The 60,863-nt window shown below is 40.2% G+C and overlaps 4 protein-coding genes across 8 annotated transcripts; all 4 read right to left on the bottom strand.

Annotated features, from left to right (window-relative positions):
* Window positions 1-4,462: 4,462 nt before the first annotated feature.
* On the bottom strand, window positions 4,463-14,600 carry nitr3r.1l (novel immune-type receptor 3, related 1-like). Its single transcript, XM_037794933.1, has 6 exons — window positions 14,481-14,600; window positions 14,046-14,210; window positions 12,864-13,100; window positions 10,666-10,889; window positions 8,197-8,498; window positions 4,463-5,227 (listed from the first exon to the last, which is right to left on the bottom strand). Exons 2-5 carry the CDS (start codon window positions 14,201-14,203, stop codon window positions 8,380-8,382), a joined length of 738 nt encoding a protein of 245 aa, XP_037650861.1. The 5' UTR covers window positions 14,204-14,210; window positions 14,481-14,600; the 3' UTR covers window positions 4,463-5,227; window positions 8,197-8,379.
* Window positions 14,601-17,177: 2,577 nt separating this feature from the next.
* Window positions 17,178-24,518, bottom strand: foxr1 (forkhead box R1). 5 transcript variants are annotated; one of them, XR_005209745.1, is made up of 8 exons: window positions 24,316-24,518; window positions 24,010-24,102; window positions 21,421-21,653; window positions 20,212-20,241; window positions 19,640-19,708; window positions 18,323-18,450; window positions 17,963-18,173; window positions 17,178-17,446 (listed from the first exon to the last, which is right to left on the bottom strand). XR_005209745.1 is itself a non-coding variant. In XM_037791117.1 (8 exons), exons 1-7 carry the CDS (start codon window positions 24,434-24,436, stop codon window positions 17,943-17,945), a joined length of 927 nt encoding a protein of 308 aa, XP_037647045.1. In that variant the 5' UTR covers window positions 24,437-24,516; the 3' UTR covers window positions 17,178-17,446; window positions 17,914-17,942. The 5 variants fall into 5 exon arrangements, 4 of the variants coding, with proteins under 4 accessions (XP_037647045.1, XP_037647038.1, XP_037647063.1 ...); XM_037791117.1 differs by having other exon boundaries at window positions 17,914-18,195; window positions 24,316-24,516; XM_037791110.1 differs by having other exon boundaries at window positions 17,963-18,195; window positions 24,316-24,516.
* A 1,079-nt stretch (window positions 24,519-25,597) lies between these two features.
* On the bottom strand, window positions 25,598-37,580 carry LOC119477369 (V-type proton ATPase subunit d 1). The gene is made up of 8 exons (XM_037751438.1): window positions 37,372-37,580; window positions 34,129-34,300; window positions 31,103-31,281; window positions 30,869-30,948; window positions 30,449-30,526; window positions 29,275-29,451; window positions 28,921-28,998; window positions 25,598-26,918 (listed from the first exon to the last, which is right to left on the bottom strand). Exons 1-8 carry the CDS (start codon window positions 37,496-37,498, stop codon window positions 26,757-26,759), a joined length of 1,053 nt encoding a protein of 350 aa, XP_037607366.1. The 5' UTR covers window positions 37,499-37,580; the 3' UTR covers window positions 25,598-26,756.
* A 7,554-nt stretch (window positions 37,581-45,134) lies between these two features.
* dbx1a (developing brain homeobox 1a) lies at window positions 45,135-49,035 on the bottom strand. Its single transcript, XM_037751652.1, has 4 exons — window positions 48,421-49,035; window positions 48,180-48,284; window positions 45,990-46,192; window positions 45,135-45,853 (listed from the first exon to the last, which is right to left on the bottom strand). The coding sequence occupies exons 1-4, from the start codon at window positions 48,779-48,781 to the stop codon at window positions 45,572-45,574; spliced, it is 951 nt and encodes a 316-aa protein (XP_037607580.1). The 5' UTR covers window positions 48,782-49,035; the 3' UTR covers window positions 45,135-45,571.
* Between the last annotated feature and the right edge of the window lie 11,828 nt (window positions 49,036-60,863).

Below are 60,863 nucleotides of genomic sequence, written 5' to 3'. Positions count from 1 at the left end.
CACATAAAATACACATAGCTGCATGTGATCCGGAACAAGATACTCTATTTTGGAATTTGGTTTTCTCTTTTGCGTGCATTTTCAGTCTCGATATAATTATTTACGCAAATGGAGATAACACTTTCAAAAAGTCTCTCCTTAAAGGTCCCATATCATGCTCATTTTCAGGTTCATACTTGTATTCTGGTTTTCTACTAGAACATGTTTACATGCTTTAATGTTCAAAAAACATTATTTTCCTCATGCCTGAATATACCTGTATTTACCCTCTGTCTGAAATACTCTGTTTTAGTGCATTTCAACGGAGTGGCAATGGAAATGCGTTGGTTGGAAACAGCTTGGGTTTACTTCCTGTCAGCTGATGTCATTCACATACACTGCAACAGGAAATAAACTGGGACACATTTAGAATGTTTATGTTTAAAACTGTGAAATGGTCTAAATATTGTAGATTTGTGACATCACAAATGGACAGAAATCCTAACGGCTTGTTTCAAACGCAGTTTTTGTATACGGGCTGTGTGTTTCTCCATGGATTGAGTGTTTTGATACTTTCACAGTATTTATATATCACTTAAACCTGCTTTATAATATAAAAGACATTTAAATCTCACTTTTTACAATATGGGACCTTTAAGTCATTCATGGTGTCGCACTCGGTTGTACACACGGAAAGTGACTCAAGTGATTGTGTTAAGAATGAAAGAAGAGAACTTTGAAAAATAGAGAACCTTCACACCCGAGTCCACTGTTGGAAAGTGACGTTTCAGATGCGGCAGATTCAGTTTCAGAGAAGAACATGTATCACTGCAACCTATTTGATGATTTGTCTGTGAAGTAGCCAGCTACTCCAAATTCTCGCCACAATATAAACCATTATTTATGCCGCTCATCTAGTCAGGCTGAATAACAAGTAACAAAAATGAACACTGAACAGTCAATCCTGTTCTTTTGGTTGTCAGTCCACATAGACCATAGTTAGGTGACAGTTTTCTGTTTCTCTTTCTTTCTTTTTTTATGTTGCTGTTGTTAATTGGCCCTACTTTTATGGCTATATATACAGTATATATAACCACTTCACAATCGTGACTGAATGCACGACTTGTTTTGGGGGTAACATCTCCATAGATGTGTTGCCAACTGTACACACACGCATCAATACACAGAACTTTTGATACCTTACTAATTATTAAAGTCATCTTAGCATAATAATTCTCAGAATATTCTACTGATCTGGAGGAGGTTACTGTTACTGAGTTGTTGGAGGTGAGTGTACAGCTGCATACAGGATCACTTGAGTCTCACCGCAGATGGGCTAAGCACCAAAACTCGATTCACATGCAGTGCTTTACTTAAACCCCAAAGTGACCGCCGATGCTCTTGGATTTTAACCTGCTTTGATTTTGAGTCCAGAGGCTCCCTGATTGTTACTCTATTTTCATTAATTTGATATACATATATCAATATATAAAAAGTATATATATATATATATGAACATAAAGCAGATTTTTACTTAGTGTTTTGCAGAAGTTGTGATTATGTTGAAAAGACAGTCTGAATTTCCTGAAGTCTGTGGACAACACACACAGTATGTGAATGTTTTGGATTTTCAGTCTGCTTTTTCAGTTTTTCAGTGTCTCTTTTTGTTTTTCTCTTTGGTTTACATCACTTAGAAGATATACAGAGGCTGAGGACATGACACAGATTAGATATTTTGCATTTGAATCTGTCCTGTGGTGAAGAATTGGAGAATAGTACATGCACGAAGCAATAAGTAGGACTTTGGAGCTCCAGGACATAAAATACATTTTAAAGAGATGTATAAACTGTAAAAATATAAAATAAATCAAGATAGCGTCATTTATGCACACACTGAAAAGAAGAGCGAATATTATAACTATAAGAGGTTATTATCAATATAATTAGGGTCAATATGCAAAAAGTTCATAGCCCATCTGTTTTATATCATGTGAAATAAATGTTGATGTTCTTAAAATATGCTTGTTGCTGTTTTTTGTGTGTTTTGTCGTCTGCACTCAAATTATCTTTTGCTTTTCAGGTCTAGTTCTCGGATCTTTCTTTTTGTCCATTTATGTGACATGCTTGAACTACATGACATGTTCTTCCCAACCTTTTTGGCTTGTGACTCCTTGAAATGAAAACAAGTATACTTGTATTCACATTCCATTCAGCTCCATTTATTTTGAATTGAATGTGAATCATTTAAGGTCATGGACACAAGCTGTGAGCACTTCCACCAAAGAGGGAATTTTCTTTCCCAGTTTCATTTGAAATATTTTTTTTAAACACCTGAAGAGGTGAAAGCATCCAGTGCAAGAGAAGAAAAAGAGAGAAAAGTAAGAAAATAACATCATACATTCACCTCTTTATTTAGCCAAGATTCTGGTGTTCACATTGGAGAGTTCAGGAATTGAACACCTCAGCACCAGTGGCCTACCTCCGGGGTTTGAAAAGTGAAGCCAATGCGGAAGTGCCTTAAACTTGCATTCTTTCTAATGGGGCGACTCCTCTGGTTGCAAAAATAAGTCTGATTGTATAGAAGTCTATGAAAAAATGACCCTACTTGATTTATGTAAACATGAGTTTATGGTCTCAATGGCTAGTTTCAAGTCTTCTTCAATACGGGGTTAAACCTACGCAACAAGTGATGGAAACACAATGCGTGTGTGTGCCTGTGTGTGTGTGTGTGTGTGTGTGTGTGTGTGTGTGTGTGTGTGCGTGTGTGTGCGTGTGTTTGCGTGTGTGTGTGCGTGTGTTTGCGTGTCAGCCGGCCAACACTGATACTCACTCCTCCAGCTGTCTTCAGTGATTTACAGAGAGTATGTTTCTCTGCACAGCAACTCTGAATCAGTTTCATCTCCAGTGTTTTCATTACAACATGAATATGGTTCACAGTGGCCTGTTTCCATGTACAGTAAATCATCTTTGCTTAGCTCCACAGTGTACAAAGTGCACTATGGTCACACAAATAAGAAATCGCACAGGTTCTATTTTTTGTTAAAGGATCAGTTTATGAAGTTGATAGTGTCCAAATAAGGAAATGTAAATAAATATACAATCGTAAACCTACCAACAGTAACTATAAACACTATAATCATTACTAAATATGATAAGCTTGAATGGTAATAATGTGATCTGCATCTTAAACCAATTAACTGTGACTACATTGCTTACTTTTGGATTTGAGTTTAAAAATGAAAACAGTGATGAAACAAAAAAATGGAAATGTGCTTTAGTTTTTTTTTTATTTGGGTGAACCAACCCTTTAACATGAAACCCTCTCTGCAGTGGAGCTGTGCAAATATAATGGATCTCTTTGGTCTGCGCTACAACAATATTTACTGAAAAAGATTGGTAAAACCTACTACATTTTGATAATAAACACATTAAGGATTTTTGTAATATAATGATACATGAAGAGACTTCATTGCAGGTATCAGTTGATTTTAAATGACTAAGACTGCCTTCACATGATATGAAATTTGCTCTTCGCTCACCGCGAGGTAGGGCGCAGGGACCTGTGTTCAGAAGGTAACCCAAACATTTTCGAGATCAATGCCTAACCTAAACCATTCGAGGTCAATGCCTAATCTTAAAGGAACAATGTGTAGCACTGACAGCTTGCCAGCATTTAAAATGGATAACAGCGGTCCAAGATTTAACCATTGGAGCCGTGGCCCGTCTGCTCCTGTGATGTGACTAATAGCAGTTAGTGCACGTTTTCGCAATTTGAGGGTTACCTTCTCGACACGATTGCGTTAGCTGGCCAGCAATTGTCACATGGACCACAGAGAGATGACCGTTAACGTTATCTCTGTTGATCCAGTTTGTTAGCTTGCTTCCATGGCTGCAGAAGGCTGTTTGCGTGCCAATTTGTTTCGTATGTGGCAACGGGGTGTTGAAATGGTCAGTGGATGGGATCACGCCGGCCAAAACAAAAACAGACGTTCTGGACAGGAATGGGAATTTCAAATAAGAACAAACTGGCTGTAGCATTGTTGTCGGAGAAGCCAATATTCAATTCAGCTTTTTTTTCTTAATCTGTAATGACATATCATGGTCATTTTATGATTTAATAAAGTAAATATATTACATATTGGTCCTTTAACTATTAGAGGTCAATGCCTAACCTTAACCATTCAAGGTCAACGCCTGACCTTAACCATTCGAGGTCAATGCCTAACCTTAACCATTAGAGGTCGATGCCTATCCTTAACCATTAGAGGTCAATGCCTAGCCTTAACTATTAGAGGTCAATGCCTAACCTTAACCATTCGAGGTCAATGCCTAACCTTAACCATTCGAGGTCAATGCCTAACCTTAACCATTTGAGGTCAATGCCTAACCTTAACCATTCAAGGTCAATGCCTAACCTTAACTATTAGAGGTCAATGCCTAACCTTAACCATTCAAGGTCAATGCCTAACCTTAACCATTCGAGGTCAATGCCTAACCTTAACCATGTTGCAAGAGTTTCGCAAATTGTGGGTTACCTTCTAAACGACCCCTTTGCAGAGGCAAAGCGCAGCGCAGGTATGTCATCAAAAAAAGTACACAATGAACGCCATTCACTGTTTCTAGTCAACAACAACAGTTGCAGCTGTTATCTCATTGGTTGCACTTTGACCTTGGTTGCCGCTGACCTTTCAGAGTTGAAATAATTGGAACTATGAGTGTAGCACTTAGTGGCAATGTCGAGCGGTGTGCCACATCAACGGTAGCGCAGAGCAATTTTACCGTTGATCATGTGTGGGCAGTTTAACTTTTACTGAGCTGATACATGACTAAGTCTATGAGGGAAGTCAAAGTTTACAGATAATATTTCAGAAAGTTAATCAGAAAGTTTGATCAAACATTTGCAAAGTTATTTCTTAGTAAGATACATGTTCCATTAACGTAGGCTATTCAAACCCACACATTTGTATAATGTACCATCTGAATAAGCTGTGCGCCAGGTTGAATATCATGTGAATATAAACTTGTGGTTGAGACCAGCCTGATGCAGATGATGGTGGTGATGTCACTTATAACACAGGAAGTTCCTTTTCTCAGTACAGTCTGCGATCTCCATGCTGCCTGTGTTGTTCTTGGATATGGCTCCACAGTGCTGCCTTAAGGGGGGGCAGAGGGGCAGGTCTGAGTACGACATGCTTGCCCCATTCACCCACAGCCACTCCCCAGCCAGGAAACGGAGACCTGACCACACCTGAGGAGAGGAAACAACTAATGAACCTCTACCTTCTGTCCACGAAGCATTTTCAAAGACACCTTATCTATAAAACTGTTGACAGGACTCCAACTGCAAACAAGGTCAATTATAACTCTTTGTATTATTATTTTCAAACCATTAAGGTCTAATATTTGTACATGTTAGTAATGATTAATGTGAGATAAATATGGAGAAAAAAAGCAAGTATCATTGTGGCGTTTCGGCAATGCAATTCTTGGAGATTACTGTGACTTCTTCCTCCTCAGACTTTCAGTTTGCTTTAGGGCTGTCAAAGTTAACGCCATAAAATATGTTTTAACGCTACTAATTTCTTTAACGCATTAATGCAACATGCGATTTTTAGGTTGCAGCGGGCTCAGTTTTAAAGCTAGAGTGAAGTAGTGGCTTCATATGATACATTGGTACCAACCATCTCATAATAGCTTGTCGCGAAGATGGTTAAATAACGTTACGAAGTTACGCAAAATTTTGGCACGGAAAAACTGCCATGGTCATTTTCAAAGGGGTCCCTTGACCTCTGACCTCAACATATGTGAATGAAAATGGGTTCTATGGGTACCCACGAGTCTCCCCTTCACAGACATGCTCACTTTATGATAATCACATGCAGTTTGGGCCAAGTCACAGTCAAGACAGCTGTTGTTGCCTGTTGGGCTGCCGTTTGCCATGATTTGAGCATATTATTTTACACTAAATGCAGTACCTGTGAGGGTTTCTGGACAATATGTCATTGTTTTGTGTTGTTAATTGATTTACAGTAATAAATATATACAGACATTTGCATAAAGCAGCATATTTGCCCACTCCCATGTTGATAAGAGTATTAGATACTCGACAAATCTCCCTTTAAGGTACATTTTGAATGGATTAAAACATGTGTGATTAATTTGCGATTAACTATGGACAATCATGCAATTAATTGCAATTAAATATTGTAATCGATTGATAGCCCTAGTTTGATTCAATTTAAATTCTATATTTATTTGTTTATTAAAATAGGGTCAACACTTATTGCATTGCATTTATTGCACCAGCTGTACCTTAAAGCTTATTTTCTACCTGTAGTCTCTGGGTGGTGTGGGGGGGTTACGTGGTGGCTGGTTATTAACTGTCACTTCACAGCAAGAAGATTTTGAATCCATTGGGGTCTGTCCAGCCTCACACCTAATGTATAGGCGAGAGGCTGTAAAAATGTCATTCATGATGACAGGCGTGTAGTGTCGCATGACTTTTCACACATATCAAAGGCATAGTGTCAAAAAGAAAATAAAGTGCACTAGCACCCCGTTTGAATGTTATCAGCCCATTAAATTGGCGTTATCAGGGTTATTTTAGCCCGATAGATGTGGGACAAAAGGGGCCTGCTACACCCACTAGTAGGTTTTATAATAATAATAATAATATTAATAATAATAATAACTTGGATTTATATAGCGCCTTTCAAGAAACCCAAGGACGCTTAACATAGACATAAATAGACACAACATACGGAACATAGCAGTAGCTAGAGGCCATAAGCCTTGGTGAAGAGGTGGGTTTTAAGAAGTCTTTTGAAGCTGTCCAGAGATGGGGCGTTGCGGATCTCTATGAGGAGAGAGTTCCAGAGGGTGGGGGCTGTCACACTGAAAGCTCTGTCCCCAAAAGTTTGCAGGTTTGTGTGGGGGATGGAGCGCTATCATCATCAATATGGTTGATTAGCAAAAGAAGGAATAAAAGAAGATGACAGAGACCTCTAGAAACCATAGTAACTAAGACAGGAGCAAAGACTTTCACCCAGGAGATCGGGGTTTGCATCCCATGTGAAACCAACAACATGTTGTATTCTTTGTATTCACAACGTTATGTTTCACTTTCACTTTTCAAAGATAGTTATTGTAATCCAAAACACCATCTTTTCCTAAACTTAACGAAGTGGTTTTGTTACCTAAACAGGCAGCAGCCTCTAGGTCTGAAAAGTGAAGCCAATGCTGAAGTGCCTTAAACTTGCATTCTTTCTAATAACCAGCAGGCTCCTCTAGTCTAGGAGAAAATGAGCCTACCTCTTACTTGATTTATTACCTCAGTAAACATTGTAAACATGAGTTTATGGTCTCAATCGCTAGTTTCAAGTCTTCTTCAATACAGCATGATGTTCATTTAGTAAATTATGGTCCCATAGACCATAAAGCAGGGGATGCTTTAGGGCGTGGCTACCTTGTGATTGACAGGGCGCTACCAAGGCATCAGTCTGGAAGCTGTCCGTGTTTTTGTCTTAGAACTTTAACCCTTTCACGGTGTGTTTTCAGTTCTTGGAAGTTAATTATAAAATTTTTGGTCGTCTGAAAACGTCTTATTCAGCGTTCGGTTGTACTTAGCTCCACCCTTTCATCTACCCAAGATAGCGATGACCAAAATCCAAGATGGCGACGGCCAAAATGCAGAATTTGAGGCTCCAAAACCGTAATACACAAAACCAATGGGTCATGGTGACTACGTCCACTTATACAGACTAAGCCTAACCCTAAATAACTTGTAGTTTTGTTGCCTAAACCAAAACAAGCTGTTTTGTTTGTGTTCAAAACGTAACGTTTCATTGAGTTTTACAACGTGGTAGAGCGGGTTGGTTTTTAAGTTTCACTTCACTTTTGCAACGTAGTAGGTGCAGTTTGGCCCGGCTGACATATTAGAACAGTAGTGATAATGACTGATAATGCCCATTTAATCAGTAGATGACATTCAAAATGGGTGGCACTAAATAAAAAATAAGAAATGATTTTGCTGAGCTTGAAAGATTACACTAAGTTTGCTTTGGAAAAAGAGCACCTTCATGTTGTTGTTTTGCTGTAAAGCGATTCAGATATCCCTCCAAATGGGCTCCACAGTGGTTGGTGGAGATGGGGACACGCCACCTTAACACATAGCACCTGTAAAACATTTCTTACATGTGTCACTGAAAGTGAACCCACCTCCTCAGTGTAGGCCTCCATGACCTTGGTGGTCACGTAGTCATGGTCTTGCCCAGGCTGCACGCTGATCAGCTGGTAGTGAAGGGCTCGGCAGTGCTCCATCGCCTCCTCCCATGTCTTGTTCTCCTTTACTAGGACTAGGTTGTCCCTGGAGCAGACGAAGGGAAACCGGTTGGAGCAGTCCTAGGTAGCCATCTTTTTGCCTTTAGAGGAGATGGAGACACAGTCGCCGTTGTTCCCTGGCTCGTTCAAGTCCCAATTTCTGTACTCCGACAACCCTGTGCTCCACCTCCATGTTCCCCCTGCAGAAAAGATTTGGAAATTTGAGGTGAAAGTCTGTCAGTTTACTGTTTGTTAGGAAATCAACTAACATCCCTCCGTCAGCTTTATGGCTAAAGACAGGAGTTGAACTGCATTGAAGAGAACTAATAAGCTAATAAATAACATCATAGCAGGGTTTTTACTCCCTTCTACTTGTTTCAAGAGGTAGAATAAGTTGATTATAGCATCTATAGCATAGCATAGTTTTCTAAAACAAACTGTGTCGTCAACGTTTTTCATTATGAGGGAAGTGAAAGCAACTGGCTTTAAGTCATTAAGTGTTTTCATGGGTCATACTGCTTTCATACACCGTTCGTAGCTATAAGAAAAGTGATGCACTGTAATTCGTGGCAGTTCGTGAAATAGTCACGAAATGTAATTTATTTGAATCGTGTACAAAGACACGAATTTCCCTTTTTTTGTGATTCTTTTCAAAATAAAACTACTCAGTGAGGTTTAGGAAAAGATCGACTTTGTTAGATTTAGGCAACAAAACCATTAGTTACTGGTTTGGGTTAAAATAACTCCGGAAATGCTGTTACTTAAGTATGGAAGTTATGTGACAAATAAATCAACGTTGGCTTCTGGTTTCACACAGGACACAAACACCGGTCTCCTGGGTGAAAGTCCTGTGTTTTTTACCCTTCCACCTCCTCCCTCCGTCGCTCTCTATACTTCCCGGTTCACAATTACGTGGATTACATAGGAATTGATTTTGTGCTGACCATCACGAAAAATAATTAAATTTGTGTCTATGTACACAAATCAATACATTCAATTTCATGACCATTTCACAAACTACTGTGTGACTGGACTGATATATCCCACGAAATCAATTCATATGTAATGCATGTCATCATGAACCAGGAAGTATAAAGATTAAAAAACGCCGGGTAGAAAGGAGATCGGAGTGGGATGGGTGGGTCAGAAAACACCGGAGACACAGGAGACCAGTGTTTGTGTCCCGTGTGAAACCAGAAGTCAACGTTGATTTATTTGTCACTTCCAGAGTTATTCTAACCCAAACCACGATCTTTTCCTAGACCTAAATAGTTTTGTTGCCTAAACCTAACCAAGTTGTTTCCTGTGAAAATGTAAGTTTATTTTGAAAAGACTGTAACAAGTGGAAGTGGACATAGGAGAACACACGAAAAATGACTTTTCATAAGATATAAGAACCGCTGTATGAGGACACGTTGCCTGTGGCTGTCAGTTTGCTCGCACCTACTATACCACAGACTTTATAAAAGCTTGGCCCGTGTGAGACTGTGAGCTTGACGAGACGGATGTTTAGCTACTTGAGATAGTGACTTAACAAATTTGGTGCCATCTATGAAACTGAAACCAGAACTGTGAATTAAAAACAAAAGTCTGGTCCTTTCTCAAGGTTCCATGGTGAAGAGGAGGTTGTGTTGCTCTGGCTCTGGCTCTATCTATTCAGCATGGAGAGGAGGTTGTGTTGCTCTAGCTCTACCTGTTTGGCGCCGAGAGGAGGTTGTGTTGCTCAGGCTCTATCTGTTTGACGTGGAGAGGAGGACGTGTTGCTCTAGCTCTACCTGTCTGGCGCCGAGAGGAGGTCGTGTTGCTCGGGCTCTATCTGTTTGGCGTGGAGAGGAGAACGTGTTGCTCTGGCTCTACTTGTTTGGCGCCGAGAAGAGGTCGTGTTGCTCGGGCTCTATCTGTTGGGCGATGCCGGAAAGCTGCTTGACATCCTCCTGGATCCACCTTCTCACATATGTTCACATTACATGTATTAATTTTTGTCATATGGATTGTCTATGTTGTATTTTCATTATGCTGTTACTCTGTACACACGACATCTATTGCACGTCTGTCCATCATGGAAGGGGATACCTCCTCTGTTACTCTTCCTGAGGTTTCTTCCATTTTTTCTCCCTGTTAAAAGGTTTTTTTTGGTTAAGTTTTTCCTTATCCGATGAGAGGGTCGCACTGTAAAGGACAGAGGGTGTCGTATCCTGTACAGATTGTAAAGCCCCCTGAGGCAAATTTGTGATTTGTGATTTTGGGCTATAGAAATAAAATTGACTTTACTTGACTATGAAAAGAACCCACCAATAGAAGAGTTTCTGGACTGAGATAAGAGTAATTCAGGAAAGCATGACAGGTTGTAATTGTGTGTGTCTTTACCCTCTCTGTACAGTCCAGTCCAGACTGGAAAGTCCCGCTCAATGACAGCTGAGATCAGGTCGGAGGAGTGTCTAAAAGTTGCCAGATCATCGTACACACTCTTGCAGTACTGCAGGGCTTCAGACCGCGACTTTGACTGTGGTATAAACTTGTATTCGTAATGTGCGGGGTGCTGCTTGTGACAAATGAAGAAGAAAGGTCCTCCACAACTTGTGCCATAAAACCTTTCAAGAGAAAGATGAACAACAAAATCACAAAGAGGAAGAATTTGATGCATAAATCTAATTTGTCCCTTTCGGAAGAAAAATATTCCAAGATGTGTACTCATTTACTACGAATAACAAAACATTTGCATGACCATGCTGACCATTTTCCAAATCAAATCATGCTTCAGATTTTTGAGTGCTGCCACTATATTTACATTAAGGAGGGAAGACATGTATAGACAAAACACAAGCAAATTAAGAAAGGTATGTATCCATAGTAAGTGTATTAGCTACAGTAGAGGACAGTCGGAACGCACCCAGTTTCGAGAAACAGACAGGACTACCAGCACGGGGGCAAAGCAATGTACTGCTGTGGACGGCGGCAGCAGCAAAACAGATGTTAGACACCTAAAAGAATCAATATCAGTTTAAGTGTACGCTATATTTAGAATATTTTCACTGCTTTACCTTGCCGTCAGACAGCCCTTTCCAATGGGGAACTGAAACCATTATCTGTGCTCTCTTAAAAGCCACCAGACTCCTCTGACAAAAACAGTAATTTTACCTTGCAGAACACAGGAGTTGATCGGTTAGTTTGTTTGTGTTAATGTGTGACTTTAGTGAATCCAAACTAACCCTTTAGAAAAGTGCTTCTCAAACATTTTGGGGCCAGGGACCCCTTACAGGAGATAACATTTTCCAAGTATCCCCTCTTAATCGTAACACTGATTAAGCATAATGTTTACTACTATTTGTACTCTTAGATGCCATTGGAGCTATTTGTACATCTAAAACTTTTCAACCTAAATACTACAGACCTGTTCCATAGTGATAAACAGAAACACATTTCAATATAAATCATGTGAAGATAAGATGAGATATTCCTTTATTAGTCCCACAGAGGGGCAATTCACAATGTTATTTAATGTTAATCCCACTTAAATACCTTTTAAACAGAGGGTGATTTTATTCAAATTGTATTTCGACTCAACATGACAGCATTTATACTTTTCAAGTAATTGATCTTAAAAGCTTTCAGAAAATAAATAGTAGCAAGACTGGCATAGTCCTCATAAATTCAGATATTTAAACTTAGTCTAAAGCTGACCTTCAATAAGTGCTTCAACTTGAAAATAATTACTGTGTCACAATCATATCAGAGTTTCTATTGGCTCTAAGCTAATGTGGGTGGTAATGGACTCAATATGCTTATTTAATTGGCGCAAAAGGTCCCCATCTGTAGATATGCACTTTTTAATAATACAGCACAATTTATAATTTATAGTAAATAATTTTGCGGACCCCTGACAGAGTGCCATGGATCCCTGGGGTCCCCGGACCCCACTTTGAGAATCACTGCTTTAGAACACCAAAGTCCAGACCAGCAATGTCTGTGTTCTGCGAGGTAAAATTGCTGTTTTTGTCAATGGAGTCTGGTGGCTTTGAAGACAGCATAGTTAACGGCTTCAGTACCCTGTCGGAAAGAACTGTCTGACAGCGAGGTGAAGCAGTGAAAATATTCTAAATATAGCGCACACTTAAGCTGATGTTGAGTTCGTCCACAGCAGTAGATTGCTTTGCTCCCGTGCTGGTACTCCTGTCTGTTTCTCCAAACTGGGGGCGTGCCGACCGCCATCTACTGTAGGTAATATACTGACTATGGATAAGTACCTCATACAACCCCACTTCAAAACACCTGAACTATCCCTTTAAGTTGCAGTGCACTGAGCTTTCTTGGTCACATTACTCCTGGCAGCAATCAGTTTCCATTAATTTATGTACGTTATGAAAATCAGCTCAAGTCTTTACTTCAATTGGGCCTCACACCTCCACACAACAATAGCAGCAGATACAAATGTTTAACCTTAAAGAATGGATACCAGGGCTGCTTGAGAAAATTGTTCAAGAATATATAATATAATATATAATCTGCTTAACATGCAATAACATTGTTTAAGTCTTTAAAACCATGTAAGAACAGTCTCCCATTACCTCCTGTGTGTGTAATAGACGGTAGCACAGGTTTCGCCAGCTTGTGGCTCGCTGTTTCCCCAGGCGTTGAGGTATAGGTATACTCCATTAGACCACTTCCAATATGTTGAGTAGTTGGAGGATGTTGTGTAGGAGGTTGTCACTTTGAACAGGCCGATCCATGCATGATAGGTCGTCATGGTCATAAGGTTTTCATCTGACTGCGTATAGATGGTGGCCAAGTCGGCCACGTAGTTGCTATTAGGACAAAAAAATAAAATAAAATAGAACAGTTCTATTTGCAAAGTGAACTGTCAGAATACAAAAAATTAAAAACAAAGTATACCAACAGTAGAGGACGTTTCCTATGCATGTATAGCTGAGGCTGATGGGATGTCATTAGTTTTGCAAATATTTCGTCATAAAACAAAAACAAGCACAAATTGAAACTGATGAAGAGTAAAGTGATGACCAAAGTTATTGCTCTTTTATTCTGTGTAATTTCCAGTGTTACATTCAAGCCTTACTTTGTATAATCCTAACTACAAATTATAACTGTTAATAGTTATTGATGATAATGTTAATAATGTGATAATTATTATTAAATAATGTAATGTAATTGTATTCTTAACCCTTGTGCCTCACTTTAAAAATACAGTATATAAATACATTAATAAATTAAATAAATATCTTTTCACAGTCTGGGATATGTCAATGATTAGCAACAACATAGATGTTGATGCATTTTTATTTTTTTTGTGCAGTGTCAGATTTAAAAAAAAAAATAAAAAAAATATCCCCTTCCTAAAACTGCTTGAAAAAGAATATACATTAATATTATTCTCCACTTTCATGTAGTTAATTTTTTAACCAACATCAGACCTGATCATAACTACCATAAATTCTAAATATTTTTTTTTTCATAGTCTGGGATATGTTAATGATTAGCAACTTTCGCTCTTTCCTTTTTCAACAAATTTTCAAATTTTTAATTTTTAAATTATATTTTTTTAATATTTTAATGTAACTTTTTATACTCTATATTTATGTTTGTTTTATTGTTTTTTTGCAGTGCTTGCTTTTATTGTTTATTTAATTGAATTTGTATTGTTATACATCAAAACACCAAAGTAAATTCCTAACACGTGAAAATCTATACTTGGCAATAAACCAGATTCTGATTCTGAAAAATTAAACTCCCACCTCTTGCAGTAATTTTGAGCGTCCTGCCAGCTGTAATGACTGTGGAAGTACGTGTATTGTTTGGACACCACTGATCCCAGCCCACACACGGTACTGTTGAGGAGGAGGACGATGACGAAGGGTCCTGAGAAACTGCTCTTCATTGTCATCATCATCATCAGAATTCTGTTGTACAAATATCACATTGAATCATGCTGTGCTATCGTTTGTAGTGAGGATAAACATAGATATCTTTTATTTCACAGCAGATGAATGAAGTCATGAATCTCTTAACGTATCAGGCAGGTTAAAGACCAAAGTGAATATTGTGCTAATATTTTACTAAAAATGAATCGTTCATTGATTGTAAAAGACCATAAAAAACACTAATAGACACTAATCAACTAAAAACTTTGTCAACCACCAACAATCAGTGTTCATGTGTTGAGTTGTTACCTGTCCTGATGCTTGTTTTGCCGTCTCTTGCGCTCAGTGAGAAACACCCAGTGCTGCTCGATGAGCCTCCAACATCCAGCTGAACATTTCACCACTCTGAGTTCCTCGTATCAGACCAATCATTTGACTAGCAGGCACTCTTAAATCAACTATCAGCTCCCTGTCACTCCATCTCCAGAGACCATTTGACTGTTGGCAAATGAAGCACAGATTTACCTGCAGACCTGAAACATATAGATATAGTTTGCTCAGGTGGCAGGCAAATAAAACTGCTGCATCATTGATTGGAGTCACATCAGGACATCTTGTAGAACTGTTAATAAAACATGTTTATGATCACAATTAATTTCTGAGAGAGTGAGTTTAGCAGACAATGAAATAAAATCCACAAAGTCCAGTTTGAGTAACACGAGTCTGAAGCTTATCAGACAACAAAACATAGCAGAGCGGTTTAAAAGCACAATGAGACAGGATTTTACAACTCTGGATAGTTATGACATCACAAAATGATTTTTATCATCATCCATCTTCACAATCAGTGAATATTAGCTCATTGCAGCTACATTGGTATCGGCGTATACGTCAGTCGGTAAATTACAAGAAATTGAATCCCAAAGATATTTAAAACAGTGTCACCTTTCTATAGTTTGTCCACCAGAGAGCAGTGATAATTATGTTTCAACTTTAAAATGCCCGATGATCCCAACTGTTTAAAAGCAGTAGGATTTGTCAGTTGCGGTTTGTAAACACAACATTCAAAGTTGGCCCCTCCTCCCCGGCTCAACAAGGGTTAGGGCGCTCGCCAGATGGTGAAAGCCAAGTTTTGTCTGCTTGGCGTTTTGCCTCGCTATATTTGTGTTTTTCCGTTGCTGTATCCGCCATTTTCGTAGCTTCCTCTTGGATGCGTGCTTACGATCTGGCACCTGAGGCCTGTACTACGAAGCGAGTTCAACATACCCAGGGTATCTTCTCGTTATCTGGCTTAACTAACCCTAACAAACCAGATCACGCTAAACGATCCTACGAAGTTGGTTGTCAGGTCGTTCACATGAACGGGGCCGTGTTTGACTAATCACAGACATGGACAAGTCCGCAGACTCGCAGACAGACAGGCAGAGCGGCACATTTTACAAAGGAAGAGTAAACTATATTAGACAAATACGAAGAAGTTAAACACTTAATCCAGACTAAAATGAACAGCTGAAGCTGCCAAATGCAGGAAGGACAGCTGGCTAAAGAAAAAACTCCCGATGTGTGAATGCGTAAATTAACAGACTTATTAATTTAATGAAATACTCAAAAGTCAGATATAGTCGTCTAGATATAAATAGCTTTTAGGAGTGTAATGGATGAATGGATTACACTTCTATATATTTTGTGTGTATAACTTTCTTTCAGCTGCGCCCCCTCTCTCAGGCGGTGTGAAACGGACTCAAGAGCAACTAAAACAATAAATATAAAAACATATTTCAAAGCAGTAAACACCCACAGCATAAAAGCAATGTCAGTTTAAACTGTGTTGTGTTTAGCTTGGATTATGACTTAAACTTCTTCGTATTTGTGTAATATTACCATATGATCCGCTTACTGTGCTTTGATTGGTCAGTAGGCGGTGCTTTTATACGAGTTGGTCTCATCTGGAACATAACCTGCTCAGGAGCAGGTTAACTGTTCAGCATCAGTTACCATGGCGATCTACCCCAGTAAGAAGTGATCCACCTTCGTAGGACGGAAAACCCTGAAGGGATAACCCTGAAGTTACCTCGCTAACGCCAAATCCTGCTTCGTAGTACACGCCTCTGGTCACTACGTTTTTATAGAGGTTGACGATCAGAAACGTCCCGAACACAGCAAAATAAGATAATACTGGCTGCAGGGTCGTGAAGCTGTATGCATGGGCACCAGCGTCTGTTCTGCCACAAAGCTGTCCTACTTCCACATCGGAAAGACCATGATGACACTATTTTATCATGCTTTTATTGAGTCTGTTTTATCCTTTTCTCCATTGTCATGGTTTGGTAATATGCCTCTGAAGGACAGAAATAGACTGAGTCAGATACTTAAATGGTCCAGTCGGCTGATTGGTGAGTCACAGCTGAATCTAGAGTCCCTGTATACCAGGCAGTTACAGCGAACATAGAACAAAGGCCTACAGGAACAGCTTTGTTCCAGCTGCAATTGTTCATTTAAATAAGTCCTAGCAACATTTGCACATATTTATGGAAAGTTTATCCTATTGTCGTTTTATTGTGTCGTTTGTCCTGATATTGCAGTGTTTTTTTATATTGTTCTTGTGGCCTTCTTTTTGCTGTGTCCTGATCCCAGTAAGCCTTTGAGTACTTTTTGTCATGTTTTTGATGTGTCTGTCTTTTGTCTGTGCTCTGCTGCTTAATTTATTGTCAATGCGGATGCCATCCTTTACTTTTGCTGCAAAACAAATCTACATACGGGTAAAAATAAAGTCACCTGAGCCTGAACTCTCACAAACACACTCGATAAAATCTTTTCCGAGGCAAATTATCTCTGGTACAGGCGATGTAATGAAAAAACATTCTTAACCAGGGTTGTAACACAACTTAAAACACATTTTTTCAACAGTGGTTTGTAGCAGACGAACATCGTATATTGTTGTTTAATTTGTGCTGTAAAAACAACTGACTCGTATATGGAATGAACACATTTGACCGGACAATCAGACTTGATCGTATACATGAAAAACGTATTTATTTATTTATTTAGGGATGTTTAAATTTAACTGATGACATCGTGCAAATATCTTCACCTGACTGCACTTTGCTTTTGTAGTAACTAAATCAAAATGCTCTCCAAAACATTTACAAGAATTAAACGGAATACATTCATAAACAATATTCAGCATAACAGAGAAGAAACGTTCTGCATATAAAGTTTTATTATGCACTGATTTAAACTCTTTGATCACAGTGCAAATAAACTCTGAATTACATCTGAAACAAAAAGAAAACAGTCATTAGAAATAAATATTTTCTGTCTGTAACATACAAGCAACTCACTTGATTAAGTCTTACATTTTAAAGGGCGTGTCCATCTGCGTTATTTTCCATTTTCTTTTTTTTTTCAAATGGAAACGCCCACTCGGTCGTTACCAAAAAGCAGTGACGTAGGTTACCGAAGTAAGCTAATCAATAAGGTCATGAATAATGTGAACGCTAGCACTAGCGTTTATGAACTTTGAGTGCTCAGTTTTACTTGTTTTAAGTGTGTTACTGCTGTCTAATATTTACAAACCCCAGCAGGTATCTGTAGTCATTTCTTTACTTGAATTAATAATCAGTACCATCTAATTACTAAATTAATTCCCTCAAAAGGCATAGCATGAAGTTACTGCAGCAGTAAGAGCTGAAGTTACAGTTTGTCTTGGTCAGTAAAGAAGGATTGCAGTGTTAGCATGCACCTGTGTTTTGAGATGTTGAATTCTCTCCCTCAGATTAATGTGTCATCACCTGGGCGGGACATGCTCCTCTCCAGCTGCTTGAAAGATTCTGCCGACAGTGTGCGGATCTCGTCCTTTAGCCGGCGATGGCCGTCCAGGGTCAGGTGCCAAAAACACGACTTCCTCTTGCCATCTCTGCACAGCTGGTTGCAGGTTTTGCGGAAGCTGTTGTTGAAGCACAGGTTGTGTCGGATGGTGTTCTTCCAGCCGTCTGGAGCCGTCTGGAAGAAGGGGAAGTGCTCTCTGAGAAAGGACAGGGAGAAATAAGAGGAACATGGGGTTCCCTGCTGATTAAGTGCCCTCCAATTAGTCCGAATTAACAGACCCGATGTGTGTGTGTGTGTGTTTTACCAAACTATCAAAGTCTGACCTGGTGAAGTTGTAAATCTGCTGGACTTTGAGGCCCCCAGTGTGGCTGCTCTTGAGCGCCAAGGCGATGAGGATGCAGTAGTTCACAGGTGGACGAGGCCAGCATCCTGGCTTCAGGGTCTTACTGTCCTGGAAGCAGACAGAAACTTTATTATTTCATTAATTACTAATTCGTACCACTTATGGTGGACAGTTTTCATTTTAACATGTCACAGAGCACCCATTACAAACTTCACACTTTAGCTCAAAGGTACAGGAAAATGTATTAATTTCTCAGGATATCTAAAGTTCCCCAAAACTTGGTTTCAAACCTTTAGATTGTAATGACACAACGCTGTCTAAATAACCCACAATCTAAAAGTTTGGACAAAAGCATTGTGTTTCTCAAAAAGATGAATCAGGTCTGTCTGGGCAGCCGGTTAGACTGTTATCAGTTCATTAAATTGGCATTATCAGCCTCATAGATGTGGGTCAGAAGGGGCCTGCTACACACACAGTGCAGGTGGGAAGGGAGGTGGTTGAGTCCAACAAACACAAGGCTTTCATGCACAAGACCGCAGTTCATGTCCCGTGTTCACAACGTCAAGTCACATTTTCACTGTAAAAACGTAGTCATTTTAAGCCCAACCATGTTTTTTTTTTTCCTAAACCTAACTAAATGGTTTTGTTGCCTAATCCTAAGCAAGTGTTGTTTAATTTACAACTGAGAAAGTGTCAGTATATGACGAGTTGGGATGAGAACGTGTTGTTATTTTAAGCCAAATACACAATCTTTTTCCCTAAACTAACTGGTTTTGTTGCCAAAACCTAAAGCAGCTGTTTGTTTGTGTTCAAAACATAACATTTTTATAGCGCGTTAGAACATGCTGCTTTTAGAAATTTTCGCTTTCAGTTTTATAACGTAGTAGGTGTAGCAGGCCCCTACTGACCCACATCTATGAGGCCTAACGGCTGATGACGCCCATTTAATGGGCTGATAACAGTAAAATCAGATGGTCTGGGTGTGGTTCAGATTTAACTGACAGTGTTGGCAACATCCCACAACTGTCACCACAGTTTGATCTAGTATTACTAAATGGTAGGTGACACTACTGTAATCCAACAGAGCCCCACCCACATCAAACCAGGAAGAACCAATGTAAAAACACAGAAACGGAAATCACATGAAGCGCTTTGTGTTCACGTAAAACCCCCATCACTCATATTAAGGTGATAATTAAGAAAAATTGTTTCTTTTAGGTCCCTTAAAGAGGTGAATATAAAGTTCCCTACATCCCACTGGAGGAACCTGGATCATGTCTTAGCCCAGTGTTCTCACCCTGGCCTTCGGGGTTCTTCCCTTGCGTCTGTTCTTGGCTGGTCGACAGGAGGCCTCTTCCTTCTTGATCTAATAGTCAAAGATGATGGGATTACAGTCATCACACACACACACACACACACACACACACACACACACACACACACACACACACACACACACACACACACACACACACACACACACACACACACACACACACACACACACACACACACACACACACACACACACACACACACACACACACACACACACACACACACACACACACACACACACACACACACACACACACACACACACACACACACACACACACACACACACACACACACACACAAATTGTTTGAATCAGTGCAATGAATCCTGTATTAGTGTTTGTGCATGTAAACTTACATTTAAAAATATATATTTTGTATGAACTGTAGATCGAATCTAACCCCCCCCCCAAAAAAAACGTATTAATAATAAGTGATCTATATTTGGAGCTTACAATAAAAAAACAAAACATGTTAATGCAGTTGTAAGTGCACACAATGCGTTGCAAAACAAGTTTAAAGGTCACCTACCTCTGCAGCTTCCTGCTGTCTCAAGCTGCCCTGCAGAAAGCCACCAATGAGCCCTTAATAAGTAGAGGCCATACAGCATCATCACTTGACCTGGGACACGCCATGTGTCAAATGACACCCTCTTTACCGTCTGACTCTAAGGCTCGCACTGAATTGGGCAAACAAGCCTTCATGTTCTCTGTTTATGTTATCTGAAATACTATACTGTGTTTGTTTTACATGTTTGTGTGTATCTTGTTTGAAACACTATTACTGCTGTCTTGACCAGGGCTCCCTTGAAAAAGAGATTTTCTAATCTCAATGGGACTGAAAGTTTAATAAATACAAGTGTTAACAAGTCCTCAAACTTCAGCTACCTAATTTGCATATTGAGTCCCGATCCTAACACCGGCGAAATTGAGACAACAAGACCACTTATTAATACCAGGTGCAAATGCAAAAGCCCATGATCAGATTTCATTTTTCAAATTCCATACAATATGCAGCTTAAAAAAGGTCACCAGTGGAGTTTTCATGTAAACAAACAAAGTCATGTCATGTTCACAGTCAGTTACTCACTGAAGTGCATTATGTGTATCCTTAAGGTCTAACAAACATTTCCTTCCTCATTAAACACTTTCTAAGCTGATTTTTTAGGTATTTTCTTTTTTGCATCCATGTTAACTAGCTTGAACTCTTCTTCCCTACCTTTGTTGGAGCGTTGTTGTGTTTCTTGGCACATTACCTCCAACTGTAAATAACTGGAATAGTGTAACATCATTGACGGGAATGTGTATCACATCCAGTGAGTGACCTCCAGGGTCTGAGAAGTGAAGCCAATGAGGAAGTGCCTTAGACTTGCATTCTGTCTAACAGCCAGCAGGGGGCGACTCCTCTGGTTGAAAAAAATAAGTCTGATTGTATAGAAGTCTATGAGAAAATGACCCTACTTCTCACATCAGTAAACATTGTAAACATGAGTTTATGGTCTCAATCGCTAGTCCGGTCTGGGAGTTTGTCTTACAACTTTAACCCTTTCACAGTGTGTTTTCAGTTCATGAAAGTTAAATGTAACATGTTGGTCGCCTAAAAGTGTCTTATTCAGCGTTCGGTTGTACTTAGCTCCACCCTTTCGTGTCACTTCTAGTTGCAAAAAAAAAACAAGATTGCAAACTCAACACGCACGCATGCTCACACACACACAGTTGATGTCTGCAGTGTGTACTGTACCTTGTACTCAGAGGAGTGCAGCAGCTCCTCCTTGAGAGGAGCACCGTGGGGAGCCGACATGCGGTGCTCTGTGGTGGGCTGACGTTGGGTCTCTGCAGGGTTCAGTACAGGTGTTTGGATTTCCTCAGTAGGTTCATAGTGAGTCTGCAGATCTGCTGTATTTTCTCCGTACTGGATCGGGCAGGCGATGTTGGGATTCACCAACAGCCACAGGTTTGGCTTCACAAAGGTGTCTGAAGGACAGAAACACTAACATTACACATTCAAGGTGCAACTAAAATCAGGTCAAGGTCTACAGTAATCAGCCAAAACAAGAAGAGGTCGCTGTTATTTCAGAGTAAACAGAGTTGAAGATTTGAAGTTTCAGGCACAGCAAAAGCCTTTTCACCTTAACAAAAGAAAAAAATCAATGCCAACATTTTTATCCTCATCAGGAAGAGAAAGGAAAATAATGCAATAAAAGACGGGGAAGAACTTCATATACTCGTGGACACAGCTGGGGAAAAGTGTATTCTATAAAACTGGAAATCTGAATGTCCTCCTTCAAAAAAGCATGCAGTGGTTAAATTAATTAACATCCTATAGTGGTACACCTGAGAAGATTTTGTGTAGTGTGAGGAGGAAACCGGCAACGTACGAAAAAATATGTCCTACCGTGCTCTTATTGTCTACTTAATGCTGTATTACTTCCCTTACATTCATTAGAAACTAACACCTTACTTGATTGAATTTCTGTGGGCTGTGGGTGGCAGAGAGTACTTTGTTTGTCTCCGTGTTTGTCTGTTTTTCATGTGTATTTGCATATGGAAAATGGCTATTTTGCTTCAATGAAAAAAAAAAGACGGAGAAGAAAAAGAAGGCTGCTGGAGGATGAAAACATGGATGTAAACTCTGCAGGTTTCAGAATGTTTTCTTTAAAAAAGGGGGCTGTGAGGGAAGTAATACATTTAACATTTGTTAAAGGAATAGTTTGACATTTTGGGAAATAAATGTACGCTTATTTGCTTTCTTGACATGACTGATGACGAGTGACATGAGAAGATCAATACCTCGTATGTCAGACAGACATCAATGTTCTCAGATAAAACTCAACAAGAAAGTGTATTTCCCAAAATGTCAAACTATTCTTCCAAAGCCTCGAGAATGAATAGAATGACATTCGGGCTGTCAAAACTAAAGCTTCAGAAGGCAACAATTTTTTGGCATCATTGGGCAAAAATTAATAACCTTTCAGCATAATGTAATTCAAGTGTTCTGAGAGAAAACTAGACTTCTGCTTCTCCTCATGGCTCTGTTTTCAGGCTTTAGAAGATCTAGCCCGTGACGGGAGACTTTGACCAATCACAGGTTATTTCAGAGAGAGAGAGAGCGTTCCTATTGGCTGTGCTCCGGTTGGTGGGCGGTGCTTGGTATTTCCTCAACCTGATCTCAACATGGCTGCCAGGTCACAAACTTTCTCTTTACAGCTAAACTCTGCACCACAAGATGATTCTGTAAACATCTGAGGAGAGCAATAGGCATTACAGTAACAGAATATTTTGACCGTTTGATTGGAGTTCGCGAGTGATTGACAGCCGGCTCAGAGACGGCAGACCTCAGATCAGCTCTTAATGCTTGTTTTTCTCCGGTCTGTGAAATCTTGCAGATGCCGTTAGGAGCACCAGAGGACACCGGAGGAACATGACTTTTTCAGATTACCTGTCTCATCCACTACTGTCAGGATACAGTGACCGTTTCATAGAAATAACTTTTTTTTTAAATCATATTTGCTCCAATCTCGCCTACTTCAGCTTTAACGTGATATTAACGTGTTTACACAAATTTGTTTTAATTTCTTTAACGCATTGATGCAACTTGCTATTTTTAGGTTGTAGCTGGCTCAGTTTTAAAGCTAAAGTGAAGATATTGGTATCATATGAAACTAGTAAACCTAAAGAATCCATCGGTACCAACCGTGTCATATAGCTTGTCGCAAAAGAGGCTTAGTAACGCTCCAAATTTCCTCTACATTTTGGCGAGGAAAAACTGTCATGGCCATTTTCAAAGGGGTCCCTTGACCTCTGACCTCAACATATGTGAATGAAAATGGGTTCTATGGGTACCCACGAGTCTCCCCTTTACAGACATGCCCACTTTATGATAATCACATGTAGTTTGGGGGCAAGTCATAGTCAAGTCAGCACACTGACACACTGACAGCTGTTGTTGCCTGTTGGGCTGCAGTTTGCCATGTTATGATTTGAGCATATTTTTTATGCTAAATGCAGTACCTGTGAGGGTTTCTGGACAATATCTGTCATTGTTTTGTGTTTTTAATTGATTTCCAATAATACATATATTTGCATAAAGCAGCATATTTGTCCTCTCCCATGTTGATAAGAGTATTAAATACTTAACAAATCTCCCTTTAAGGTACATTTTGAACAGATAAAAAAAGTGTGCGATTAATTTTTGATTACTTGCGATTAACTATGGACAATCATGTGATTAATCACAATTCAATATTTGTTTTGATTGACAGCCCTAAATGACATTCAAATGTGTATTGATAAGGTTGTAAAACACAGAATATATAAAAGAAAAGCTCACCTGACGTTTTATCGTACCAAATGAATTCATCTTTTCTTCTCGAGGCTCTTGCAGAAGGCCTCTGGACCACGTATTGATCATTCAGTTTGTCATCTGTCAGTAAACATTAAACATTAAACACTGACAATCAGCACAACAGTTGATTTGGCCTCCAGACTCCATTCACTGTTCCTGACTATAACATGAAACAGTTTCCTCTCATGATAATCTGTGTTTCAACTGGTTTTCTGTGCCGTTTGGATATAATGGGAGTGATTGACAATCATCAGTGAAGCCAAACACTACAGAGCAAAGAAAAACAGTCACCATGGTAAAACTGGTCCGTGGTTGTCGCCAGTTTCAGCTCCTTGTCCATGTCCCAGTCCGTCAGGCCCACAGAGCAGTGCAGGTTGAAGAGTCGGGCTTTGGTTTTGAGCTGTAAGGTCATGGCCGGATGTGTTTCCTCTCAGTTCAGCTCAGCAGCTCTCTGATAACAGCTGCAGGCTGCTGATACAACAGCTGGAGCTGAACAGCCTGATTGGACTCAATTAAAGCTTTAGACTTCAGCCTGCGCTGAAGGGACATATTTGTGTGTATTTTGCAGCTACATTTGAATTTAATACATCAGAATGTGTTTCATAAATTAAATAGAATAGTAATTCTGAATTGTTACTAAGGTTACTGAAACTAAATTGAGTTTAATAAATTAAATACATCCACGTTGTGATCGATGTTCCATACTTGCTACTTGCTACATTCAAGACAACTCGGAACTCCAGAGCTTCTGACCTCCTACTGGAAACAGTTCAACGTCAATCAAATTCGGAGTACCTACTGAACTGAGGGCAAATTTACTGAAATTAAATTAATTCATCTACCCCGACTTCACCAAGATGCAGTTACTGATAATGAGTTTTTACTGATGATATAATGTGAATCTTAATTCCATTTAATTTTGTCATTGCAATGCATGTGATGCTAATATCTTTTTCTTTACTTCTATAATTCTTTCCCTTTTTAAAATTGATTAAAATATGCACTGGAGAGTGCCCTGATCAAGCCCCACCGAGTTTCTTTTTTTTGCACCTCTCCATCACATTTGTTGTTTATGTAATCTCTACTTGTACCTTTTTTATATGTGTAAACAAATAAAATGTATATATAAAATTTAAATTTGTCCAATACTTTGTTTTAAGACCAAATACGAGCAAAACTAATAACACGTATTCAGTGCAATTAGCAAATCTTCACATGCTAAACTAAGATCTAAGATGGTGAACGTGGTACAGTCATGTTGTTGAAACCCGATCAGAGAGCTGCGGTGATATTTGTTTGTATTTTAGACATTTAACCCGACACAGCGTTCTTCCGGCTCTCTCGTCTGCAGCAAAGCAAACATGTGACTGTAGTTTTACAACTCGCTGACAGCAGAATGTCCACCTGAGGTTTTAAAATTTAAGGTTTTAAGGATCTAAAATCACTCCTTCTTACTTTTCAATCGTGTCGTACATATTGTACACAAACATAATCCCTCCATACTTTTCTAAAAACTGACATTCTCCATTGAAGCATCTCTTTCTTTCCTACATTTGTCACAAACACGTCAAACTTTTCTTTTCAATTTCTCCAGACCTGCATTAGTGCAGTTTAGTCTATTTATTTTTTTGTCACATTTACAGTACACATTTCACAAGTAAGAAACAGATCAAAACAGAAAATAAATCAAGTTTTTTACAGCATGAAAAAAACAAAATCATATAGTTATCTTTAAATATCTATATATCTTTGTATAGTTTAAACATTAAGTTTTGTCGTATACTCACAAGATTTCGCCTCATTCCGGTACGTTCATTTACAGAAAGTCAACACAATAACGGGGATGGCGAGGACCGGAAGCTCCTGTTCAGCTTTTAATATCTAACAACGATCTAGTAAAGACAGCAAATCAGGTCGGGGCTCACACACTTCACTCGTTTTTGGGGGGGGGAAACCACGGTAATGACCAGACGTGCTGACAAAATGTAGCACTAAAACAGAAATAAATACAGGTTATATAGAACCTGGTGGAGTGATGCTGAGCAGAAGAATGTTTTCATGACTGGCTGAAGTTCTTCAGTTCTGATTTGGGACGTTTTTACTGATTTCGGTAGGTGATAAATCCAAAACATACAGTACCCTTCACCTTTACGTGTTTGTTTCATGTGCCTGGAGATTAACGTGATCTCAAAAAGATGGTTGGTGTTCGCTGTGCTGAGAGTTCACGGTAAAATAAATCATGTGTTTTTCCGTCCTGGTGGTTGACGGGTTGAATTCCTGTACTTAAAAAAATAAATTGCAAATTCTTCTTGTTGTGTATTTTGTCAGCCGACGTGTCAGATGGACATGGCGTGCCACAAAAAACAACACACTCAGCATCAGAAAGTTTAGACAATCGGAGGCGAGTGTTTGAAAGTCAAATGAGTTGCCTCCTTTATCCGCTGAACAGATTAAGACAAGCCCCAACCACCTCTGTTGAGCTCATGGGATCATTTTACAGCTAAAAATTTAAATTGATTATGTGATTTAAGCAATAATGAGTCTGGCTGGAACTCACATCGCAACGGGAAATTTGGGTACCGAGAACCCATTTACACCTGCGAGTGAAGAATGCAGAAAATTTAGCATCAAACCATCAGGATCTTTGACACCGAGGTGGGACTGGAGACTCGAGACATAAGAATGAATGAAATGATGATGGGAAGAAGAAGGAGGAAGGAGGAAGAGGAGGCTCAAAAGATAGGAATGTAGTTGTCGATCTTGGCGCGGTGGCGCTGGGCGATGCACTCGGCGATCCACACGATGTTCCTGCACTCCTGCTCCTTCAGCTTGACGTAGGCGTAGAAGACACTGAAGTGGAACTGGTTGAGGAAGGCCAGCTTGTTCAGCTTCACCTGCGAGGAGGAAGGAGGAGGAGGAAGAAGAGGAAAATGAAGGAGGAAGATGAGTGTACAAACACCACAAAGCTGTACTCATAATGTCGGCCCATATTAGCTTATTGCAGATATAAATCAGTATCTGTTCACATGTGTGCCGATACAAAGTAGGTCTGAGGTCATTTAGAAACACTGACTACGTTTTCATGCACAAAATATTCAGTTTTTTGAACTTATTCTGAAAAATACAATATTCCTACAAAGCTGTTTACATAAAGAAAATGAATATTCCACTAATATTCCTGTTTACATGCAGCCGATTGGCGTAAAACGTCCCAATGAGGGCTGGGCAATATGGCCAAAATCTTCTATCGCAATGTAGGTCTTGATAAAGATATATAATCATCATATAGCATCTCTTCTGGTAATTCAATAAATAAATAGTCTATATGAAATAACCACTTATAAAGCTTATTTTTTATATACTCCTGTGTGAATTAAATACTTGACAAATTAAAAGTACTTTCTCATTTTCTAAGAACTTAAGTGAACATGGCAGTTTTAAGTGAAATTATAGAGAAAAAAAGAAATAAATATAGGCCTAGCCTATATCGCCAGAGAAACGATATAGAAAAATATATACAATAAACATTTTGATATCATTTTGACAATATATATTGTCACATTGCCCAGCCCTGTGTGCGTCCTATACAGCATAGTAAATAATAAACATAATATAGAAACAGTTAAAATACAGAACAACAGAGACAACAATAAAAGTTCACGATCAATAAATAAGACATGTTTTGCACAATCCTATGTTTTTCACGCCCCCCAGTCTGTGAGTTAACATAAGAATGCTCCTAAAACCTGAATAATATCGGCTTATCCCACGTCTTCATCGGTAAAATGCTACATAAGGGAATATTACTAACATATTTTCTATTTTGCTTTTTACCGTTTACTTATAATTATATCTTTATTGTTTACTTATTTATTATACCGTGTTCTGTTTTTTACTGATGCCCCTTGTTGTTTGCACACTGTACCCCTCTGCTGCTGTAACACTGCAAATTGACCCGCTGAGGGACTAATGGGATTATCTTATTTTATCTTATCCAAACAGAATATGCTGTTCATATGACCTGTACCAAATTCAGAATATTGTCATATTTTTGAATCATTGTGAAATATAAGTGTGCGATGTAAACGTAGTCCCTGTCACCATTACATAGTTTGTCTGCCAGACACTAATTCATTCGCGAGTCGATTTTTCAACTGTAAAATGTCCCGCTCTGTATTTATCTTGGTCACAGTTCTTTAAAAAAAAAAAAAAAAAAAAGGAAATCCATCCATACCCAGAGCGTTGTTTGTGTTATTTAATTATGTAAAAAAAAATATCAATATCAATATCTGTCTAAAAATCCAGTATTGGTCAGGCTTCATATACTTGCACCCAGCAACCATCTGCAAAGACCAGATAGTCACAGTCAACCCTGAAACTGCATTTAATGCACCAGAGCAGACAATCTAAATGCAAAGCGAAATTATTGCAAACGCTCCAAGTTCAAATACCGCTGAAACCGGTGATTCATTTAATAGTTGGCAACTAATCGATTAATCGTTGCAGCTCGAGAAGCAACAAAAGGCCATCATATTCAAGGACAGCCACAAAACATCTAAATTAGGGCTGAACGATTTTGAAAAAATATCTAATTGCGATTATTTTGACTGGGAGTCATCCTTTTTACATTATTATGCTCATTTTCATTGGAAAACATATTTTTTGCGAGGATCTGTACCAAACAAAGATGTTGTTTTAAGTCTGTAGAATATGATGTTTTTTTTTTTTCGATTAATTGTGCGGCCCTAATCTAAAAAGCTGCAAACGTGTATTTACACTTGTCAAACATGCAAAATGTTGCTTTTGAGCCGCGACTGAGCCGGATGGCGTGTGTACATAAGGTGTAAGGACAGCTCCACTTGGGAGTAAATGCATGTCTGAACATGTGTGTGTCACCTCGTGCTCGAAGAAGCGGTCCTCCAGTGTTTTGTCACCTGGGTTGCTGCCAGCGCCCTCGAACAGCAGCTTGTACTCCTGAGGACAAGTTCAGACATAGTGACAGTGGTAGTGATCAACTACAGACAGACAATAACAGACGCCAACAGGAGGATAACAAACAGGGAACTGGAGAGACACGAGTAAACAAGGCAAACCGTCTTGGCTTTAAGAATGTCTTCAGGTACACTGACTGGTTTGACAGAACTTTGTGTACAAAAAAAAAATCTGAGAGATCGGTCCAAAAACAGACAGGTTCAATTTGATATGTTAAAGCTGAGGTGATCTCAGCAGACTGCTGCCTTTTGTACTTACAGGATAGAAATCAGCGACGGCTTTGACCTGCTCGTAGTCATCAGCCCGGGCCAGCTGAGCAAGGCCTTCTGGGTAAAGCTTGCCGCAGTGGGGGAAGAGCTTGGCGCGGTCCTCCTTGGACAGCTCTGTGCCGAATGAGTTGATGGTGATGATGAAGGCTCTCCTGTCCGCCTCGAACTGCAACAAAGACGGGAAGGTCAGTGGAGCAACAACAAGTGACCGACTGAGCCGATACTTTCATCTTTTCCACTCCCCCCCTCTTTTTCATAGACCCATTTAAGTCTTTTTGTAGGGAGGAACAGGGGGTCTTTAGGGGGAGATAGCAAGTCAACAGTAGATGTCACATAGAAGTGGTGTACATCATCTGATAGCTGGAAACCTGAAGATTAATTTGAGATGCAGCTCAGCACTGTGTGTCAAGTTATTCCTAGTCATAAATCAGAAATAAACATTAATGAATGAATGAATTAACATAAATTGTAAAATAATGTATAAGAGCATAGAACATGATGATATTAGTATATGATGGTCATCCCCATGCTCTATTATGCCTCATAAGTTCACCAATTTTGGGGTTGATACCATTTGTTACCCAGATTAGGTGCTAAATTTAACCATTTTTTTATCACTCGAGAATCGATAATTATCATAATCCCGCCAAAACACCAGATTAAGATACCAAGACCTTGAGGAACACCATAGAAAAAGCCATGCTGTGATTTGGTTTCAAAAACTTTTGACATTTGGAGATTTCTGCAAGAAGGATTGCATTTTTCAGCGATTGGATGGCGAGCACTTCTGTTGTGTAAACTGCTCAGAAACCCCCTTATTGTCAATATAACTAGGAAAGCCATCCATCCTCTGAATGCTCTAGGTCTCTAGTTTGTGGCTGTAAAGTGTCATGAGGCTGTGATTATCCTAGAGGTCACCACAGGTCATTTTATACAGTGAGGTCAAATTTTTTAAAAATTGGTCTCACTACAATGAAATGGCTACTACGGGGACTAACATCATCACACATGAATACAGTCGGGCTCATTAGTACTAATGGATTCCTTAGGTTTTCTAGTTTCATATGATACCAGTTATCTTCACTCTTTTAATTCAGCCAGACGTCCTTCACCAGCTGAGTGTGTGTGTTTGTTTTCAGCCTATACACGGAGCAGAGACTCACCTCCAGAATAGGACACATGGTGTCAGCTGTGGTTCCTCCGAGGTTGGAGCAGAACTTATAGAAAGCCTCCAGGTACGCCTGAGAAGACATGGTTCAAAATGTTAATTTAGGTAACCAATAAATAAACAAATGCATGAACAAAATCATTCAAGAAAAAAATATTATCTGATTATAATATATAAGTAATCTCAATGTATATTGTCTTGCAATTTACATAACTCCAAAAAAATAATGATAAAATATGTTGAGTCATTGTTAGTATCTTTTATAACTTTTAGATCTCTAATGATTTTAATCTACTGCCTATTTTATTTATTATATTTACTGTCTTTTATCTCTTGCTGTTGTTTCAATTCATTCTGGCTTTTCTTCTGCAAACACTCACATTATTAATCATTACTATGAACATAACTATTTTACCTTGTAAAGTGTGTTACGGATTATTTCAATGTTCATCTCATCCAAGTCCTGTTCAGATATGCAGTCCTGGAAGAACGCAGCTGAAGAGAAAAAGAGAAAGAATTTACATCAAACCAACAGAAAGGAAAATGTTCTTCAAGCTTTGGCGCCATCTGCTGTTCAGCAGGAGACATTACGATTCAGATTTCACACCCTCTTTTATTTAATTAGCAGGTTATAATGTGAGGTAGGCACCCAGGGGCGTGTCCACCAGGATGGCGTTGTAAAGCTCGGCGGGGGTCTGGGCGATGTTAACCGCCTCCATCTGCTCGAAGCTGCCCAGCGGGTGACACTTTGGCACCAGCTCAGAGATGGCGCGCTGGTGGAGGGTGCCCGTGATCAGCAGGATGACATTATCAATCATATAGCTGTACCTGAAGACACAAGGGGGAGGGGGGGGGGGGGATAGAGGGGTTGTCACAACACAGCAGAGGAGCAAAGTCTATCTACGCTATGGATCTTCTGACTATTCCCCCCTTTTTGTTTTTTGTTAAAAATGATCATACATTTGAGCCCATCACTAGTACATACTATACAGTACTGCAAACTGCTCATTTTACAATAAAACTAAACTTGAATTTTATTAAACTTCCACTGGTCTGAGTCCATTTTAGTACAGATTAATAATAATAAAAAACCCTGCTGAGACATGCAATCTAAAGCCTGATTAAATGAATGGCTGACAGATTCCCAGATTAGTTTCTCAAAAACCTGCTGAAAACTATGATGAATTACACAAACCCCAAAGCCTGATTTATACCTCTGTGTACAGTAAACCAGCAGCGCACCTCCTGAAAAATGTGACTACGCGCCAGGCACTACGGATGATGAAGAAGTTTGATTAGACATCAGAGCCAGGAGGTGGGATGTATAGACAAGTACCTCACATGTGTTACAACAACAACCTTTATTCATTCTAGGCACAGGAACTCCTCCTCATCATCCAACTCTTAAGAACCGCCCGTACAGAAAGTATTGGCGCAAAGCCGTAGGAGTACTAATCAGGCATAACACTTTTAGTTTAGTGTGTGATAAATGTGTCTACATGTGCTAAAATGATTCCATGAACATTTAGTCACCTTGACGTCAGTGTCATTGTAATCTTATAGGCATAAAAAACACCTGCTGGTGCATTCAAGGACACTCGAGGATTATAGGACAGTAACATTTATTTGAATGCAAAATGAACACAAATCATTTTACTGGTGTTCATGACTGCCTTTTTTTTTTTTCTTCAACAACATAACTCATCAATGGATTGCTTTCCTGTCAGTTCTCAGATATCTGAGCACACTTGAATGCACCAATGACTTTCCAAATCAGTCCCTGCTTGCAGTTGTAGAACCACACGATGACATCACTCTGACAAAGAAGAGAAAGGTGACTGAACATTCACTGTTATGGATCAGCAACTGACATAAACTCAATCTGAAAACCAAACTAGAAGACTAACGGTGTGCTTCGGAAAATGGTCGTCAGTAACGTGAAGTATGTGTCACTTGTAGTTAACGGGCACTTTAATGAGTCTCTGTATTCACACAGAGTCAAGGTTGTTGTGTATCTGGGTGTGTATACGCCACTTCCCCTCGACAAGGTGAAGCCTTCTACACAGGATAACCTGACTGATCACGGATCGATGGATGTACACACTGATTCATGTTATTTCCTTTGTTGAAAGCTGTTCACTTGCTGGTGTCAGGATTCTACAAATGTTGATAAGTAACCCACCTGACTGACAAAACCAGCAGTATAGGCCACTTTTACACATGGCTTCAAACTATCGGTAGTGGTTTACATGGTTTACTGTCAATAGACTGGCCCTTGGACTCGTCAGCAGCTACTACCATAATACTCCCATAATTACCTCCACCAAGGCCGAAGGCCTAGGAAAGAGGTTATGTTTTCACCGGCGTTGGTTTGTTGGTTGGTTTGTTTGTTGGTTTGTTTGTTTGTCCGTTAGCAGGATTACTCCAAAAGGAAATTTATGGAGGGGTGGGGTGTGGCACAATGAACAATCCATTCGATTTTGGTGGCGATCTGGATCATGTTTCGGATTCAGGAATATTTTTAAGGATTCCGATCAGCCAGAACATTAAGACCTCTGGGTATAACACATGCGCAGTGTAACTGATGACACGTTGATGACGCATGACCCCCCCTCTTTCCTTCAGAGAGAGAGACAGAGAGAGAGCGGGGGATGGGGGTGGAGGGTACAACTGTAGAATCAGCGTTTTTTCACATTAAACTCTGTGAAATTCCAGTTGAGTTGGACCAAAGCACACTTGGTGACTGTTGGAAAGAGTAACGACGACGGTTTAGGTGAGTTTTATTTTGTTTCTGTCCAGTTTGAATGAAGTGTTTTACGATGCTCCGCTACGTACAGCTGATCTCAACATAAACAAAAATACACGTGGATGATGGCGCAAGCTGAACGGAGAGGGGGGCGGAGGTCTGCGCTCTCCGAGTGCCATTCTAGTTTCTTATTATTCTTATGTGCAATACCGACTTAAATTAACTGTACAATAATTTGTACAATAATTAAACCGTGCAATACTTAATACTGATTTTATACAGTACATTTCAAGAAATTGTCTTATTTGATTCTTATTTATCTACACTATTCTTTCATTAATATTTAACACACTTTAACACACAAAATTCCAATTCTCACTATGGTTATATATTGTATGTTTTCGATGCACCTATTTCTTATATTTCTCATTTCGTACTTTTATTTATTTATATTACTCTACATATATTATATTATATGTTGTAGCATTATGTATTTAATTAACATACTTCTTTATTTGTATTTTTGTTATATATTCTTTATGCTTATATATAAGAGCAACTGTAACATCCCAATTCCCCCCCCTGGGGAAATTATTTCTGATTTCTGATTCTGATTAACACAAGGTCTCTCATATGGAAAAGTTCTGTATCAGCTCTGTCTGTCAGGCTGAATTTTTGGAGAAATGGATTGAAGTGTAACAAGACATCCAGAATATTTCAATATATTGTACTGATAGTACAGTCTTAAAGGTAATTTCATATGTCCCCATGCAAGAATCCCTGACTTATAAGTGTCTGAACCAGCAGCATACGACAGAATATACTGTGAAAAATGAATTTACTGCAACTGTAAAGCTACATTAAAGAAGTTTTACAGGGAATGTTATATAGTTCAACAAGTTATTTCAACACGACAGCTTTTTGCTTACGTTATGAAGTCCATGAAGCTGGCCAGCGGCTCGTACGACTGGTTCCTCATGTGGCGAAACTCCACCACCATCTTCTCCTTCAGCTTGTCGTCGATAACAGACACCGTGAGAGGAGACGCCTCGTTTGCCAGGAAGCTGCCATAGTCTGTGCTCTGCAGGTGGAGCTTCAAATCTGCAGGGGGAGACACAAGCTGATTAGGAAGCCTCATTCTGACCGGTGTTACTAAGTGTGGAAGAAACACCGATGCACCGATTGTAATATTCTGCTAATATTTTGGCCAATTACGATTTCTGATTTCATTAAAAAGTCTGACCTGCAGATTACGATTTTTGCTGATTTTCTTTCTTTCTAAGAACTATAATTAACAGCATATGCAAACATTTTTGTAACGTTTCTTTCATGGAAAATTGAAATTCAATTTTATGTTCATTATAAAACACTGAATATTAAATAATTTACATTTTCTCCAAAACAGCACCAAGTTACAGGACCTTACTCTCACTCAAACTAATCTCAAAATAAAAGTTCTCCAGGTTACTGGACAGGTAAAATCCAACTGGAAATGAATTGCAGTATATCCCACTATTGCGAGTTTTGTCTTCTTCACTCACGCTGAATAACTTCCACAACGAAAAACCCCCGCAAAAATTCGGATGCATGACACTGATTGGCCACTTTCGACCGGTGGACGATCGATCGGTGCATCTCTAGAAGAAACCTAAAATCAAGCTGCACACGAGCAATGAATGCTGTCAGTAGCACAACAACAAAGATGAGAGACTTGAATGCAAGGGTTTTAGATTTGTTTTCCAACCTTAGTTTCACTACGGTAAAAAATAAGTGGGAATCACCAGTCTTCATGATATGATATTATCACGATACTGCTGAGTTTTGGGATAAGATCTATGGCGATTTATTACCTTTTTTCAATTGCAAATTATGCATTTTTCAACATCTGTTTTATTTAAGAAGATACAGTTTTCACTCTGTTCACCTTAGTGTTTTCATTCTCATATCTTGAGGTAAGAGGTCAAGGGACCCCTTTGAAAATGGCCATGCCAGTGTTTCCTCGCCAAAATTTTGCGTAACTTTGGAGCGTTACTTAGTGTTCTTCCCGACAAGCTAACATGATCAATTCCTTAGGTTTTCTAGTTTCATATGATACCAGTATCTTCACTCTAGCTTTAAGACTGAACCTGTTACAACCTCTGAGTCTAAAATGCACTTTGTACAGACTTGATATTGCTTTAACTGCACATAACATCACAGTGAAGATCATGTCTTTGTTGTTAAAATGACATTATTGTTGCGTGGTAATGCAGAGTGTTTATATGAACATGCACTTACAACTGCATAATAACTGCAACAATACTATAAATACCAGCAGGCCATATGACTGCTGAACTCTTGAGCTCATCACTTGACACTTTACCGTTGCACTACTTCTAATTCCTCTTTATACCTGCACACACAGCAGTATATTTATTTCATCCTGTCTATATTACAGTTTATTCGTCTGCCACATCAGTATTATACTTTATATTACATTTTATTTGATTTTAATACATGTTACATACATTCTATTTTATTCCTATGTTTTAACTTCTGCACTGTTTTGTGTTTTAAGTCATGGATTCTCATTTTTACTTGGGTGTTTTTCTTTTATATATTTTGTTGTAGAATTGTTGGAGGGAGCCTGGGAACAAGAATTTCATTGCCACCAATTGCTCCTCTGTAATTGTTGTGCATATGACAAATAAAGACTAAAAAGTGAAATACTTGATGTAACAACAAAACTTAACAAAAATAAATTAAAAAAGAGGATGTCCATTGTGATTGATAATGTTATTTTTCACTACTGGATTTTGATGCTGTACAGTAACTAATAAAGCCAAAGAGTAGGAAATATGCATTTATAAATATTGTTTGGAAAATGGTCGACAGTATTGCAGTGGTGGAAAGTAAACAAGCACATTTACTCAAGTACTGTACTAAAGTACAAGTTTACCACACTTGTACTTTACTTGATATGCTACTTTCTATTTTGGAGGCAAATATTGTACTTTTTACTCCACTACATTTATTTGATAGCTTTAGTTACTTTGCAGATTATTAATACCAATTATAAACCTGACTAATATATTATGATATATTATTACAGGTTAATTATATAGGTTCAGTATATAAAGTAATTCAAATTAGCTCCCCCTTTACCTGCTGTAATATTAGTGATGAACACATTAATGCATCAATAATTATAATTCAATGATATAATATATCCATTCTGCATTATGAGTCATTTTTCCCTTTAGTGCTTTTAGTATACTTTGATGCTAATACTTTTGTACTTTGACTTAGTAAGAATAGTAGAAAGACTTCTACTTGTAACAGAGTATTTTTACACGATAGTATTGCTAAGTAAATGTTCTAAATACTTCTTCCTCTACTGCAGTATTGTGAAGTGTATAATTGTAGTAATAAACACTGGTGTGACCCTTTCACAGACTCTTTTACACATGTCACATTTCTGCCATAAAATCTCAGTTATATTGATGTTTACCAGAACAAGGTCACTTTAATCTTTAATGCCCATGATGAGTTGAAGGAGTGTCAGTGTAATCGAGCTATGTGGAGCTAATGCAATGTACCATTTGATCAAAACGGTAGTGTCCAACGTCAGAGTGTTGAATCTCTTCCTATCGAACTTTCACTTCCGCTATAAAAGCCCATCATTGATCAATAGACGGCGAAACACCGGGCTGTATTTGCTTAGCTTATGTTAGCATTATGTTAGCTAGCTAGCTAGGACTTAGAGGATAGCAAGCTTTTAAAAAAAAACTAATCTCGAAAACCATTTCACATTTACTCTGAGGAGACTGTCGGTGTGAAGCTTAATGACGAGCATTACGTGGCAGTAATACAAAGAGCGTCGGTTAGTGTGATTAAAATCAACATTATCGTTGATGTAAACCGAGCTAACTGGCTCTGAGACTGACAGCTCGCGTTAGCTAGAAAGCAAGGCCTATTAAAGGAGGTTAGGTCACTGGTTTTATAGTGAGGTATGACGCATGCGCAGTGTAACTGAAGCTGTGGTCCTGCGTTGCAATTGGCTCAATTTCGGCGACCAGATTCTACTGCGCATGCGTTATACTCCCGCAGCTATGACGCGTGTGCTAGCCTCCTTCTATAGGCCGTGGTAAGTGGTTGCTATGAGCCGTCAGCTAGCATGGGTTTTAACTCACCCTCCAGGGTCTCACACTGGACGAGGTTTAGATAATCCGCCTGGGACAGTATTCCGGCTTTAAACCCCCGGACCAGCCCCTCCAGGTAGCCGTTATCAACGTTGAAGTAGAGCTCGGAGAAAGGCATCCTGTCTGACCGTCAGATCGTCTCTGCTGCTGGAGGAGAACCGTCGCAGTCCGGCTGGTTAGCGTCATCAGCTGACTGCACCATGTGACCGTCATCTGACCTGTCAGCTGCTCGTGCGCGTACTCGTGTGCGCGCACTGGACGAGAGAAAAGCGTTACTATTATTATGAGTAATACAAAACATAGCGCCTCTTGTGCAGGAGCCGGTCGACAGTGAGGATGACAATAAATAAGAGATGACTATGTAACAACTACTAATGTAACAATATGCCTATGGAAATAAATTAGAAACGTAATGTTACACTACCGTTAGCTAATGTTAGGAATTAACGGTAGGTAAGTAAGGTAAGTTTATTTATATAACACATTTCAGACGCAAAGGCAATTAAAGAGCTTTACATAAGCATAAATATAGAAAATAAATGAAACAAATAAAAATAAGACAAAAAAGAGAGAGAGAAAATAATACTAACTACATATATACACTATATATCGATGTATGTATATGTGTATGTAAATGTATCTTAAAGGGAGAAGAATTTAATACTCTTATCAACATGGGAGTGTGCAAAAATGCTTGTTTTATGCAAATGTATATATATATATATTAATATATATATTAATTTTCCAATAATATATATATATATATATATATTATTGGAAAATTAATTAACAACATAGAACAATGACAAATATTGTCCAGAAACCCTCACAGGTACTGCATTTAGCTCAAATCATAACATGGCAAACTGCAGCCCAACAGGCAACAACAGCTGTCAGTGTGTCAGTGTGCTGACTTGACTATGACTTGCCCCAAACTGCATGTGATTATCATAAAGTGGGTGTGTCTGTAAAGGGGAGACTCGTGGGTACCCATAGAACCCATTTTCATTCACATCTCTTGAGGTCAGAGGTCAAGGGATCCCTTTGAAAATGGCCATGCCAAGTTACAAAGTGCTTCACATAAAAACAAAAAAACACATCAATAACAAAATAAAAGTATCAAATAGCAATATAACAACATACAAATTAAAATAGTAAACCTATAAAACAGAATAAAAACTAGAGTCAGGTAAAATCAGGGAAGGCAGTGTGATAAAAGTATGTTTTGAGTTTAGATTTAAAGGAAGCCAGTGACTCAGCCTGGAACAGATAAAAGGCTCCTGCCCGAGGACCTCAAAGTACGAGCAGGGTCATGCAGGGATAAAAGATCAGAGGTATAGTGAGGTGTCAGACCATTTAGTGCATTTAGACTATTTTTACTAATCTAAAATGCACTGGAAGCCAGCGTAAAGAGGCTAAAACTGGGGAGATGTGTACAAACTGTTTACTCTGGTTTAAAATATATATATATATATCACCGTTCGTGACGTCTATTTATATCTGTATGTGAACAGATTTAAAGCTGTTTACGTCACACTATCTGTATTAGATGCCCATAAAATAGGATGTTAACATTAATGTGATGGGTCCGTTTATATTTGTTTCCATTTAATTTTAAGACATTATATTTGATGCTTTGTGTGATATATTCATCTAGAAAATGTTGTCTGGTTTAAAGACAAAACTCCTAAGAACATTTGTCCTTTCTATTTTTATCATGTCTTCATGTGTCATTTGTTTCATTTCCAACAGCCCACAAAGATTGCACTGACAATAAATTCACACTAGATGGCCCTGAAGCCCAACAAGAAAATATTGACACCACAGAAGGTGAATGTGTGTGTCTGAATAGGAAGGATGCAATTAACTGATAGGATGTCATCACAGAGCTGGAACATGAAACTCTTTGCAGTGGTTCCCTTGATAGCCCACACAAACATGTGGACTTGTAGACACATTACTATACTTGTAAGGACCCTGCCCCTCACCCTAACTTAAATATAATGATTTACTTTAACCCTAATACCAAGTCAAACCACCCTTTGAAGAAGTGAGATCAGACAAAGTGTCCCCACAAAGCACAATAGTCTAATTCAATGGTTCCCAACCTGAGGATCCCGACCCCACTAGGGGTCACGAGGCCTTCTTCTTGGAGCAAATCTATAAATATTTTCATAATACGGTCGCTATACGGTGACAGTAATACATGAAACAGGTATCCTGAAAAAAATCATGTGCCTCTGTGTCCTCCGGTGTCCTCCAGTGTCCTCCGGTGCTCCTAACGGCATCTGCAAGATTTCACAGACCGGAGGAAAACAAGCAGCAAGAGCTGATCTGAGGTCTGCTGTCCATCTGCTGTCTATGAGAGCCGGCTGTCAATCACTCGCGAACTTCAACCAAATGGTCAAACTAGGCAGCGCTGATCAAATATGAATCAATATTATGTTACGTTAATGCCTATTTCTCTCCTCAAATGTTTTAAGAATCATCTTGTAGTGCACGGTTTAGCTGTAAAATGAGAAAGTTTGTGACCTGTCAGCCATGTTGAGATCAGGTTGAGAAGGAACGCCAAGTTCCGGTCACATGACCGGAGCACAGCCAATAGGAAAGCTCTCTCTCTGAAATGACCTGTGATTGGTCAAAGTCTCCCGTCATGGGCTAGATTTTCTAAAGCCTGAAAACAGAGCCGTGATGGGGAGCAGAAGTCTAGTTATCTTACTTGAATTACAATATTTTGAAAGGTTATTAGGGAATTTTTTCCCAATGATGCCATAAATATACTGCCTACTGAAGCTTTAAAAGTTCCTAAAAATAAGAGGAAACTCACTATTTGGGTTGATTGTACAGTTTAATAGTTGTTCTGTACTGTTATTGTTTTGCATTGAATATAATATGAAAAATCCATAAAATATGTCAATTAGTCAGGGGTCGTCAGTTTTCTCAATGGTAGAAAAGGAGTCCCTGTAACGAATATATGCACCCATCAGCCATAACATTAGGTCAGCATGGTCACCTTGACCAGTCTGCGGCTACACAGCCTCATAAGCAACAAACTGCAATGCACACTGTGTTCTGACACCTTTATATCAGAACCAGCATTCACTTTTTCAGCAGTTTGAGCTAAAGTAGCTCTTCTATTGGATCAGACAACACGGGCCAGCCTTCGCTCCCCACGTGCATCAATGAGCCTCGGGTCTGACCCTGTCAGCCGGTTCACCGGTTTTCCTTCCTTGGACCACTTTTGGTAGGTCCTGACCACTGCAGACCGGGAACATCCCACAAGAGATGCAGTTCTGGAGATGCTCTGACCCAGTCGTCTAGCCAGCACTATTTGGCCCTTGTCAAAGTCGCTCACATCCTTATGCTGGCCCATTTTTTCTGCTTCCAACACAAAGTTCAAAGTTCAAAATGTTCACTTGCTGTCTTATATATCCCCCCCACTGCCAGGTGCCATTGTAACAAGATAATCAATGTTATTCACTTCACCTGTCAGTGGTCCTAATGTTATGGCTGATCGGTGTGTATATAAACTGGAAAAAAAAAGTTCGGAAACTTGTGTTTGATGGATTATTTCTCTGTTGTTACAATGCTAATTGGCATTGTATTTTACATCGTTGGAAAGCCTGTTTATTTACCTTCGCAATGATGTCCAACTTGTAAGGATCATGCATTTGTGGGATGAGCAGCACAGCTGATTATGTGGGTAACGCCCAAGAAAAATTTGCCAAAATGCTCCGTCAATGGTAAACAGTGTATTCTCCTGTTGGTGTTGACTCTTGTTTTGAGTTGTTTGGTGGATTGGATGATTGAACTCTCTATCAGTAACAAGGAACAAACAAGACATATTGGCAATTTAACACTTTATTCATTTAATACAATATGTCAGGAGCCTCAGTAGCGGGTGGAAGATCCTTGCGCAGCCACAGCAGCCTGTCACCTCCTCCTCATGCTGGTCACCAACCTGGTCACACGTTGCTGTGGGATGGCGTTCCATTCCTCAACCAGGATTCATTGCAGGCCAGCCAGCGTGGTTGTGTTGGTCACTCTAACACGTACAGCACGCCCAAGCTGATCCCACAAGTGTTGAATTGGGTTGAGGTCTGGACTCTTGGCAGGCCGTTCCATTCTCTCTACTCCCACATTGTGGAGGCAGTCTGTGATAACCCTGGCTCTGTGGGGGCGAGCATTTTCATCTTGGAGGATGAAGTTAGGTCCCAGATTGTGGAGATATAGGATCGCCACTGGCTGCAGAATCTCATCCCGATATCTCACTGCATTGAGTTCGCCTTCAATGATGACAAGCCTTGTTTTGCCAGTGAGGGAGATGCCGCCCCACACCATGACACTGCCCCCACCAAAAGCTGTTACTCGATCGGTGCTACAATCAGCATAGCGTTCTCCGCGTTGTCTCCATACTTTAACCCTGCCATCCAACTTTGGCAGACAGAACCTGGACTCATCACTGAACATGACATTCCCCCACATGTTCAGGTTCCATTGTCTGTGTTGTCGACACCAGCGCAAACGGGCCTGACGGTGAAGGGCAATCATCGCAGGCTTCCTGCAGGCTTCCTGGTAGCCTTATGAGAATACACTGTTTACCATTGGCAGAGCATTTTGGCAAATTTTTCTTGGGCGCTACCTACATAATCAGCTGTGCTGCTCATCCCACAAATGCATGATCCTTACAAGTTGGACATCATTGTGAAGGTAAATAAACAGGCTTTCCAACGATGTAAAATACAATGCCAATTAGCAATGATACAACAGAGAAATAATCCACCAAACACAAGTTTCCGAACTTTGTTTTTCCAGTATATATATTATTACTACATTTTCACTGTAAAAACTTAGTAATTTTAAGCCCAATCATGTTGTTTTTTCCTAAACCTAACTAAGTGGTTTTCTTTCCTAAACCTAAGGAAATGTCTTTGTTAAATTGAGCATTAAGCCCCTGTTTACTTTTACCAAAAAGTGACGCCAAGGGGTCTGACAAAGCATCGGTATGTGATGAGTTGGGATGAGAACATGTTGGAGATTGGGAGCATTTCTATTGCCACCGCACGGCTCTCAACATGGCGACGGCTGAGCCGGCTGTAACCGCCATATGAGAGCAGTGCAGAGCGGTGGCTAGCTCACTGGCTAGATCTGAATTTTACGATACAAATATTTCAAGGCTGTTTTCTCAAAATAAGGTTTTTCTCACTCTAAGCCAGAAATCTCCACGTCAGTAGCACTTACATACACCAAACTTTCCAGTTTCATTCCTATCTATATTCTGAAGGTTTCTACTGAGGCGTTTGCTCATATATCATTCATAGCCTGATACATAGAACATTTTATTTCTAAAAAATAAAAGACTGTGGCTGTTTATGGTTGTTCACAGTATTTTCTGATTCACAAAAAGATATAAAAAATCCTTTCTGTAAAATCCTTTGACTCTAATATGTCAACAAAATGAAACAAGGATATTAAACCTGACTTTTGTTCAGATTTCTGTTCTCGAAATGCATGCAAATTATCATATATTTAATAAGATAATGCCTCATTTGCATATTTTAGCATGAACATTCAGAAAACTTGTAATACAAAAAAATAATTGGGGGAAAACTGAAGAAGTTTCAGGGTGATATCTATTAGGTACATTTACCCTATTCATCTTTAATGCCTCCCCTTAAAGCCAGGCTCATGTCGTACAGCACAGCTTCTGTCGCTTTCAGTGTTTTTGTCTAAGACCTTATGCAATGTTCATTCTGATCTCCAGATAGAAGCCAAAAGCTGAATGTGTGTTTGCCCCCTGCAGGGTTTTCAGCACTGCTGAGACGTAGGCCTACAGAAGTGCATCCCGACCTTTTTCCTTAAGGGGACCCATTCTCTACCCTTGAGTTAACGGATGACCACGGATTAAGTGACATATTATATGGATATTTCATATTATATTCAATGCATGACAATAACAGTACAGAACAACTGATAAACCCAAATAGTGAACACAATAACTGCAGGAAGTTTGTGTTAAAAAAAGCTATTTGGATGAATTTTGAGCAGATTATTTCCTGTGAATGTTGCATCAGAGATGAGTTTTCCTGTTATTTTTAGGAACTTTTAATACGATTCACGTCTGTTTTATGTATTTGTTCAGTCTTTAAGAAATCATACATACTTAATAGGCTTCTTGTTTTTGACAAATTCAGTGTTTTCTTCTCCCTGATGCTTGGACATTGTTCTATCAGCTCTTTGGTTGTTTTAACTGCGTACTTTTGTAATGCAGGACGAAGCTCTTTTTGCAGAGAGGGAAGACTCTGTGAATATAACTAGTGTTCAGCTCTTCACTGTGCCCTCAGAGGTAAAGCGGGTCGTCCACTAATCGGAAGATTGGCGGTTCGATCCCTGGCTCCTCCAGTCCACATGTTGCATCGGTGTGAATGAGTATTTACTGTAGATTAGATCCAGATGGACAGGTTGGCACCTTGCATGGCAGCCTCTGCCATCAGTGTTTGAATGTGTGTGTGAATGGGTGAATGCTGACATGTAGTGTGAAGAGCTTTAAATGGTCAGAAGACTAGAAAGGTGCTATATAAATGCAAGTCCAAGTCCATTTTAAATAATAATCCAAACTTTAAAAATAAGAATTTAATTTAGTTTTTTTTCCACAAATATTAAAGATAGGGTCGACGATATTGGAAAGCTAGTATAATTTGAAAAATAGCATCGCCTCAGGAGCTCCGTCTAAACCCACCCCCTCCCCCACCGAACCGCACCGCCGCATCGTAACTACTTCACAGACACAGAGCGGAGAGAGGATCTCAACTCAACAACGCTACCTCATGACAAGTAACCGCGGCAGTGCTACTGCAGGGCTGAGCTTTCTCTTCCATTCTCCAGTAAACGTGCGGCGGCAACGCGCTTTGAGTTCAGGCTGGAGCACGCTACGGGTAGAGTACGAGCAGGGAGGCATCTGATTGGCTCTTTTCAAGCGGACCGCAAAGCAGTGATTGGTAGACGTTTTTCAGGATTACAGCAGCTACAGATGACGGCTCTTTTCCGGTCCTTTTTCAGAGCTCATCAGTAATGGATCACTGTTGGGGTGTAAAGACCATTTCAACCAATATAACAAATAGTGTGTACTGGATAACATCGTCAACCCTGCCTTTAATGAACTGCTGAGATATAGACCAACTGTATATTTTTTTAAAAAGTTGTCTTACACCCCTTAAAATCAAGAAGGCCTCGCGACCCCCTGTGAAGCTTTGGTGACCCCTAATGGGGGTCGGGACCCCCAGGTTGGGAACCAGTGGCCTACAGCATAGAACTAGATTTGTGAGGTCTTTTCAGATTTGTGGCCCACATTCTTTATCTGTATATGTGTGTCTGTGTAGTTTATAGAAGATCTTCTGCTATGATCCTGATTCTCTGTTTGTCTTGAGTAAAGCCTGCCGTGTGTCAGTTTATTAATCACAAACTAAATGAATGATTAGTCTTCTTTTCTATGTACATTTTTCTATGTAACATAACTTTGTAAATAGTTGGGTTATAGCTTGCAGCAATTTGATGACCTGATTTGTTACAGTACTTGAAAAAGAGTATTTTGTGTATAATCTCTTTACATCAGATGTTTGGTGCGGTTTGATATCACTGGTTTCTGTCCAGGGTTCATTTTACTATAGTCTTAAGTTATTGCTATTCATTCAAATTAATTATTTATGTCAAAAGGTTCCTTTAAAAAAACATAAAGACACACTTGATTTGGCAATGTTTACAATTTTATTTGGTATTTGTACAAAAAGTGTGATATAAACATATATACAGCACATAATACAACATACTTATTAAAGAAATTCATATAAATTATTAACGAAATAGCTACATTTTTTTTCAATAAACAATTCTATTCAAGGTAAAAGTAACACAATATTCTTGGCATAAAATTTCCATACAAAATTGTACAAAATACCGTACAATTGAACAAAGCTGTGCAAAACAGCAAATTGTGTCTCAGAAGCAGATCCTGTACAGTGCGCATGCGCCGATGAAGCAACAAACTTAAGTGAAGGTTGTTTTTTTTGTTGTTGTTTTTTAACAATGACATTTATGGGGTTCTCTTTCAGGCTTCTTACAAATGTGGTCACAGTCTCATATGAAAACAAAACACGGGTTATATTCTCTCTATATATTTAAAAAAATAAATAAATTAAGATACTGTTATTTCTTCTTCGTCTGACTCTGAGAAGTCCGAGTGCTTACTGGAGAGAGATGGAGAGGAGATGCTGGACCCGGCCCTCATCTTCTCTCTCCTGAACTCCTCTTCCTCCTCCTCCTCCTCAGCTGAGGACTTCTTGCCCACGTCGCTGAGGTCCGGGTGCGGGTTGGCTTTGGTGGGCAGCGTCTGCTCGCGACAGCCGCCGGACGACAGCAGCTCGCGCTCCTTGGAGTTCCTCCACTTCATCCTTCTGTTCTGGAACCAGATCTTCACCTGCAGACACGGAGAGAGAGAGTTAACAGAAAGTGGAAACAGTGATGAGAGTTAACAGGGAGTGGACAAAAGCTCTGCGTCCAAATTACGCACGACATATTGACCCTTTTTAAACACTTGTGAAGTTTGTTTTTACCTGTGAGTCTTTTAGGCCCAGCTTAGAGGCCAGCTTCTTTCTGTCGGGCTTGCTGATGTATTTCTGTTTCTGGAACATTTTCTCCAAGGCCTTGCGTTGCACATCGGAGAACACCGCCCTCCTCAGCATCCCTCTGCGGGGCTTCCCTCTGGCGGCCAGGGGCCACGAAAAGGTCCCGGGAATAGGGACCACGGATGAAGATGCTATAATACAAACACAGAAGAGACATTGGAACCTGTTAGCTTTATGTTTTCTTTGCCAAAATATCTGTTTTTGCTGAGAAGAAATGATCCTTAAAACAAGCCACAAAGAACCAAACTAGGAATATGTTAAATATATTTTTATAAAACCACACCTATATGAATATAATGATTTGTCTTTAAGCCCATACTTTTTCTAACCGGTTATTATTGGAAGTTTTTCTCCCTTTGGAGCTGTGCAATACGTCTCCGTTTTGAGTGAAATGGCACGAGGTGACTAATTAGCACATTGGCCGGTCCCCAGCCGCATTGGTATGGTAAAGAGGTAGCATTTCCTTTAGGGAGGCCTGTGAGGGCGGATAGAGGAGTTAATAAACCGTGAACGGTAATTGTGTAGTAATGAACTAACGCAGAAAAGACTCTGGACAGGCGGCGAAGGCCATATATTATCGCAACAAAAGGAGATTTACACTTTCAAACTAAACACAAACTGCATACCAGAATACTGATGCCTGGAGGAGAGAGGGGGGGGGGGGGGGGATGGGGGAGTGAAGAGTGGAGGGAATGGCGCTTTTTTTTTTTTTTTTTTTCCTTCTTCTTCTTCTTCTTCTTCTTCTTCTTCTTCTTTCGTGCCTTCAAATCATTTTCATTAAATGAACACGAAAAGCTATTGAGGACGCTGGAGTTGTTTTGTTGAGGCATTCAACTTAGCCCATGAAAAGATCTCCATTATGATTTGTCTGAATGAAAGCACCGGACTAGCAACTTTATAGACTTTTCTAAGAGATTATTCTTTATTATCTCGACTCGTTGATTGGCCCGCTTGGGAGAATAAACGTTTAGGGGGCACACAGAGAGAGAGAGAGAGAGAGAGAGAGAGAGAGAGAGAGAGAGAGAGGACTGTTTGGTCAGTGGTAACCTATCCTATGAGCCGTGCAGCACGCAGGGACTAACTCTCTCCAGCTTGGATGCAGTTTAAAATAAACCTCTCTTTATTGGACTCCCTTGGAGCCGAGACACCGATCCTGTCTGCAGACTGCTAACTGGACTAACTGGCCGTCTCCTCCTGACAGTAGAGCTGAATCAGGAACAACGACGCGCTATGTGGTCTTGTGAGAATATTGAAAACTCTCAATAGCGCCTAATAGGGAAATTAGTGCATGACTGGTTCACGCCTTTGCACCCCCCACCCCAACCCCCCTGGTAAAAGTCACTCTCTCCGGGGTGTGTGGGTGGTTCGCCCGGTGGGAGCTGACCAAATTGGTCACGGTGCTGAAAGCTTTGTTGGCCCGCCACGGCGGCCCGGTGGCCCCCCGGGCTCTGTGGGAAAACCCTGGGCCAGGGAAATACCAAAACGCCCCCAATGGGAAGCAAGGAGGACTAGAACTCAACACCACGCCTCAAATTTAGAGCGTGACGATTTGTGATAATTGGTTAATTAGGGGGCTGGTGGGTGTGTCCGGGCAGGGGCCACAGCTCAGGGGCCACAGCTCAGGGGCCACAGCTCCCCATTAATAAGACAGTGATTTCTTCTTCTCTTGTAAAAAATATATATATATATGACAGGGTGCGAGAGTGTTTTACATTTAAAAGCAATTAGTTCAGACAGAATTGTAAAGGTGCGGCTGTGACTCAGAGGGTAGAGCAGGTTGTCCACCAATCGGAAGGTCGGTGGTTCGATCCCCGGCTGCTCCGGGTCACATGTCGATGTGTCCTTGAGCGAGACACTTAAACCCAAATTTGCTCCCGAAGGCATCGGTGTGTGAATGAGTATTTAGATTAGATCCTGATGGGCAAAGTTGGCACCTTAGCAGCCTCTGTCATCAGTGTATGAATGTGTGTGTGAACGGGTGAATGCTGACATGTAGTGTAAAGAGCTTTGAGTGCTCGGAATACTAGAAAAGCGCTATATAAATGCAAGTCCATTTACCATTTAAAGGCTGGAGAGAGGTGGATCTATACAGGAGACGTGCGTAAAAGTTGCGCCTACCTGGTAAATAAGGTGTCCTGAATATGGGGTGAAAGGTCCCGTCAAAGCAGGGCATGGGGAAGGTCTTGGAGGTCAGGTTGTGGAAAGCATGGTGGTGAGAGGACACTGTGGAGGAACATCACATGTTAAAAAGGAGAGCGTGATGGGAGGACACTGTGGAGGAACATTACATGTTAAACAGAATCATTCCTGAATGACGCAGATGAATCTGAAACAAGCAGAGTCCCCGTCTTTTACTCACCGGTCTTTGGTGAAGGTGCGAGGATGGCGCTCACTCCAAACTTGAGAAAAGTTGGGTCCTTGCTGCTCGACACTGACATTTTCGGCGAGCACGAATCGCGCGTCACCGCGGTGGTGGTCGTCGTGGGCGCGCAGCCGCCGAAGGACAAGGTGGTGGTGGCCGTGGGCATAGAGGCGCACACCGACGGGACGGTCCGGTTAACGAAGGCGGCGGGCCGGCTGATCCGCAGCAGGTCCTCCACCAGGAAGCTGGAGTGAGTGTGGAAGGCGGACGGCAGGCTGTGGTGGAGCGGCAGACCGGCGGCGGGCCGGTACAGACCCGGGTAGAAGGCGGGAGGCGCGAGCATACTTGGGATCATCATGGTCCCGGTTTTTAGAAAAAAAAAGAAATCAGTGGTGTCAAATGTGAGATACTCCTCGTGTCAGCTGGGAGAGAATCAGTCTGAATGTCTGCTACCTCCTCTGGTTGTGTCACTCTGGGGAGAGCAGTTTTATAGCAGCCTGACCCCCCCAACCCCCCCTCCTCGAGCCTCCACAATGGGGCTCAACAGAGTCCTCCACATGGGTCCACATGGGTCCACATGGTCGCTTTCATGCCGCATCCCCCGGCCCGCTGATTGGCCGGAGGACGCGATTTATGATTGCATTAGACTTCATAAGCAAGCAACACACAATGTCCCCATCACAAAAGAGGCTCAGTCATCAATTTTGCATGTTGACCACTTTCCTTTCAATTTGTTTTGTTTGGCAGAGAGCGAGCGGCCTAATTAAAGAGCAATCTTTACAGATCCAGTCATTATAGGGGGGACTTTTAATGAGCACTTAAGAAAAAAAGATACTTTATTCTTCCCATTCAGTGTGTCTCTCTCTGTTATGCAGAATATACAAAATACAGCCAACTCGTTAAAAATGTAAAAATATTCTTTTATTCTATTTGCAGTGCGTCAAAATTAAACACATAAAAGGCTGATAAAAAAGTACTATTAATAGAATATATTTGTTGTTAAATCTACATTTTTCCACAATGCGCAGCATATCAAATGTAAATCAGTTTTAGGGTTTCATAGGATTCTCAACACTCAATCTGGCCCTTCGTCATGGAATAATGTCTTAAACGGATTTCTGCTATCAAAACGCTTTAACAGATGTGTTAAATATCACTTTTTTTTGTTGCACAGGCTCCATTGAGCGCCCAGCAGAGCCGCAGCTCAGTGCGCACATACAGGAGAAGTGTGCGGCCTGCTGATCCTGTTAACCATGAACTAACTGTCACCCTCAGCTTCAGCTTCAGCTGCGGAGGAGAGGAGGAGAGGAGGAGAGGAGGCCCCCTCGGCCTTTCTCTCTCCGCTTCAAGAAAAAGCCCAGAGGAATAAAAAAAGCTTTATTTCTAAAGACGGTTTTGTTCTGCTATTTTAACCGGCTGAATAAAAGTGCATCTGTGATTTGATTTAAAACGCATTCATATGAGCGGACACTGAGAGCCCATATAAAACTCCTATTAAAGCGACTTGGAGCCTGAGAGTCGTGTTCTGTCAGCTTTGCCCCTGAAAACCCGTTAAAGAAAAGCAATTAAGCGAAAAATGCATCGCAGAACCAAAGAGGAGGAAAAAAAGAGCCTAATTGTTGAAACCCAATTACAATAAGAAATACGGTAAAACTATTTGGAAAAGTTTGATTTAGAATTAAAATCAAAGTTAGGTAAAAGAAACGAAAAAAAAGGTTTATACATGATTTGATTTTATTAATCTGTATTTTAGTTTGTCATTTATAACTTTTATTGTCAGCTTTTGAGTTAGTATTTTTAGTGTTTTATTCATTATTTTCTTTTTTTCTTTTACATTAAATATGTTTTGTTTTATTTTTCTACACTCTTTTTCCACTTAAAGAAAAAACACCGGAATATCCCGGTATAGATGGCGAGTCCGTAAGCAGTTACTGTTGTTTGCTCTTGATTATTAACAACCAAATAATATAAATTAATATAAATTATTTTTGATAATATTTTTTGTTTTAAATGTGTTTTTAAAATCAGTTAATAAAAAGAAACTAAAGAAGAAAGGCTCCGTGTTTCATTTAAAGTGTGCGTAAAAACAAACTTTTATTCACTTTAAAGGTCAATTTACGCACACGGTGTGTGTCCACATTATAGTCCCTCACTGACATTTCTGTTTCGAGTAAACCAGCCAGTCAGTTTGCATCATTTGGGCTCAACTCAAATCACGATAAGTGGCTCGACATCAATCTAATATAAACTGGCCACAATCCCATAATTAAAAGGGAACGCCTCCGTGAAATGATCCTTTAGAGAGTCGACGCTCATCAGAGGTGCGTCTGCTTTATGAGCGCAAGCAGGACGCAGGACGCAGGACGCACAAACAGGCGTTAACACATCAGCTCTCCATCAGCTCTCCACCACCACCACCATCACCACAGCTACACCTCCGCTAAGTAACGAGACCTTCAAAGCTTCTTTTTTTTTTTTTTATGAGCCTCGTATTCCTTCAGCCTCCTTCTTGGCTGCCTGAAATCCTCCTTTTGTGATCGCTAAGCAGATGGTTAGCAGGAAGCATAGGCTGCTCTGGCTGACCGAGACTAATTTCTACGAGCTTTGCAAGCTTGCCACGTCGGCCGCTCCTTTACCAGGCCGAGTAAAAACAGCTGGCCGCGGCTGAATTAAGGCCATTAAAAGCACATCTCTGAAATATTAACACCCACCTCCCCCTTGTTAAAGAGCCATCACTTTACCATAAGCATCCTAGGAAGCACTGTTTTACAAGTTTACATGGCATTATAGGCTAATTTGGCGTATTTTTCATCACCAGGTCCAATACGTTTATTACAAATTATTATATTATTGGTACGTATTTGTGAGTTTACAGTGTGTCTAACGATTAATTATTACAATTTTATCAGATCATATGTATTAATAATTGTATTCTTACAATATTAAATGTGGTATTTTATATATTTAATAGTCACATTTACACCACTTCATTATGTTTATGTGCATTTATGGTATAAACTAAGATCCCCACAGGGATTACCTACTGATCATTTAATTTATGGTATCCTTGGACAGGAAGGATTACTCATTTAAACCACTTATTATATAATATAGGGATTACCAGTACACCATACTTAAATTTAGAATATTCCAAAATTAATTTCCAGCTTTATTTTGTACAATAAAGAAGTACAATATATGCACTATATCCAAATATTATCGGATTGTTGTGCTCTGCAGGTCCCTGCAGCCAGTTTACCAAATAGATGAAGTTAAGCATTGTCTTGGCTCTCTCTCTGCTTCGTTAAGTGAAAGAGGCTGAGTAAATATGTTACCCATGCATGAGAGGCTCTCTATGGGCCGCCCCATTGTGCCGCCGGTCCGACAGGTGGTTAACTGTTTATTATTCCCTCATTATTTATCGGTGACGTGGACGCACCGAGGAAAAAAGAAGGAACTCCCCAAATCTTTTCACTTAACCGGGTGATGAACAGATTGTGCTGACTGGTTGCAGCCTCGTATATGTGACAGCAGTCACCAGTCCATCCATCTCTCCGCCCTGCAGCCATTCAGCCCGCATCCAACTCTCCAGCAGGGTTCGGTCAATTAAAAATCATTTATTTCAATTAGCACATCCATTCTGACAGATGTAGACGTTTTCTGTTGCATTACATGCCAAATAGCCTACTTTCAATACATTTTCGGATATCATAGAAAATAGACATTGTTTATCTATAAGTGACAAAGACAGAAGTCTCCAAAGACATTACAAGGATATTGTAATATTGTCAATATTGTTATTAAAGGGGCTTAAAAAAGTTAATAAAATAAATGAGAAATAAAGTTGAATTTCTGACATCAAATGTTGAATATTATAGGCCCTTAATGGGATTTTTTTCAATGTAAATTTATTCAAGTACTGTTTTGCTTTACTTATTTAAATTGAATGATATTTTATATTTAATTATACTTTTTAAACATTTGAAAGCTATAGGGGAGAACGGGGTCGGTTGGGACACTATTGTATATAACACCAAATAAGCTTCCATTACTCACAGACTACTTGAACAGTAATGAAAATAATTTGATCCCTGAACAGATACAGGTGTCTGGTAACAATTTATCAAGTTTATTTTAGAAACCCAACCCAAAAACGCGAAAGGCACAATTTTGTTAAATGTGCAAGGAGTCTATTTTCCCCAAATTCTGCCTCCCGGGGTCGTTTGGGACACCCTTAGATTGAAAAAGAAGTTGCAGTCTAAATTGGAACACCTGATATTTCAACCCAGTCGCACAGCAGTTTGTAAAATAGTCATGAAATTGAATGTATTGATTCGTGTACATAGACACAAATTAAAAATTTTTTCGTGACGGTCAGCTCAAAATCAATTTGCATGTAATTGTGAACTGGGAAGTATAAAGAGCAGCGAACGTTGAGTAGAAAAGAGGTCAGGGTGGATGGGTGGGTCAAAAAACACAGGACTTTCACCCAGGAGACTGGTGTTCATGTCCTATGTGCAACCAGAAGTCAAGATTGTTTTATTTGTCACATAACTTCCATACTTAAACCTGCAGTAGGCAGTATATTTTTGGCATCATTGGGCAAAAATTCCATAATAACCTTTCAGCATATTGTGATTCAAGTGTTCTGAGAGAAAACTAGACTTCTGCTCCTCCTCATGGCTCTGTTTTCAGGCTTTAGAAAATCTAGCCCGTGACGGGAGATTTTGACCAATCACAGGTCATTTCAGAGAGAGAGCGTTACTACTGTCAGGATATAATGACCATCATATTTAATAATCATATTTGCTACATTTCTACCCACTGCTGCTTTGAGTTACTTCCGTAGTTATTTTAACCCAAACTGCGATCTTTTCCTAGACCTAACTAAGTAGTTTTGTTGTCTGAGCATAACCAAGTTGATCTATTCCTAAACCTAACAAAATAGTTTTATTTTGAAAAAACTGGAGCAGAAATTGACACCTGCGTCTTGTGTTTTTTCGGACATTCGTAGGAAAACGCATGAAAAATACGTTGTTGAAAGTGGTGCTGAGTATTGCAACAAAAGGAAATTTGTTTCAATGTACGCGAATCAAATAGATTAAATTTTGTGATTATTTCACGAACTGCCGTGAGACTGTGTTGCATTTTCTTTTTAATGACACATTCAGGCGTTTCCAAATTTCCCTAAACAATAGATCTAATATAGGCTGCCCTTCAGCCCTCTCCCTCACCTCTCAGTCGTCTCATACACTTGTAAGTAGTTTTGTTGCCTAAACCTAACCAAGTTGATCTTTTCCTGAACCTAACTAAGTAGTTTTATTTTGAAAAGACTGGAGCGGAAAATGACACGTGACATTGTCACATGTTGCTGGACATTCGTAGGAAAATGCCACGAAAAAAGGAAAATTTGTGTCTATGTAAACAAATCAAATAGATTAAAGTTTTGTGACTATTTCACGAACTGCCGTGAGACTGTGTTGCAATGGCATAGTTGCTTTCTAACTTGCTAAAAAGACACTGTCCCAATTGTCATTATTAAAATTAAGACAATAATATAAAAATAACACGCAGAAATGAACCCTTTGACATAATAAATACCTAAAATATAAAATATAAAGTACTTGTAATGAAGCATTTTCTCCTGTAGTATTGCTTTTTACTGAAGTGCAGTGTCTGAATACGTTTGCCTCCATTACACATTATCTTTCAGACTTGAGTCCATGGTGCCTTCAAATGTCACAGTTCTTCTAGTGAATCCTCATCTCCTGCCATGTGAAGTTAACCAAACAACTATTTCAAGTGGATTCAGTTCGTGACTGGGCTTCACCTCAGCGGTGGCTCCCACTCGGGGTGTTTTGGCCGCGGCTTCACCTCGGCTCGCCGGCGGCACCGAAGGAGGCTCCTGCAGCATCTGGCGCAGGCGGTGCAAAAAAGCCAAGCTCGGCACTGAGCGAATTAGCAATGCCACAAGATTCAGAAGAGCAGTGACAAGCATTAAATCGATATTAACTTTGTATTAAACATGGGCCCCCTCCCTCTTCCCCAAATGGACTGGAGCCATATCAGTGCACAAAGCGCTCTGTATGAACTCTGGCTGCACCTGTTCCCCCCTCACTTGGCCATGGGAGTTCAACTTCTTAGTTTCACCCCAGGCGCTTTTCTTTTCGTCTGCTTCACCCCACTCTGAATTCTTTCAGTTGGGCTTTTGTCATCGTTTGTGATCTCATCTTCACCTCCCACGTTTACAACTCATCAAGTCACATCATTAAGGACACGCATTTACATTTTCATTAAGCGTCCAAACAAGTTCCACTTTTCAAAGAAAGTTTATTGCTCTCTCTCTCTGGTCCAGACTGGAACACTTGCCTCCCCCTTTTTTTTTTTTTGCTGTTCATTTATTTGCAGTTGTCAGTATGGATGTCGAGTGGCGTCCTAATCCTCTTAAAGCGCATGTTGGTACAGTTTGCATATCATTTTCTCATCCCGTAGAAAGGCCACAGCCCTCTCTATTCACAGGGATTCCCTGTCCTCTTTCAGTGCAGCCACAGCCAACAGCATTAGCATAATCTGACAACCAATACCATTGTCTGTGACCTTGTATGCAAAGTTAATTGCTCATTAGTACCAGACAAAGCAGAGGGGTGCAGAGGAAACACAGTAGTCCTCTAAATCCTTGTTTTAGAAGGGGATGGCAGGCAGGTGGAACATCCTCCACTGGCTCATTATACTCCACCTGAAACCATTACAATTTATACTAAATCTGAATATTTGAGTTTCTGATAAAAGCATCTGGTGCTCAAAAACACTCAGAATCCGGTGTGTAAGTAGTTGTTGTTTATCCAACCTTTTTAGTTTTAACAATAATCTGGCAGTATTAAGTCCACACACACACACACACACACAAACACTCGCACACACTCCCCCCAAAAGTACTATATACGATTTGTCACAGAGGCTCAGCGTTAATCAATTGCAAATGTATCTCTCCGCGAGTTTAATCTCATCTCTACATTAGTTTCACGGACGCGGGGGCGATTTGCAAGAAGGGAGCCTCCACTCCGACCCCCACCCCGAGCACCTGGCAGTCTTTTCGGGCGTAGCGTCATGTAAACACCCACTGCTCCAACGGGTGCCCCGTCTGAGGACCCAAAGCGTCGCCGCGCAGCACGGAAAAGAAGGCCAGGCTGTGTGGTTGTCAACACCGGTTTAGCTTAGGAGTCCCGTCGTGACATTAGCGGTGACTCTCCCCGGTCGGGGCCGACCTGCAGCACTTGTTTGATATAGATATAGCCGCTAATATCTGATTATTAAGGAATGAACAGGCACTAGACAGGGTTCAGAAGGCCACCACATGCAGCTGCCTAATACTGTCTTTGTGCTCTGCGGAGCTGCAAAGCCGGCAAGGACAAACAGATGAAAAATGTAATAAAACTTGCAGGATTTTTTTCAGTTCTGTGCACCATTATGAAATGAGGAAATGCTACTTGTTTTAGTCATGCACAGTGAAAGACATCCATAAAAAAGGAGCAATTAAAAGTTTTTAATCTTTCCAAGAAAAAGGCTAAAACTTGATCATTTTTACAACTCTGGTCAGGAGGGTTTGTTGTTTACTGGGCTGGAAGCTTGAAGAAGTGTGTGTATGTATGTGGGAGGGGTAGCTGTGCAGCGCAGTCGAAGGAGAAGAAGGTATGAATGGGGAAAGAAGGGGCTTGGGTGGAGGAGGGGATGCTTGACGGACTTCACTGCCTGTTGGCCCTGCAGCATTGATGCCGTGTTGGCCATATAATCGGATTGCCAGTGGGTGAAAGTGAGCCCGGGTGCTTATGTCAGTTTGCGTCTCGTCAAGCTGAATAATACGCATGGCCAGGGAGTGAAGCGGACGCTTGCCATTGAGGGCTCTCAGTACTTGTGGCTAAGCATTTCTAAAAGAGAGAAAAAGCCTCATTGGATTCATATATAATTCTCACTCAAGCGTTTTGATGCATTTGCATAACAGGAGGAAACCAGTGATCTTTTCAGCGCTGCTGCTGCTCCTGCTGCACAAGTGTGTGTTTGCATGTGCCGCTGTGTGTGTGTGTGTGTGTGTGTGTGTGTAGCTGAAAGGGCCCTAGCTGAGCCCTGCATAAACAAGGCCAGACACGGTTCTCGCACTTGGCGTCTCATGATTAATCGAAGATCAACAACAAAACGACAGAACATTTAGCTTTTTTTTTACTTTCACGTTGAGGAAAAAAAAAAAAAAAACTGAGCCGGGAGCAATAGTTCAGTGTTTATGTTGCCATGAATGAACGTGACCAAAGAAAACACTGCCGACCTTCAGATTCTGTGGATTTCATTTGAAAACTTTCAAGGACGGTCGATGATGGGACTCTTTTCTGATGCTGTATTTCAAACCAGCGTTCTTTTACATCAGCCTGTTGAATTTGGCCTGCATGGAAATGACTGAAATGTCCTTTAAAACATCAGCCAGTAGATGCATTCCCCCCAAAATACTTTTGATCCACAAGTTGAATTCCTTTCGTAAGCATTAATCTTGTGTGTTGTTTTACTCCACTGTCACATTAAGACAGCAACACATTTAAAATGATTTTTTCTCTGTTTCATTTCAAATGAAATTGCCAAGAGGACAGCTTTCATTTGAGGATGTTAACATCCACATCAAATTACTAATATTATGCCCTTTTTATACATAGTGCCCTGATTTTACAACAATGCATCAGGACACTGATCCTAAACATGCAAACAAGGCAATAGCAGTTTTTTTTAGGGTCAACAGTGGTATGTTCTGGACTGTCCAAGTCAATCACCTGACCTCAATCCAATTAATCCGACTGTTGCATTTAAAACTAAATTGAAAGCAAAAAGACTCCAAACAACAAGGAAGTGCAGATGGCTGCAGTACAGGCCTAGAGAGCATCATCAGTATCAGTAATGTTGTTCATTTATGTGTTGTCTGTTACTTTTACTATAACTGTGTTGCTGCTATCTTGATCTTTGATCTCAATGGGACTAACCTGGTTAAATAAGGGAAAAAATAAATAAATAAATACAAATATAATGTCTTGTTGATGGTTCTTCACAGGCGCTAACTTTGACTTTTTATGACTTGTTTATGATATACTTTAATGGCTGTTTTATGAGTTTTTATGACATACTATAGCAAGAATTTGTAATGATTTTTTTATGACATACAATGACTTTTTTTAAAATTTAAGACATACTAAACTAGCCCGTTCTCATTCACAGGGCGTCAAATACCGCCGAAAAAGGTACCCTTTAGCGCCGGTGTGTGACGCACCAGGCTTTCCATTAACTACGATGTAAATCCATCTGCGGCAACAGTAAACGCTCGGGGAAAGTGCTGTGGTTTTTCCTTAATTCACAACATTAAGCACGTGTTTACTGTGACCAAAAATTGACGTCAAGGGGGTCTGACAAAGCGTCAGTATGCGATGAGTTTTTTACTTTATTTTTTACTTTATTTTGTTCAATTTAAACATGAAGACAACATGGAAGGAACTTCAACCTTAACACACAAAATGCCCACACATAGAACCCCTTTTCACACAAATCTTTCCATGGTCCTAGGAATGAGTCCACATTACCTTTTTGGCATCTCAAAAAGACAACAAATTGCAACCTTGGTTAATTATTTGCCATACATTTGATTCTGTTTATGTTGGATACCCTGACAGTTACAAAATGTGCAACTGTCTGAATACTTGTTGACTGCACCTTATCTAGTATTTACATTTGTTGTACAATTGTAGCTGGAGAATCAAACATCCGTTGATGAAGCCGTGACAGCAGCCACACCTCAGTGTGAGGTGGCAGCTTGCTGGCGGCCAGCAGCTGAAGCTGACAGGGCGACTGTAACTCTCCTCATCCCGGATGCGGACCGTCAGCCGGTCCATTTACCCCGTTGAAACTCTATGAGGCATGATGACCATGAGGACGGTCAGGGTCTTTGGTCATACAGACAGCAGTAATGTGGTCTGACTTTCCACACAGCAGAGACCCCCCAGGTCTGATTCCTGGAGCAGTCAAAGTCCTGCATCTCAAAGTCACATGCAACCATTTGGAGCCATTGGCCTGTGCTGCTTCTCAGTGCCCAGTGTGGCCTGTAATTGATCCCATCATTGCATTATGGGGGATCTAACAGGCCCTAGGTGAGGTGACCTCCACGCCACCAGGTCTTTAACTCCCCTTTTCTGCTTGTCAGTTCTCCAAACCATCACTCGTATATCCCTTTCACCATCTCCTGCAGTCCATTTCCCCCTTTCTTCTTCTTCTTCACGCCCCCTCTCTCCTCCGGTTTAGCAGCCATGTTGAGCTCGGAGCCGTTTCAGCTTAATGAGCGAGAAATAACACAGTTTATCCAGATCAGAGACACGGTGGAGTACTTTCATGTTTTTCTTTTTTCTCCTGGCTATCAGCTGAGCGAACAAAGTCACACCGGGATTCAAATTGTCCTCTTATGATGAACTCATGACCAGGATGTGGGGTTAAGCGGGTCCACCAGAAACAACATGGAAGAGGAGGCATATCTCTTTTTTTTAAAAGCATTACGACACTTTATAGTAGACCGTTGAAGTCTGTAAAACTTTTCCATTCGTCTTCCATTCCCAGTCGTTCAAAGCTGCATTGGGCTCTATTGCAGAGTACTTTGTATATTATCTGGAGCTGGAGAGTCTTCCTAGAGACCTCTGGTACTTGTACAAAAGCCGAATGGGGTGGGCAGGGGGAAGGGTCACCTATTGCAGAGTGACCTCTGCTCTGCAGGGCCAAATGATAAGACACTTAAGGTCAAGGAGAGCACAATGGCCTGAGAGAGAGTCCACTCCAAAGACAACAAGCCAAAGAGCAGGAATTTGAAACTTTCACTTGGCTTCAGAAAATCACTTGAGGTAAAGCTTCGAGATGAGAGGTTCTCCTTTCGTTTGGTAAAATATGAGCCGGATTAAGGACGGAACGAGCTCAACCTGCTCCTACAGCTTGGCTTCTGTTTCAATATCATTGCTCTGCAGAGCCAGGAAGCCCTAGCTCCCACAGTTTTAGACGTACACATGCACAACTTCAACAACCATAGACTCATAGTTTTAGACGTACTCATGCACGACTTCAAGAATCACAGATCCACAGTTTAAGACGTACGCATGTGCCAGTACCAGAACCTCAGATAGACATACGGATGGCGTTTACTTTATATTTATTTTTATTTCATGTAACCTTTATTTACAATGTTACAAAAAAAAGAAAATAAAGCATGCCAAAAGCCGAGATGGGCAATTAAAAATAGAAAATGTAACAAACAGACAAGGGACTACAGATACATCCATCCATGACGGACATAGATCATTTGACTCTTATCAAAGCTACCAACAGTATTAAAAATAATAGTTCACGTTTCTAGCCTTTAATTAAATAAAAGTTGTTTATATTGTATTACATTAAGAATTTTTTTTATCAATACAATCATAAATCTAAAACAGCTGAATGCCTACACACCATAGACTGTATGGTCTACGTTACAACACACACACAGATTGATAGATACACACATACATATTACACACACGATGCCTTGTTGGGTATAACGTCACCGACAAATAGACGTAACGTTAAAATATAATTTTAGTCAGCGCTGCATTTCAAATAAACATTGGCATATTAATTTTTCTCTTGTACACAGATACTGTTCGCTGTACCGCCATTTTCATTTATTGTCATTTACGATGGCGCAGTTTTACATCGAAAACTGTGACTCTTGAAGTTGCGTCTAAAAATGTGTCTCTTGAAGTTGCGCATGCATATGTCTAAAACTGTGGCTCCTGAAGTTGCGCGTGCGTATGTCTAACGGCGTATTCACACCTCCCTTGTTTAGTTGGGTTGAATGGAACCCTGGAGCGTTTACCCTCTCAGTGCGGTTCGTTTGGGCAGGTGTGAACGCAGCAATCGCACTCGGGTGCAGCACCAAAACAAGCGAACCGAGACCTCCTTGAAGGGGTGGTCTCGGTTCGCTTCCAAACGAACCTCGGTACGGTTTGGTACGCTTCGTTTGTGGTGGGAACTTGATCCGACCTCGATCAGGCCCAACTGGAGAAAGCATTGCACCTTTTTGGATCAAACCAGCTCTGGTAGCGAGCTGCGCTGTGCATGTCAACACCAGACACCAGACAACATTACTACAAAAGAGCCAACGCTTGCCCTATTTACATCAGTACTGAACAGGTGTAACGTCAGGCTGTGTTAAAGACCACACGCATTCCTGACGGATCTTCGGAAATATTTTCGTCCGATAAGCGTGTCACAGTTTAGGAGGGTTAAGGCACGCCTCCTCCTCCATCCTCCGTACATCTCGATATGCGCCTTTGGCAACTCCAGTGCATCAATACATTGTTTTCCAGTTGCCTCATTTTCAAACTGTATCGTTTGCC

This window comes from Sebastes umbrosus, chromosome 2, assembly GCF_015220745.1.
Source record: "Sebastes umbrosus isolate fSebUmb1 chromosome 2, fSebUmb1.pri, whole genome shotgun sequence".
NCBI classification, from domain to species: Eukaryota; Metazoa; Chordata; class Actinopteri; order Perciformes; family Sebastidae; genus Sebastes; species Sebastes umbrosus.
This window is presented reverse-complemented; position numbering and strand designations above follow the sequence as displayed.

What these genes read in the sequence shown, in the direction of transcription:
- nitr3r.1l (XM_037794933.1), bottom strand. Translation starts at nt 14,203, where the DNA reads ATGATGATGATGACAATGAAGAGCAGTTTCTCAGGACCCTTCGTCATC. An exon ending in GCTCAAAATTACTGCAAGAG is followed by an intron (nt 13,101 to 14,045) that starts GTGGGAGTTTAA and finishes TTGTCCTAATAG; the next exon opens with CAACTACGTGGCCGACTTGG. An exon ending in GACTGGACTGTACAGAGAGG is followed by an intron (nt 8,499 to 10,665) that starts GTAAAGACACAC and finishes TCTTTTCTGCAG; the next exon opens with GGGGAACATGGAGGTGGAGC.
- foxr1 (XM_037791110.1), bottom strand. Translation starts at nt 24,436, where the DNA reads ATGACCTTACAGCTCAAAACCAAAGCCCGACTCTTCAACCTGCACTGC. An exon ending in TGCACTCCTCTGAGTACAAG is followed by an intron (nt 20,242 to 21,420) that starts GTACAGTACACA and finishes GGCTTTCTGCAG; the next exon opens with GGCAGCTTGAGACAGCAGGA. An exon ending in GACAGCAGGAAGCTGCAGAG is followed by an intron (nt 19,709 to 20,211) that starts GTAGGTGACCTT and finishes TTTGACTATTAG; the next exon opens with ATCAAGAAGGAAGAGGCCTC.
- LOC119477369 (XM_037751438.1), bottom strand. Translation starts at nt 37,498, where the DNA reads ATGCCTTTCTCCGAGCTCTACTTCAACGTTGATAACGGCTACCTGGAG. An exon ending in CCATGTGTCCTATTCTGGAG is followed by an intron (nt 29,452 to 30,448) that starts GTGAGTCTCTGC and finishes TCTTTGTTGCAG; the next exon opens with TTCGAGGCGGACAGGAGAGC. An exon ending in ACCGCTTCTTCGAGCACGAG is followed by an intron (nt 26,919 to 28,920) that starts GTGACACACACA and finishes TCCTCCTCGCAG; the next exon opens with GTGAAGCTGAACAAGCTGGC.
- dbx1a (XM_037751652.1), bottom strand. Translation starts at nt 48,781, where the DNA reads ATGATGATCCCAAGTATGCTCGCGCCTCCCGCCTTCTACCCGGGTCTG. An exon ending in CAGGACACCTTATTTACCAG is followed by an intron (nt 46,193 to 48,179) that starts GTAGGCGCAACT and finishes TTTGTATTATAG; the next exon opens with CATCTTCATCCGTGGTCCCT. An exon ending in TGGGCCTAAAAGACTCACAG is followed by an intron (nt 45,854 to 45,989) that starts GTAAAAACAAAC and finishes CCGTGTCTGCAG; the next exon opens with GTGAAGATCTGGTTCCAGAA.